A 72,089-nucleotide genomic window follows, 5' to 3' on the forward strand; every position below is an offset into this window, starting at 1 on the left:
TTACAGAAACTGTGGCTTATAGATTAGACTCATTTTTAATATATATATATATATATATATATACATTTAAAACATCATTATACACACATACACACACACACACAATACTACGAGAATCTAGTCAGCAGATGACGTGTATGTCATCTGAGTGTCATTTGTTTTTATCTGCCCTTATGCAGATAATGGGGATAGCAATTAAATGTCTTTCATCTAAGGTTTTCATCTCAGGCAATCTGTCACAAACACTATCATATAAACAGTTTAAGACCTGAGGCAGTTTTGCCTTGTGTACTCTCCTGATAAATTAATACGCAAAACACTCCAAAATACATTAACAGAACATTTTAATCAAATACATTAATCAGAACAGTTAGTAAACAAAGGTCTCCTTCCAATAAGGTAACAGTGTGTGCGTGTGTCTCATTTTCTTCCTGGTTCTTTGTCCCCAGTAGATTGCACAAACATATGGCTCGTCTCCCTCACCTTTAGTTAAGCCTCTCTTAATTAACTTTAAAGGGCTAATTTGCAAGCTTGACTAAGTATGGTGTTATTCTCCAACAAAGACACTTTTTATTCAGCTGTAATACTGAATGAAATCACTGAAGAATATATATATATATATATATATATATATATTTTTTTTTTTTTTTTTTTTTTCTTTACTTTCCATAAAGACTATCACTGGAGTTACAATATTGAATCTGCAGTAAGAGGAAAAACAAGACGGCAGCCGTTGTCTTGACTAAGATTAAGGAAGTGGTAACATAATTTCTTTTTTTTCAAACATAAACAGCAGGGGCCCATTATAATGGTACAGTTTTTAAGCCTGGAAAGATGACCATATGCCATGCTCAAGGCACCGCCGAGACAAATGTCCACAGACTACGGATCAGTGACAAGTCTCCTTGCTCTTAATGCCTTGTCAAGCCACTGTTGTAAAACAATTAAGATCCTATTAACATATATTTTATTAATTGCCCTATCGGGGTGGAAAAACAAAAGACATGTTGATGTCCTGACTGGGCAGGCAGCTTTTGGAGAATTGGAGCATGGCATCTTTCTCACAGAGAGTGACAGCTGAAAAAATCGGGGTCAGATTATATCAGCACGGACAGCTTCACAGATTTGTTTGCCATTGATAGCAGCAATCAATTAGGGCAACCACGTCTGCAACAGCAGAAAATGCTGCAGGGACTCGTCGCAAAAAGTATTCTTTTTTATTTGCCTCAGTCAGTCATTTGTGAGTAATTGTTACAGCTTGATACATTCAGTCACTGGGTTATGTAAAAATAAATATATAAAATAAAAACAATTCCGTTGTCTGGTGATGATTATTTCGCAATTATCGTATCACAGCTTTTTACATTTCCTCTGAGTAATTGGACTGCCCCGGTGCATTATCTGATCTAAATTGCATTGCTAATTACAAAGCCCAACAGTTGAGCGGCATCAATACTCCATTAGGATTAATTAAGATTGGGAGTGACAGCTGACGATTAGGCACATCATTTGCAGTTCAACAATGCAGAGGTCAAATGATCACGTTTCTTTCTTTTAATCATGATTACTGTAAGCTGCTGGATAATTCTCATCAAAATGAAGCATGCGTGTAACATTATGATTAGCCGGGACATGCTCACTCATAAACATAATACTGTGAAGGTACGAGGCGATTTTCAAGGTTTTTATTTGTCTAAATTTCACCAGGGAAAACGTAAAGGTTTCATAATTGATTATGTGTCTAATTACAAAGCATATAATTAGTGGAAGTTATTGATAGTTGAGAATGTGCTTTTTAACCCTGAAGCTGTGTATCTACCCAGAGGTGATGTGTGTCCTTCTGATCTGATGATGGCTGTGACTTTTAACTAATTAGTCTGTCACACAAAGTCACAAGTTTTTTTGTGGCAACCTGAATTTGACAGGCCCTGTGTGTCTTTTTTAAGCCCCTATTACTGGTCAACAGAAGTAAATCATCCCGTGTGACCTTTAGCTTTATGAAGAGAAGACAAACAAATCAATGCTTACATTACAAATTACCTTTAAATACACATGGGGGAAAAAAAAAACTGTATCCATATAATGTCATTAAAAAAAAAAAAAAAAAAACCTTTTTAAAATAAGTCATTGTGGCTTGGTGTGTGCTGTGTTTTTTTTTTTTTTTTTGAAGTACATTCAGAGATGCAGAATACGAATGCACTTCAACTCCCCTTCATAGACATACAGCTATAACAACACTTAAATGTTTAACATTTTCAGATGCTATCAAAAAATAATAGCATCAAATCATGTTTTTCCTTATGCCACTTTTACAGAGTGGGGTGGAAGAGTGGTCCTCCTCGACAGCATACGCCCTCAGAGAGACTGCGTGAAGGAAAGCCAACCCATTATTGTTTTCATAACATAAACAAAATGTTAAATGTAGGTTATGGCACATATAAAGACAGATCAGATGAAAGTAAAAATAAACATGAGTTTCAAAGTTCGGTTGAGAGATTGCAGAGTTCTGACAGATGTAAAAACTGCTGTAGTCTCTGCAAAACAGGGCCGAAAGCCAAACATAAATCTGGAAGACAAAGGTAAGCAGTGCCCACACACAAATACACACACACACACACACACACACACACACACACACACACACTCACAAGCCATTACAACTGTACTTCCTGCAAGTGCATTCTTAAATGTCACCGGGGACAGTGTGCTTTCCTAATTGTGATCATTTCCCAGCTAAAGATCAGGATCCCGTCCACAGCTACTGGCTCTCACTTTAATGGTCTCTGGTGAATGTCACAGAGAGGGAAGTGTTATACACTTTACTTCACATCACAGTACCTTTGCATTGCAGCATGCATGAATGCTATGTGCCTGAGTTGGGGGAGGATGATTACAGTAGTTTAACATTTAGTTAAACACATATCTATCTATCTATCTATCTATCTATCTATCTATCATCTATCTATCTATCTATCTATCTATCTATCTATCTTATCACAATTTAAATGTAATTTAATTTATTACAATTTAAAATAGCTGTTTTATATATAAATATATATTTAAAATGTCATTTATTCCTGTGACAGCAGATTTTTCGGCAGCCATTATTACAATCTTCAGTGTCTCATGGTTCAGAAATCATTTTAAAATGCTGATTTGATGCTCAAAACATTTTCAGATTCAAAAACATTTCTTATTATCAAAGTCGAAAACAGTTTAATAGTTTCGTGAAAACTGTGATACATTTACAGGATTCTTTGATTAATAGAAACAGCATTTATCTGAAATCTTTGTAACATAATAAATGCTGTCACTTTTACAGAATAAACGTATTAATTGCTTTAAAAAACATATTACTGACCCAAAATATTTAAATGGTATACATATGTGCAATATCACTTATATTTATTTAACATTTCATTAACTCTTCTTATTCCATTCCCTGTTCATTTCATTTGTACATCTTTAGCCACTTATCTTTATTTTATTTTACTATCTGTCTGTCATCAAGACAAATTCCTTGTGTGTGTAAACATATTTCGCAATAAATCTCATTCTGATTCTGATATATGTCTTATTCATTTTATGATCATATTCCTTTCTTTTCATTTCAACTTTAATTCAAATCTTTTTTCTTTTTTTTCCAATTATTTCCATACTTTCAATGTGATCTCAGACTTTCTGCCCCACTGCATATAGGTCCTGACTTTTTATTTATATTTTAGATTGTGTGCAAGGTAATACCCAGGTGAAGTCCAAATCAGTGCCATAACAGTAATGATTTTTTATTTATCAGCTGTAAGAGACACTGTAGTCGTGTACATTCAGAAATGGAGAGACTCCCAGTAAGCGTTATACATTGAGTGCTTGCTGGATGCAGTCAGTCTAAAAGTGGCTGAAAGAGTGCTGCCGGGCATACTTACCCTCCAGCTCCCTGAGGAGATCTGTTATTATTGGTAATAAAAAGTGATAAACATGGCATAAGGAATAGCTTGTGCCACTTTAGGTATACTGTGTCCTTTATGTGAGTCATCCACAAAAGTTTTTGCATCACATGTCTATATTTCTTTTTTTCTTTTTTTTTCTCCTGTTCTGTTTTTCCAAAAAACTAATTCTGCTTTAGCATTCTTTCTGTTTTGGGTAAATATTAATTTACACCGATCACAGATGTTATGCTATCATACAGTATGAAAATTCGGTAACACTTTAGTATAGGGAACACATATAAACTATTAACTATGACTTTTCCCTCAATAAACTCCTAATTTACTGCTTATTAATAGTTAGTAATTGTTAATTGTTAAGTTTAGGTATTGGGTAGGATTAAGAATGTAGAATAAGGTCATGCAGAATAAGTCATTAATATGTGCTTAATAAGTACTAATAAATAGCCAATATTCTATTAATATGCATGCTAATAAGCAACTAGTTAAAAGACCCTAAAATAAAGTGTTACCGAAAATTCCTTTATTCATATAAATTAATGTAAAGCTTTCTTTGAGGACGGTTGAAGTTTATGATGGAGTTTTGGTTGAAGTAAAAATCAGTTGCCATAACATAAGGTATCAGTAGTATCAGAAGAATCAGCCTAATATGCCAATGTTAAGTATTTTTCAAACTATTAATATAAAAAGGCCTCAGGGTCTCTGAGACCCCAAACAGAACATGAGGGTTACATAAAAAAAGCCCAAAAAATCTTATTGGTTAAACGACTAAACTGCATACTAAACAACTAACATTCCTTCCCAGGGCTTTTTATATGAGAAGCTAGAAAAAACAAAAACTAAGGCAACAAAGTGTTTCACCATCCTCTCTCCACACAGAGTTTCTCCTTGGATTCCCCGACACAAAGAAATCATTGTTAGATGAGCTATTACCAGCAGTATGCGTTGTGCCAAAGAGCGTATGGCTTAAGGGAGTCATCTATAGATACAAAACGTGCTCATCAGACCCATCTCAGCTGACCTCTTCCGCTTCGAAGGAAGCGTGCATCAACACAGTAGAACTGTATAGACAGATTTTCCGAATGTTTTGGAATCTGTTTGGTGACCGAGAGTGTGAGTGTGTTTGTCTGCGAAAGAAAAAGAGCCCGAGAGAAAGAGAGAGAGGAACATAATGCTCCTTGAAATGGATTTGACCTATGAACGTTAAGTGGTGTGATGCCCATTTCTTCAGAAAGATGACATTAAAGGACCTTTTTTATTGATGGTTGTGAAGAAAGGGAAAAAGAGTGCTCATAATTAAGAATCAATTGGAGGAGCAAGGAATTGAGTCAGGGGAAAATGTTAGCTGTTAGCCCCATAGCTTCCAGGCTTTTCATTTTGAGAACATAAAAGGAAGAAAGAGAGTGCAGTGTTCCTTCTTAAATCCCTTTCTTTTCTTCGTTCTCTCTCGCTCTCTGTCTCTCTTGCTCTCCTGTCTTTCCTCTTCCCCACAAATGGTAGCGGTTCCCCCTCTTGGAATAGATGTATTACTTATGACATCCCAGTTTTCATCCGTTCACAATTTTTACATTAGAGTTAAATCTCTGCAGCTGAATTCTTACGGCTGAGTTAGCCAGAGCCCATCAAATATTGAAGCGTTCAGAGCCACTGGCAGGCAGGTTGAGGGGAGTTCACGTCCAAAAGCCAAGCTGTAGATTCACAGACATCCCAATAGGAGTGTACAACAGAAAAGAGCACTGATAAAATTTTCATTAAAATGAGACGGGTATATTGCTAGCATTCTCTCCAGCATCACTATGAAAACTTAATCTGAGTTAATGGAAAAGATATGAAAGCCTTTCTCAATTCAAAACACAAGCAGTGCATAATTTATAAATTATTGTCAGAAAAGTGATTCCGCTCTGAGATTTACTCAGCGCGAGATGGAAGACGGCCCGTAGAGATGGGAGGGGGAAAAAACATTGCTCTTTTTGACCTTTGATGCCAGCAGATTTTACACTAGAGCTGTCGATATTATCAAGTAAACTGGTCATTTCGAGAAAACTGCAGCAAGAGCACTCACAGTGAGTAAATATCAACACAAGGTTACCCACAGATCCACTCGGAAGAAAAAAGAACGAAACAAACAGGGAAAGCAGGTAGACGGGCGTAACGTATTCTGCGCCCAATGGTCTGACAGTTGCTAAAAGCTTCATTATGTTGTCGGCACATGGTCTCGACAATGTAACGGTGAACTGGCAGATTATTTTAAAAGCCTTTTCTTTTCCCCTACACTTTTCCTTTGCCTTTTTCCTTCTTCCAATTACATATGATGCGTTTACATGGCAGAGCCCCCGTGGCTAATTCTCAGTGACAGTCGTCTCATCCTGAGGCATGCTGGGAGTGGTAGTAATGGTGTCCTGTGCCGGAAAACACTCCCCTCTAATGTAGGCTGCTCGTGTCCAGAGTGCGTAACTCAGTTGTTCCTGCTCTTTTACATGGCAGGGAGCGGATGTTGATGAAGATTAGCACATGTAGTTCTCCACTCCCTGAAGGCAGGCGGTACTTTATGAGCTCATTTACTCAGTCAGTACACATTACACACCTCTGTCTCTCCCCTCTGTGTCCAATAGAGCATTACAGCTAGTGTGTCTCTTTCATAAAGCCTAATGCACACTGGCATTTTCATATGTTTCCACATTCATTCTGATACCCTACATGCTAATTTGGCAGAAACACTGTTAGCATCTGATATGTTTAATAGCTACATGATTTAAGTAGTTAAGTAGGAGCCACTGAAAAGGAAATATAGCTCTAAATGGTAATTATTTTATTTGGTCCAAGTAATGTCAATTCTTTTAGCATTGTAAAGACGGTTGACTGCGTTTATGCGGCAATGCTGGCTGTAGTGGGACTTAGGGAGAGGGTTTTGTTAAAACAAATAAAAAGAAAAAAGATCCAAAATATCCAAATGGTTACTAGCCCTGGTGGGGATGTGATGCAGTTACTTCCTCCTTTGGCTCTAAATGTACATGGGGGAATAAGGAGGGGAACGCGCCGGTATGGAGCGAGGTTTTTTTGTTTGGCTCAGTGGCGGGGGTTTACTCGGCTGGGCTGGTAAATGTGCTCTGAAATGGCAGATGAAGGGCTGGGTGAACGCTTGGCTGGGTCGCCACTTATTCAGGGTGATAAAAGCATAAAAAGGGAATATGAATCTTAAATGGAGTGCGGAAGTACACAGCGAAAACTTATTTGGGACAGTGCCATTAAACTCTCATCTCTCGCAGGGTGATGTCCCCAAAGCTCCCGTTTAATGTGGATAAATGGATGTAGACTAAGAACCTGCCCCTGCGCCGCCTGCTGCATGCATGCTGTTTGAACCAATGAAAATTGATGAAGGTCTCAAAAGCACGATAGTAAGAGTGAGCTAAAGACGAGGTGAGTGAGCGCCGGTAGGTATAAAGCAGGTAAATGGGGCTTTTCACATGCAAACAGGCATCATTTTCCCCGGGAATGCCCTCCGACTGCACTCTGTACTCAAGGCGCTTTCCCCTGTAAGCGATCGCAGCGTAGTCTGAAAAGGATCATCCTCGCCACAAGAAACATGTACAGCAAGCCAAATAGTGCTGGTGCTCATGATTTATTAATGCTCAAAGTTGTTCTACTGTCTCTCCGTAGCTAATTAAAAGCGGTGGTTAATTTATGGAGGACTAGGGGGTGTGCAGGGGAAGAGGTGTTGGGTGTCGTTAAGATCTTCCCCAAAAAATTCATCACAGGCCCATTATCCATTATTCAGCCCCGTGCGGGTGCGCAAGGAGGAAGGTTTTTACTCTAGCGCGCCTGTAACTGGGTAAAGTCATGTGGAAAAAGGTCTGGTGAGTGAGAGAAAGCTTGCAGTCCCTTAGAGTAGATGAGTTAAGGAGAGTAAAAGCTACCTTTACCCTGGCCAGGGGGAAACAGGAGGGAGGGTTCTTGTGTGTATGTGTGAAGAAGAAGCGATGTGCAATGGGAGCAATTTCCCGACCTTCTGGCAAGCACTGGGGGTGATGTTGTTCATCTTTGGAAGGCTGCATATGTCAGAGCGAGCCCGGCTGAGACGCTCTGGGACTTACCGTGTTCTCTGGGTGTCCGGCAGCGGACAAAAAAGCTGTGGAGACGTCCCCGAACTGGATATGCTCACTCACTCAGCGTTACTTTACAATTCCCCTTCAGAGCCCTGGGGCTTAGCACTCACTACCTCACTTCCCTTGTCTCCTTTCTCTCTCTCTATTTCTCCCTCCGTCGATTTCACAATACCACATTTTTAAAAATATTCTTGCCCTATTGCTCTCCTCCCCTCTCTCTCATTTCTCACCCATTTTCTTGCACGCTCTTTTAAACCACCTGGACTGTTCATGTCTTTTCATTTATTCTCAATTTTTTTTCTCCTCTCCTTCCTTCCAGCTAGCCGCTTACATGACCATCCATTGTGCTGCACTTCTGCGTTTTATTTCCCTTTCCTTGGTTGTTATTCTTGTTATTGTTTACAGTAAACAGCTTTGGAAACCGCTTGGCAAATGTTTTGGCCTCTTATGTATTAATTACTGAGATAAAGCTGGAATGAGAGGAACACAAACACCTGTCCCACAAGCCCATTTCTTCTTCAACACTCCACCAGCATTTCCTCTCTTTGTTTGACTACTGCTAAAAAATGCCATAAATGATTTTGAACAATTGATTATTTTTTTCAATCTGGAATTTCAGTAAAATGCTAAAGTGCATTAATGATAGCTGAGGCATTGACAAATCACAGTGCCAATATATTTATTAAAAAAAAATAAATAAATAAATAAAAATGGATAAATGTATACTTATTTTTTTTTTAAGTTTAGAAAACTTTCACACCATTTCAGCAAATTTTGAATTTAATGGCTTGAACAATCATGTAAAAAGTACATTTCCCTTACACATTGAATACTTAAAGCTTAATCATTATTATTCCTAAGAAATAATCTCCCTAAGAAATAATACTATTAATCTTTTAGTTAGTGTCAATTTTTCTTTTAAGAATTTGACTCTTTTAATGAGGCTTTTTTGTATCACCCGGACTTGATCATTGACCCTCATCATCATGTACAAGCCTGTACAAGTTGCTAACATAGTCGAATATACCTTTTAATTGCATCTTACTGTTATTCATTTCATTCTCTTCCCGGCTGAAATCACTGCCGCACACAGAGCAGATTCAGGCGGATCGTGTGCAGTCAGCGTTCCCTGTGCTAGTGTTCTTGTCCAGGGTAGGTGCTAATGTGTGTGTAGCGTCCCTGTACTCACAAGCTCGCTGTCACGCTCAGCTGCACCTGGGCTTGTTCTGCAGGCCTGTCAAACCCCAGACCGGCCGTAGGAAGGCATACATCCATGTTTAATTACAGTTGCTCTCCCTCCCCTCCCCCAAACCCCCCTCTCTCTACCCCCTTCAAGATGAGACACCTCCTGAGAATCCCATATTATCGCCCTTTTGAAGTTTAAAAAAATCATTAATATTTATAGCATCCTCCCTTTCCAATTCAGACCTGATTTCTTATTCAGGATAAGAGATAAACATAATTTATATATGTGTTTTAATACAGGTGCCTCTTTGCTCAGAATATTCTACAGTAAGGGTAATGTTTATTAATTTTGGATTAATTGTGGCAAACATAGAAGATAACTGTAATATTCATTCAGAGTATAGAGCTTTTATTGAACTGATTCTGCATCCTCCTAATACGGACTTAGTTTTTGTATTATTATTATTTTATTCCTCCCTCCTCATTTACTCTCCCTTTGCATTAAAGCCTACATAAACTGTTAAGAAATTAGGGGCAATTAAGATCAATTCAGTGAGTTTTAAAGAGGCTCATAGGAGGTAGAAAGTGATGGGCTATAAGAGATCAAAGTCATCACCAATCATTCTGATTTCTCTTTTATTGTGTCAAGAGGAGAAAAATAAATATTAAAATTTCTGTTTATCAATTTATACAGATCCGCTTTAATGATTCGATCTGAGCAAATGCAGTCTGGGAAATATCTCATCTGCTAAGGCTCACTTCATTTCCAGTAAAAACGGCACAAAAATCATATTAGACCGGTGCTGGATTCTGTGCTGTCACACAAAACAATAGAGCCATAGGAGACAGCAGGAGAGAGAGAAAGAGAGAGAAAGAACGAAAAGCACCAATGTTTTCTAACAGACATGACCTCTTTTTCTGACGTGTCACATTATGGTTGTACAGACTGTGTATCCTTTGCATAGAAAAGGTCAGGGAGATAAATCAAATTCTGCATCCTTGACTCTTATAATTCATCACAGAGGAAGAGGGGTCAGCCAATGAGTCTAATCAGATTCTTCTCTTTACATACTGTAAGATAAATATGGCAGGAAAATCTGTGGGGGGAAAAAATGGTTCGGAGGTTGTATACTAAACATATACGTCTTATTAAATAAGTGCAATGGTAGGCCCACCACAGCACAGTCATCAGCGAGAGCTTTTTTTTTCGCCTTTTTTTTTATTTATTTTTTTTTTTTACACATTTTGGTGTAAACCAAGGGACTTATTTACCCACCAGGTCCAAGTGATGTTTGTTGGCACAGTGACATTTGTGCTTGTTAGATAATATACCATGATGCAACACGGTGAAACCCAGCACCTCTCCCAATTCAGGGAGCCACTGAGACAGTGCCAAGCCTTGTGCGCCAGTGAGTGTTTGTTGTAAAGTGTCAGTATTATTGCTAGGATATCACAAACCTGCTGTGTTTCTAATTAGGCCACTATTTATTCTGTGCAAAACTACCCAACACCCTCAATTAGTCAAGCGATTATTACAAAAAATACTGAACATAGGTACAATACCTTTCACAACGGGACAGGTTAATTCTAAATTAACCACAGTGCAGCTTGTGCCACCGTGTATGTGCGAATGTGTGTGTATGAGCACACTAAGATTTCAATTAGTGTTTGTAGAAGCATGTGGGTCCCCCAATTCCCACTTTCCTGTCCTCCCTCCCTCCCTTAACAGAGAAGTTCTGACTTCCTCTTGCGTTAGTGAGGCTCTCGCAGTGACTGATCACGAGAACAGGCAGAGGTTCCGCCATCCAGACAGACATCACACCTCTCCCACACGCTGCTAATTAGAGTTCATTATTTATACGCTTTGATTTAGCCCAGCTCCTCTCTGCATCAGGTGCCAAATTATTCCCCGCTTGTTCTACAAATGAAAGAAACCAAACAGACTGATTGATACTGCTGCTTTTCCCTTCTTTTGCCTTCATTAAGACTGAAAATCAAAGCCTTCAGAAGTTGATTTCATTACCAGCACACCTTCAATGTCAATGATTGGAGGTGTCTTAAAAAGATGTTGAAAGGCAAAGAGATAATTTTTATCCATGGTTGTATCTTTCTGAGAGAGAAAAAAAAAATTGTTTATGTTTCCTTTAGTAAAGTTTTGTGTAAAAAAAATACAGAAAAAAATAAAATAAAAATAAAGGGCAAGACATCTATTATGAGCAGGTTCTTGCAGCAATGTCTTACAGTCTCTTTTATGACTAGGCCTACACAGAATATGTATTTACAGTGGTAACAATGTGTTAAACTAAGCTAGATTCTCATTGGTAGCTGAAAGCATGATCAATTTAGCCAAAATATTTAATAAACAAATTTAGAGAGCGGGAGGGGAGGTGTAGAATGAGGGGCTTTACAATTTTGCAAAATTATGCTGAAGTTACTGCAGAGTTCTGTGGCCTGGATTATGACCTATTGATTAAAACTAAATTCAGGGGGGAAATTACTTAAAGGGTTAGTTCACCCAAAAATAAAATTTCTGTCATTAATTACTCACCCTCATGTTGTTCCATACCCGCAAGACCGTGACTACAGTGGTTCAACCTTAATGTTATGAAGCAACAAGAATTTTTGTGTGCAAAAAGTATTCTTGTCGCTTCATAACATTAAAGTTGAACCACTGTAGTCATGTTGACTATTTTAACAATGTTTTTACTACTTCTCTGCACCTTGAATGTGGTAATTTCATTGCTTTCTATGGGAGATAAGATTTCACCAAAAATATCTTAGTTTGTGTTCTGAAGATGAACAAAGGTCTTGCGGGTTTGGACATGAGGGTGAGTACTTAATGACAGAAATTTTATTTTTGGGTTAACATTATATATATATATATATATATAATGTTAACCCAAAAATAAAATTTTTATATTTATTTATTTATTTATTAGGGCTGTCAATAGATTATATATATATATATATATATATATACACACTTATCGTGAAATTAATCATACACCATTTATCTTGTTTAACACGTCCATTTTGCCATCATTGCGTATATCCAGCAAAGTAAACCATCAGATTGAAGTGTGATTTTCACAAAACTGTATTTTTCAGCTTTTTTCAAGGTAAATTTAGATGTCTTTCCAAAAAATGACACCAAACAACCAAATGATATGATTTCATATAATTCGTACATTTATGTAGGCTACACCACGCGTTAAATGCGTCAAATTATTTTAACGCGTTAATGATTTTGAATTAATTGCATGCGTTAACGCGTTAATGTTGACAGCCCTAATATATATATATATATATATATAGTAAACTCATAATGTCTGCCATTACACTTCTGTGCACCATCCAGTACGTCACACTCCAGTCCAGTAGATGGCAGAAATCCACCTTTTACACTGGTACATCATGAAAACAGCAGAAGAAGGCTGTGTACATTTTCTACAATGGAAGAAGAGATTCCTCAAGTTATGATCCATTGATGGGTAAGAGCATTTTAAGTGGGCATATGTCTAAACATTTGGAGTAGACAAACACACTTTCAACAATTTATCGAGCTGATTCAGGTGGTAAAGCGATGCTGTGCAGTAAAGTATGTCAGATTGTAGTCTGCGGTTTCCACCACAACGTAGTACTCAGAACCAGCCTGAAAGATGGAGAACTGTGCCATGTAAATAGCATTCCCAAGCTAATTTTATTAGCAGATTGGCACTTTTTTATTGAACTGGGTTGTAAACCAATGCAAACAGTGTATGCAAATCAGTGGACACAATTCATTTTTAGTGATATGTGAGTGTGTTTCTGTGGATTGAGGAAGATAATGAACAAAAAAAGTTTGGGGCTTAAGGGAGAGTAAAAATAGGGTTAAGCCATCACTGACTATCCTGGTATATGCATGACCACTGGATAAGCACCGGGGGGAAAGAGAGCGAAGGGTGGGACAGGGTAAGGGATGCCCCATGCAGACAGGATATTCATCAGTGCTGACCCACATTTAGGCCAGTGGTCTCCACATCCCATAATTACCACAAACCTGCCATTGTTTTACATTCATGGGAACAGGGCAGCTCTGTGACTGCTTGTGCCCCATTTGTTAAAGTCATCCTGTTCCCATCCTGGCTCACTCATGTATATGAAATGAAATATTGACATTCAAGAGAAACCAACTCATGATGTGCTTTTAATCTTATAAACATTCATTTATAATTGCCTTCTTTTACTCTTAAGATTTGGCTTTACTACATGGCTGGGGCCCTGGAGACCTCAATTCTGTATGTGTAAAATTAATAATAGTAATTTTGAGATAAACCTATTTTTCTTTCAAATTATTTTATTACGTTTCTCAGCAGGCAGATATTTTTGCAGATTTGACTTTTTTTCTTTCTTTTTTTTTTTCACAAAAATATGTCAGAAGGTAGCATTGTTTTTCTTTTTTCTTTTTTATAAATACAATAAAACTACTCCAAACAGTATGTTCATAAATCAGAATTTTAGTGTTCAAAGAGAAGTAACATTTTCATGGAGGATGTTTGAAGTGTGTTATCAAGTGAAAATAGTTTAAAATAAGTTCTCCTAATATTAGGAAATGTCATAAGATATCAATATGTTTTATAATAAGACCAAACATAACATGACAGGGTTCAGCAGAAAATGTTCCACAATCTAATTACATCGCAAAACTATCAAAAAAAGGAATAACTCTAAATAATACCTAAAAGGCTAAATCTTGAGGTAGGTAAAAGTATTAAGCAAACAGGTGTGCTTGATCAGGAGGAGTTGAGAGTCAAGGCAATATGAGCATTCCTCTTCGAGAAACAGCAGAGTGCCGTACCAGCCCACATACCGAAGTAAATCCCGTAACCTCGCTGGCGGTTTGAAGTTTTGCTCCCTCTCACATTCTCACCCAGCGGCCCCTGCCCTGCAGGTCTACTAGACCTAAATATATCTCACCCATTAAATTACAGCAACTCTAACACTGATCCCTCAGTAGTCCAGCTCTGGGAGTGCTGCCGACTCACCTTTCGCTATTTAACTCATCACCACACTGAGTGCTAATACCCCTGAACCTGCATCGGTCTCACACCTGAATTCTTCCTCCCACCAAAAAGAATGATCACCCCCCCACACCAAAACAAAGAGATCCTTCCTGGAAGTCTGTTTTGATACAGGTTACCATAGAAATGAATCAGTGTTGCTCTCTTCTGAGAGCTTGTTATGTGCCGTATCAGTGATGTGTTTTTTTCCTCTGGCCCCAGTTCATCTGTCAAACCGGGTTTTTCTCCTTCAAAATAATGATGGCGCGCAGAGCAGAGGGCCTGGCTCAGGCAGCGCCTCATTTCAGGTGGCTCTGCAGTGTGCAGCTTGCACTCCTCAGGGGTCTCCTGCCGTGGAAATGGCCCCTGACATGAACAGACACAAACAAGCACTCACTACAAGTGCTGCTGGGGCTTATTTAGCCTTAATCAATATGGCGACTGGGTTGTACCTGCTTGTTTTTCAGTGCCAGTCAGGAGATAAATGTGGTAGCGACAGACAAGAAATGCATCCATGTGTTTTGTTAACATTATAGAGCCATTGACAGAAACTGAAATCTTCTTGACTTGTGTGCTACTTGTATATTCTAAAGGCCCCAATATACTTCAAGCCAAATCAAAGAATGAAATGGTTTGTCGTAAAAAAAAAAAAAAAAAAAAAAAAATCAGGCGAAAACAAAGTTAGTTTGGAGTTCGAAACACCTTGCCAAAGCAAACTTGCTCTGGCTGGAAAACACCTTCGAACTGCCAATTATATAATAGGTGTGCTCTGGGTCTCCGCCTTCTTTGACGTGGAAATCCTCTCTGGTTTATTTCTTCTGTTCAGTCCATCAAGGTAAGACGTGAGTAAAAATATGAATGATATATGAACACACTAGCAAGCTGCTTTATAGTAGAAATCAAAGTTCTAATTCTAATTAAAAGCAACACTAACACTGTTTTCAGTTTAATACTGTAAAACTACTTGCTTTAAATCAATCTATTGTATAAAGAGCTATAGAAATAAATATAACTTGCTTGACTTGAATGAAGTGCCATATTCATCAAAATGCCACACTCAGCAGTGTGCTCGGTATCAGGATGTTCACTAACAGTATACCACTAAAAAGGTATTTTGAACTTATTTTTAACCCTAAGCGAAGTATGAAAAAGAACTTCACCATCAGTATATCAAGGCCTTAAAGGATTAGTTCACTTTAAAATGAAAATCACCTTCAAGCCATCCTAGGTGTATATGACTTTCTTCTTTCAGATAAACACATCAGAGTTATATTAATACATATCCTGACGCATTTTAACTTTATAATAGCAGTGAATTGGTCCAACTAGTATAAAGCTCAGGAAAGTGCATCCATCCAAAGAAAAACGTATGTAGGCTGTCTATGGAGGGACAGAAAGCTCTCAGATTTTATCAAAAAGATCTTCATTTGTGTTCCGAAGATGAATGAAAGTATTACGGGTTTGGAACGACATGAGGGTGAGTAATTAATGACAGAATTTTCATTTTTGGTTGAACTAACCCTTCAAATCTAATAGCAAGTGAAAAACTTGTTTGGTTATGCTGTTACGTTTAATGACAACATTAACTTGGTTTCATTGTCAGGGCTATAAGCAGGATATGGATTTAGGATTACAGATTTGTATAACTGTATGATCAATGTTTTAAAAAAAAATCATCTAATATGGTTAAATGGTTAGTTTTTGAGCATCAAAGTTTTGGTGTAATGGACTTTCAAAGGAGGGACAGAAATCTCTCACTTTCTTTGCGTGCTTTATTACAGTAAAACTTACAAAAATAACCCTTGTGCATCTAACATGTAAATTTATTAACTGATTGATTTTATCAATTTTATCTTTTTTTTTTTTTTTTTTTCTTGTTCTCAAAGATTGCAACCGTCACACAAAATATACTAAGTCTGTATAAGTCCAAAGGCCTTTCTCAGCCCACATCCCTCAACACTGGTCCATGATAAAGCGGCCGAGAGTGGGGTCAGGGTTGAGTTTCTACAGAGCACACAGTGGGATGATGAGGAGGGTGCGTGGCCTCCTCTGGGCTCCAGGGCAGGTGAGAGTGCTTCAGGCAGAGGCCTATGAGTGGAGACAGGTCTGTTACCATCCAACTCTCATTGTAGACCCTGAGCAGGTTTCCCATGTGGATCCCTCCGGCCAAGCCTGCCCTACATCTTCCATCACACACTCCATTATAATTGAGCGGAGCCATGAGGCTTCCCCAGCTCTGATGCTTTAAACCTATATTTCCTCTTTATTGTACAAGAACTTTACAATTGTACAATAGACAGTAAATGTGCCCAAAGCGCTGGGATTTGTGTGATCAAGCAGCAGTTTTCAAAAAAACAGTTCTTGGGGGAAATTATAATAATAATAAATACACAGTCTTTTCAAAGGAGAACAGTAGATGCAGAGAAAATAGGATGTGATTATTTGCAGAGTTTCTTGGTTAACTTGTTGTGATTCCTCCTGCCCTGATACTCAAACGCAGCCACTTGATCTTCACTACAGATCCTTTAGAGGGAAAATTACGAGATGATGGGATTCATAACAGAGATAAATAAGAGGGAACAGAGCACGGCCTCCTCTCCACAGTGGCTGTGCTAATTGGCGCAGTATGGTGGTTTGATGTGGTGAGAGAACGTCTGGGGCAGGGCATGCAGATGACCTGAAGAGGCAACCAATCGAGAACTTCGTTCTCTCACTTGCTGTCTCTTTCTCTTTCTCTCTCCACATCTCCTAAGCCTTCGTTCTGTGGCTCCCTGCGCCTTTGTTGGGCTTGTGAAGTCAAGGTCTTCTCACCTGTCTTAATGATTTCTCTTGCCTTTACAAGGAAATTAATTAATATTCCAGCAAGCAAACACTTACTGGCTCATTAATCAATACGTGTCAGTTTCTGCCCATGATAAAAATGTACTTTGCAAGATAATTAATTTCCTTTCTTCTCTACTCTAGAGTGCCCATAGCTCTAATACTTGACATTCTGCCTTTTATGTAGAGTTGAAATAGTCAGAAAGCTAAAGCTACTACTCAACTCCCGTAGAGTGGATCAAAACAAGTCCTACTTCAACACAATCCTTACAATGATATTTTTTCTTCTGGTGTTATTTTTGTACACTATGGAGACACAGCTAGCTTGTTACACTTAGACCATGTGAATTTGTCCCCTTTAAAAACAGTTAAGCTTTAACTCCACACAGTAGCCAATTTCATTAGTCAACTTAAAGGGATAGTTCACCCAAAAATGAAAATTTGATGTTTATCTGCTTACCCCCAGGGCATTCAAGATGTAGGTGACTTTGTTTCTTCAGTAGAACACAAATGATGATTTTTAACTCCAACCGTTGCGGTCTGTCAGTCATATGATGCATTGAAATGGTAACACCATCTATGAGAATAAAAAAAAAAAACATGCACAAACAAATCCAAATTAAACCCTGCGGCTCGTGACGACACATTGATGTCCTAAGACACGAAACGATCGGTTTGTGCGAGTAACCGAACAATATTTATATAATTTTTTACCTCTAATACACCACTATGTCCAACTGCCTTGCGCATCCGGTTGGTGAGGTCTGAACGCGCTCTGACAACGGAAGTGATGTCTCGCACTCATTGAAGTATAGGCGCGAGACATCACTTTCGTTGTCAGAGTGTGTTCAGACCTCACCAACCGGATTTAATCACTCAGTCATGTCAGGAAAAGTTCGGACTTATTGGATTCAGTTCAGAGTTCCGAAATAACATGGATGGATCTGATTACAACAGACAGTAATGTTATCTACCAGGATGAACTACCAATGCTAAGATCAAAGTTAGATTTAGGTTATGGGTTAGTATTTGTTTCCTTGTTGTGTAGGCAATGAGCACTATGATTGATGTGACCAATGAAATCTTTAAAATCGCTTGCATTGCAGGGTTTGCACTTAATGAGTTTGAGGGAAAAAAAATCACACTACTTAGACCATTTAATTGATGCCTGGTTTGTGAACAAATGCATTATTTTTTTAGTCAGTTCTTTGCAAACTGGTTCAGCTGATCATACTGAATGATTCATTTGTGAACTAATTGGTTGAACAACTCTGAATCAGTCAGAAAGGTTCTCGGGTTAACTTGAGTTAGCATCCAGCAAGTGTTATGATGTAAGTCTTATGACATAAAATGTCATCAAACCAATCAATTCTTTTTTTCTTTTTTCTTTTTTTCAAACTGGCTGAATTGGTTGGACAGCTTTTGGATCAGTCGAAGAGGTTCCTATAGTGAACTGGACCATTATTTTAAAGTTAAAAAAAAGAAAGAGAAAATTTCTTCACTTTAAAATAATGGTCCAGATCACTAGCAGTTCCTGCAGAAACACTAGATAATACTTGAGTAATTAGTATTGCATTTTATGACCCCTTTTAGAGTAAAAAAGATGTTTCAGACACATAATGTTGTGATGATTAGTTAGTAATTGGTAATTCTTTGTATTTTTGTCATATTTATTAGTTCTTAATAAGGCTAATCTCATTCAGTAATTATTGATTATCTAATAAGCAACTGTCTCAGTCCAAAATTTGCTATTATTAACTGATCAGTTAATCTTGTTTCCATATTAGTTAATAGTAGTAGCTGAAGTGTTAATGCAGTACTCATTTGTCCTGCATTACTTCCTGCATTCCTATTAATGATGGACCATTATTCTAAAGTGTTATCACTTTATCTATGCATTTCATAAAACACCTGACTTTTTTCCTTCAAAATTGCAATGCAAACATTTGATGCAAAGCAAAGCAAGATATGACCAGGTGAAACGAAGGTGAATAATGTCATATTTTCTTTTAATTTAGATAACCACCGAGATTTTATGGTTTTCATGGTCATAATGTGGTCTTTAGTGAGCTGATGTTCCACATTATTAAGCTAAACCTTCTGGAAGGAATGGCATTTATCCACCTCCTCACTCTACAAATAGTCATGTGAGCGCCAGCAAACCTATTGCCGGGCTTCATACTGTGCACTGACCTACTCCTACGGCCAACTCAGGAGCACGAGAGAACATTGGAATATTTGATTTCTAGTCAGGCGGCCAAGGACTACTTACACTGTCCTTCAATAACGATTACTCAATCTGTGCCTCCTGGACCCCACCTCCAGCCCCTCACATTTCCAGCACAGATGTGCAGAGATTGCCACAAACAGTGCCCTCAACTGTGATAGATTTTCACAAACAGCCTTCCTGGTGTTTGGCTAAGCACTGTTTGGGCAGATGTCAAGAAGCATAATTTCATTGGAAAGTTCAGCCCATACCTGCTGCCGACTGGGTTCTGAGCAGTGTTAGCACCCTGGGGTGAAGCAGGGCTCTGAGACAGGCACCGAGCTCCTCTCAGTAATGAGCAGCTAGTTCTGACCATCACTCTTGCTTTTATCTATAGCAATGGTTTGCTTAGGCAAAGCTGAAATATATTGCTCAACACCCTAAATCAAGGAGTGTCTGTCAAGAGCGCTCATACAGTGAACTGTAGTCAAAACTCATGCTTATTTTTTTATTGCCTTTTTATTACAAATTATTTTGAGTAAGTCAATAAATATGTCGTTTTCCCATTATTCCTTACAAAATAAATGCTTTGCTTGCTTGGGGGGGTTTGGGGGGTGGATGAAACCATTCAACCTTTCAATCACACTTGTAATTCAATGAAAACACGAGGTCTTCCAGTTGTACTTCTTTAGTAAACAAGTAAGGCTAGAATAATTCAAATACTCTCCCTCAGCAATCACAAGGCAAATTAGCCCCAGATTTCATGCACAGTATGTATTTCTAGTTAAAAATTAATGAAGTTCTTGAGTTCTATGGACATTAATAACACTCACTATTAACATCTCAGCACCCTTCCTCTTGTATCTAGCTTTCCGGGTCTCCTCATAAAAAGGAAACAAATGTAATTTAGTGCTACACATCAAATATTAAAACTGTATCTGTAAAATAAATAAGTAGAAAGACCAATATACAAATTTACAAAACACAGACATGGCATGGAATTGAAAATAAATGAGGGTTCATCTGACATACTTAAAAAATGATGTACAATGAGGCAAAAACTGCTTGGGGATATTTTTGATCAAATTATTAATGAGTATTTATCTATTATTTATGAAGCTGAGAGTTAACTATTTATCTGAAATGAATGCATACAGCATTGGTTTCCATAGCTCAGCACTAAGGCTGTTTTTCTTTTGGAATAAGTAGCCGTCAGCTGTTATATGGAGGCTGGAGTTCTGCTGCTCATGACTGTGTAAATGTCAATATCTCAAAAGGTGATTTTACGGTTCATTCAAGCACTGATAAGAAATCATTAGACTTTTTAAGGTTATCGACAGTTTCCAAGAGGCATTTAATGCATAAAAAAGCATTTTTTTGCAGTTCATTAGTTTTGTGCATCTTAAATTGACTCGTCAGGACACTTTTTGCATGGGTCAGCAAGCACATCACAGTGAAACCACATGACTTTTTAATGACCATGCCGTAGTTATAATATCCTGCTTTTATTTATTTTTTTTATTATTTATTTGTGTGTGTGTGTGTGTGTGTGTGTGTGTGTGTGTGCGCGCGTGTTTTTGTGACATATCAGGACACAAATTTGTATAATGACATGGGTATGACATAGGTATTACAAGGAGAGGGTGCCTTATGAGGACATTACCCCATGTCCCCATTTTTCAAAAGGCTTATAAATCATACAGAATGAGTTTTTTTGAGAAAGTAAAAATGTGCAGTTTTCTGTGATGGGTAGGTTTAGGGGTAGGGGTAGTGTAGGGGGATAGAAAATACGGTTTGTACAGTATAAAAATCATTACGCCTATGAAATGTCCCCACAATTCACAAAAACAAACGTGTGTGCGTGCGCATGTGTGTGTCTGTTCCTCAACTGCTCAGAAAGTTTACAGTTTTGTTTTTGAAACATAGTTTAGAAGCCAGTTATTAAATTAACCCTGACATGGAGGAAAATATTCAGAAGTTTAATTCAAAACATCATAAGCCTATTAGGCTTAGGGTTGAAATTGCCTGGGCTTTCACTGTGTGCTTTTGACTGTCTATATCTACCTTTTACAATTTAAAAACTGATGTGTTAAAGCACTTAACCCTATGCTTCTTCGAATGGCACTCATCAGATGAGGTTTTTAGGGTAAAAGCTGTTTCTGGAGGGCACACTTTGTACAATTCTTCCCTCTGTCCCTCCATCTTCCCCCCCTCACCCCCAGCCCTGACATCCCTCGTCTGAAATGCACTAGGTGTTAACACTACAGAGGCAAGAGGAGTTGAAGGGAAAAAAAATCCTGCAGGTGCCCTATGGGCACCTTTCAAATTAAGCGTCTGGCTGCTGTGTCTTATGTGCAGTTTTGAAACATTAACAAGACCTTTGAGAGAAGGGAATGGGGAGAGAGAAGGGTGAGGAGTAGAGTGTAGAACATAGCATGACAGTCTTTAATGATTTATTGAACAGATACAAATTATTTTGGCCCTGGACTCTACTGTTTGGTGGAAGTCAATGAGAAGGCAAGCCAGGGCATGCCATGGGCATTCAGCAGGGCTGAGAGAGGCATTGTGTTATAAAGAAAGAGAAAAAGAGGACAGGAGATTGGTAGAGAAAGATGAGGTTGACAGACTGAGACCCTGAAAGAATTACTCCAGCTCTATTTGTATGCTGCATGCACTGTTTAGTAATGTAGGATTAGACAAGTAAAGTACTTTACAGTATACAGTATGTGTCTCGCAGACCAACATGAAAACTTTTAGGCAGGGTTAGGCATCTGTCCATCTGTTGTAAACATATTTGGACACTTCTACACTGCAAATGATTTGCTGGAAAAGTGTTTTTATCTTCCTTAAAATAAATGACATTTGGTTTGATATTTTGTTATACAATGGATTTTAAGTATGACTTAAGTCCAAATATTTGGCAACAAATGTAGGTACCCTTTTTCTGTAATTAATCAATTTCCCACCTTTTCTTATATTAAAACTTGTCATATAAGCAGGATTACTGTCTCAAGGTCTATCTTAAGTCCATGTCGGTCAGGAGGATTCTTCCAAATATGCTACAGTGCTGAATTTCATTAATTTGTTTGAGGAAGGCATGTCGATTTGCAGAGCCCGCTTGGGCTCATTGATAAATCTTACCACCAGTTTAGCGTGGATGACCACTTGAGATCTGCTGAGGCCGGACGCTTCGGCAGCGTTAAATATTTTCTTTGAAATTAATAAGTGCACTTTAAGCTCTCTGTGGCATGTTAACCCCAGTAAGCACTTTTCAGAGCCGCTGATGATGGACGAAAGGTTCTTAATAATTTGTGCATCTAATTTGCGCTGAAGGAGTAATGGAGATGTTCTCTCATTGCACAGACAAGCCACACTCCCATCATCAGCCCTAGATTTCTAGTGACACATGACCTTCATAGCAAGATTTCCAAGTGACACATAACCTTTGTCTTATTGGTAGCATTTGGAGTTTTATGTCTCCATTTATATGTAAAAAATTGAAAAACCCACCCAGCCATTAAACTTGCTTACTTGTTGGCATATGAAGCCTCGTTTACATCTTCAGCAACTTTCATATGTCACCAGTTACTGTACTGATTAGTCACTAGTAGATGTTCCTAGACCTTGTTGCCTTATATGAACATCAGTGCAGTTAAGATGTTGTTCCGCACCATGTCAACAAATCAGTACATATGCCTTGTGCCCGAGTAAATATTACTGATAAATGCTTGTCTGAATGGAGATTATTTTTTAACTACCCAAGAATAGTTTTCCCTGATAATATTTAAGCAGTCATGTCATGTGTCAGCTGTTTAGAATCAGAACTAGAGATGCCAGATTCTTAAATTGATCATTCTTTTGTTTAATTGAATTGATCAAACAGGTTTGCAAAACGGTCTGAAATTGTTTACAATTTACTTTGAGTTCACTCATGCACTGAATTCCAAAGAGATCAAAAAGAGTGCTAGATGAGGTGGATATTTACTTAAAATCCATAATAGGAAACAAAACTGGCAAACGTCTTCTATCGTTTATCTGTATGGGGACCATTTTTTATGGGGGCCTGTGTTCACAACGCAATGTAGTGCATCACCAAGTCCATAAATAGACACCAAAAATGCACGTCAACAGCATCTTTGTCTAACTTAGGAGCTTAGCTGCTATCATGTCAGGGTCAAGATTAAGGAGCTCCAATCCCGCTTGGCACTCTTCTCGAGGGATAAGAGTCAAGCCCATGTACCTTGTGGTTTGGGTCGACCGGCAACTCCGGTCATGGGGCTTGCAGGTTGAGTTAATAGAAGGAGATTTTGAGACAGATAATTCCCTATCTCTGGCTCTTTATGCTGACTCAGAGGACCCCGCTCTGGATCTCGATGCTCGCTTTGCAAATTCATTGGACGAGAATAAGGAACTTGTGCTTTCTGCATCTGATCCTGAGGGATTGGATGCAGATAAGTAGGTGGGTGTATCATCAGAGCGGCTTCCTCAGTCAGCCACTTTTGAGGAGCTGCTTGAGGTTGTTACGCACGTGGTGGCCAGCTTAAATTTAGATTGGCCATACGAGAGGCAAGTGATTGTTCACTCTATCTCTCTCCTTCATCAAAATTGTCATGGAGGAAATCTGCCTTACACACTAAGCTGTGTAGGGTTACATCTAACTTAGTTGTGAATGCTTATGCGGCAGCGGGTCCCTTGCCCTCCAGCCTGTTTGGCGACACAGTAAATACAGTCACTGACAGGTATCAGGAGGAAAAACTTCAATCGGCGGCATTCTGGTTACACTGCTCCATCCTGTTCCACATTCCCTTTGGGTCTCTCAGAAGGCATCTGCACTTCTCCCACAACCATCGGTAATTCGGGAGGCAGAGGCGTCCAACGGGCCATTCGCCCCATCTTTGCTCGAGGAGTCCCTGCCAGTTCGCTGATTCAGGACCTCAAGCAGACTGAAATTATAGAAAATATGTTATATTTGAGGTACAGACATCCTGTCGAGACAGGGGCTGAGGGCCAGGGAATGGTGTCTCAATCCACAAGTAGTGAAATCCATATGGCAGAGGTACAGCCGAGCGAAAGTGGATTTGTTTGCCTCCGAGGAGACAACCACTGTCCTCTCTGGTTCACTCTCATACCTCCAGCTCCTCTGGGGCTGGATGCCATGGTACAGGAGTGGCCAAGGCTGCATCTGTACGCCTTTCCTCCGACAGCTCTGCTCCTAGCAGTTTTAGCAAGGGTTTGCCTAGGACTGAGTTCGCCGCCTTCTAGTGATTCTGATCGGCCCATGTGTGGTTTGCAGACCTAGTATCTCTTCTGGACAGCCTCCAATGAGAGATCCCAATCTGGAGAGATGATCTCTCTCAAGTGAGATGATATTTTATCCCTGGCCAGAGATATGTAAAATTTGGATCTGACCCCTGAGGGGTAACAGCTCATAGATTCTGGTCTATTGGCAGAGGTCACAGAAACAATTCTTAATGTAAGAGCTCCTTCTACCAAAAAAATTGTATGCCCTGAAATGGCAACTGTTCTAAACACATTGTAGAGATTGTGATGTGAACTCAGTTAACTGCCCAGTTGGTCCAGTTCCTAGAGTTCCTTGTTGGCTCCTTCCACCTAAAAGGTATATGTGGCCGCTATCTCTGCTAGCCACTCACCTGTGGATGGAACCTCATTTGGGAGGCATCCCTTGGTGTCTTGGTAGACGGCTGAGGCCTATCTGCTGATTGTGAGTTCACTGTGACCTAGCATTGCCCTGTTGAAAAAAAACAGCATATGCTGGTTAGGTATGTTTTGAAGCATGGCAGCTGGGTTAAGCTGGTCCTTAGTTGGTCCTTAGCAGGACATGAGCTGGTTCAAGCTGGTCAAGTGCTGGTCCTAAGCTAGTCCTAAGCAACTAGCTCCAGCTCAGGACTAGCTTATAACCAGCTCAGAATCAGCTTAAACTAGCTCATGACCAACTAAGGACCAACATAAACCAGCTGCCATGCTTCAAAACATACCTAACCAGCATATACTGTGTTTTTTAACAGGGTGGTTCTAGGCGCCTTGATAGAAGATCTGTTTGAGCCTTTACACTTAAAAAAATTGTGGGTTGAAAATTAACAAACCCAGCAATTGGGTTGTTTTAACCCAACATTTTTTAGATTGTAGAGTCAGTTTCAGCGAAAATGGTGACTCTTAATGTAGCTTTGTTGTTGACGCTAAAATCACTAAAGAGAGTAGGAGACCACCAGGTCTCATGTTCCTTCTTCAGCTCCTCAGCCAGTTATGTTGCAAGCTTTCTTTCCTCTGCCCCATCAAACACGGGAGCAAGAAAGCCTTGATTTGTTATGCCCTGTCCTTGCTTTGAGGATTTATGTCCACTGCTCAGGCCAGTGGTGTAAATCTTCCTAGCTTTTGGTATGTTTTGGTGGTCGCAATAGAGGTCGCCTCTAGGTGTTAGGTCCCACTCCACTAGGATTGTAGCATCTTCTAGAGCTCTTGCGAGGTGTACCTTTACAAGATGTCTGTGCTGCAGCAGGTTGGTCCTCACTGCACACTTTCATCAGGTTTTACAGCTTAGACACGGATACAACCCCAGGAGCTATTGTCCTTTAGGGTTAGTCAAAGTCTAGTTTGTGCTCAACAAGAGTCTGTGCTTCTACACAGCCTTGTGGGCAGGCTCTTGCTGTAGGGGTAGCGACGTTGGAATTCAATTCCCATAGCATTAACGTCATGACGTGGCGTCGAGTTCAACTTGAAAGGGAACGTCTCAGGTTACATATGTAACCCAGTTCCCTGAAGGGTAACAAGACACTGCATCTTGTTGCCATGCCCCTACTAAGCCTGAGGGTCTTCTTCAGACAATTGAATCTGTCGACTAATGTTTCTGGCATCTATTTATGGACTTAGTGATGCACTACATTGTTGTTGTACATCTAATAAAATCATAGACATATTCATATTCATAAAACATATTCAACATACATATTCAATCAACAACTGCAAATTCCTTCTGTCAGGTCCTATAACTACATCTATTGGCTTCCCACAGGGATGTGTACTTTCTCCTCTTCTCTACATCCTATACACAAATGAGTGTTGAAGTCAACTTGAGAATCGGTACATTCTGAAGTTTCCTGATGACACAGTTATAGTAAGTTTGTTGGTTGGTGAGGAGAAGGAACACGGGCCTATTGTCGAGTATTTTGCAAACTGGTGTCGACAGGCTGGTCTAATTCTGAACGCTAAGAAAACTAAGGACATGTGCATCGATCTGCGGCGAAATCAGTCAGCAGTCCCAAGTACAATTGCCGATAATAATTTGATTGAATTGGTCGAAAGTCATAAGTACCTAGGCACTATTAATTTTGTAGAGAATACTGATAGACTGGGTAAGATGAGCCAACAAAGACTTTATTGTGTGCGGAAATTAACCAAAATAAATATTGATAGGACACTGATGACTTTTTATAAGGCATATGTTGAATCTATTTTAACATTTTGATTGATTTGTTGGTTTGCCTCTTTAAAGGTCAAACAAAATAATTCACTATCAAAGGTTGTAAATAACTGCAGTAAAGTATTAAGTGTGAAATTGCCTGGGTTATCAGATTTGTTTCAGGTGCTAAAGAAAGCGCATCACATTATATCTGACATATCTCACCCTCTCTATGATTCATTTCAGACCCTCCCCTCAGGATCTTTGTATAGGGTCCCTCTAGCTAAGACAAACAGATGTAAATATTTGTTTGTTGCATGTGCTATTAATTTGCTTAATTCAAATAGCAAGAGGTAGTTTTTAATTTCATCTTTCTTAATGTGCTATTAATGTGGTGTATTTGTCTGTCTTGTATGTGGTGTAAAAAATCTATCAAGCTACAGAACAAATTGTCCCTAAGGGGGGACAATAAAGTTTTACAATACAAAACAATACAAATTATGATCAAATAAATAATCAGATACAGTCAACTCTAGAATTATTGGCAATCTTGTTTAATATGAGAAAAGGGAGCTTTGAAAATAAATCTACATTGTTTATCCTTTTGATCTTTCATTCAAAAAATTCACAAAATTCTAACCTATCATTGAAGTAAAATAATGGAAAGTGGGGGGAAAATCTCATGAAATAAATGTTTTTCTCTAGTTCACATTGGCCACAATTATTGGCACCCAATTATTGCAACCTCCTTTTCCCTAGATAACAGCTCTGAGTCTTCTTCTTTAATGTCTGATGAGTTTGGAGAATACCTGAGATCAGAGACCATTCCTCCATACTGAATCTTTACAGATCCTTCAAATTCCCAGGTTCATGTTGGTGCTTCTCCTTTTCAGTTTAACCACTCATTTTATATAGGGTTCAGGTCTGGGGACCGAGATGACCATGGCAGAAGCTTGGATTTGTGTTCATTGACCCATTTTTATTTTGATTTTGATGTTTGTTCTGAATCACTGTCCTGATGGAAGATCCAACCACGGCCAATTATAAGATTTCTAGCAGAGGCCGTCAGGTTTTGATTTTTTTGTTGCGATGTATCTGAACAAGATGTCCAGGACCTCTGGCAGAAAAGTAGGCCCACAACATTAAAAATCCAGCAGTATATTTAACCGTACACATGGGGTACTTTTTATCCATGTTTGCACCAAAGCCATCTGGTGGGTTTGCTGCCAAAAAGCTCTTTTTTTAGATTCACCTGACCATAAAAGACAGTCCAGTTTGAAGTTCCAGTCGTGTCTGACAACTGAATATGCTGGAGTTTGTTTTTGGATGAGAGTAAAGGATTTTTCTTGAAACCCTCCCAAACAACATGTGGTGATGTAGGTGTTGTTTGATATATTTTTTTAGGCTTTCTGACCCAGAGACTTAACTATTTTCTGCAATTCTCCAGCTGTGATCCTTGGAGAGTGTTTGGCCACTCAAACTATCCTCCTCACTGTGCATTAGGACGATATAGACACAACTCATATTCCAGGCAGATTCGTAACATTTCTGTTGTTTGGAAATTCTTAATTATTGTTCTGATGGTGGAAATGGTAATTTTCAATGCTTAAGCTATTTTCTTATAACCACATTTTATTTTGTGCTATTTTGTGAAGCTCAACAATCTTTTGCTGCACATCAGGGGATGTATTTACAAAACATATTAAGGCTAAAAGTAGCTCCTAACTTGCCGCTTTAGGAGAAACTCTTAATGGGTGCGTAATAATGGGTGTGTCAGTCTTAAATTTAGTACTCCTAAATTTTTGCTCTAAGAGTATTTCACAAAGAATTTTAGCACTAAAACTAGCTCCTAAATCTGTGAAAAGTTAGGAGTAGTCAAGAGGACTCCTAAGTCACTGACCAAATCACAAACAATCCTAAAATGGTTATTGCTGTCAATCTGCCTCAGCAGTCCGCCCATAGACACTGGCAATAGGTGATAGAGCCTTGGGCGCTGAGCCTTTTCTTCATAAATGCAATAAATGCAATAATTCTGGAGTTGACTGCAATTTCCAAAATGACTTGTTTAATATGTTTAATGTTTAAGTTTTATTCACACTGCACAGTTTTTTTAGTATACCATCCTGTGGCACTTAAACCCTACTGAACAGCGATGTTCTTTCTGTTCTGTATATCTGCACAGCTCTACTATCTATCTACATGAAGTTTAAGGCGAGACACGGCAGGTGAAAACATCGTTTTTTCATGCAGTGGTCAATTTTGAGATTTTGGGCCAGTTTGCTCCCTTAACATGTAAACTTTCATGTCAAAATAAAAAATATGTCAACATTACACATTAAGGGGGTTATTTCATTATATTTTGTCAACTTGCGCCTTTAGATTTCTATCGGAAATCACCAAAATTTAGCATTCTAACGCGAGCTCCCGTGCCGTCTCCATTCACAGAAACATGTCATGCCTGGTATCATTGTAAAGCTCCCAGTCTCATTCACAGCGCTGTCTAATCCAAATATGGGCATTTCCTTTGTAGAAATAACCAACCGCGAAAGTTTGCCGGGGAATCTACAGCCGAAAACCACATCTGATTGGTCGATGTGAATTTCCGACTACGTGATTGGTTCTCACGTGTCACGCTTCTTTGTTTATTCTGCGCCTGAGAGAAAATGCCGACAACACCGAAATCAGCTCATAAACTTTCACAGAAAAGACGGCAACAGCTGTCACTTGCAAGAGCTAGTAAAAAGAAAGTAAACAACAGATTAGACGATGAAACCCCATCAGCGAGTGCCTCATCGCGTAAGTTATCGTTTGGAAAGGGAAAGAGAGAGTCTGTTGGAGGGAATGACAGCCGCGCCACACAGGAATGGCTCATAATTCACGTCGCACGATTGAATGAATTAGTCAGTGGTTTGTGTTGTCCTAACTGTGCTGGATCAGGGCTGAAAATTGACATTGATGCACAGAATCATGGGTTCTGTAGCAGTGTGTTGCTGGAGTGTAGTCTGTGTGAGAGAGATAGATACTGCAGAAGTGTTTACACATCTACGCGTCTGCAGGACGAGTCCAGGAACGACGTTGCATTTGATGTGAATGTGCGGATGGTGCTCTTAGCACATGAATTAGGAATGGGGTATGCAGCTCTCAAAAAAATCAGCAAGGTGTTAGGGATACCTTCCCTTCACCTTAAGACTTATCAGAGACACAACAGAAAAGTGACAGGTATGAAAAAGGTTGAGCCAGAAAACCAAGCAGTGTAGTGTCTAAATGCCAAATGCTTTTGTCTTGTGGATAGTGCCAGAAGTGAGAGTGACATTACATTTATATTTCCCCTCATAATGCACATTATATCATAAAAATGTAAACATATTTATACATAAAATATTAACAAATAAATGTTATGATATTCAGTATATTTTGTTGGACAGATTTACTTTCACGCACACACACACATAACATAATCATATCATAATCAGATAATCATATAAGAATCCACTGTCTTTTAAAAAATAAGTTAAGTTATATGTGCACTATGAATAAAACCTGATTAAATCAATGTTTATTTATACGGTATTTGTTTCATTGTAGTTGCAGAAATTGAGAGAGGCTTGGGGTCATTGCACAGGGCCAGGGAGCAGATCAGGCAGGCTTATGCTGAGGTTGATGCAGATGTGGCAAGGTTACTGATGGAGGATGAAGATGCAGTTATAAACATCAGCGTGTCTTTTGATGGAACCTGGCATAAAAGAGGTTTCACATCAAATTATGGCATCGGTGTGTGCATTGACGTCCTTACAGGTCTAGTAATAGACTTTGAGGTCTTGTCCTCCTACTGTCATGCATGTGCCTTAAAGAATAGTGCCAAGCGAGAAGGAAAAATAACAGGCCAGGAATTTGAAAGCTGGAGGGAGGCACACACTGACTGTGCTAAAAATTTTGCAGGCTCAAGTAAAGCAATGGAGCAGGAGGCAGCTAAGAGGATGTGGGCCAGGTCAGTCAGTTGTCACCAGGTGCGATATACTGAGATGCTGTCAGATGGAGATAGTGCTGCATTTAAGGAGGTGGTTGCCCTCAACCCATACCCTGGACATGAAATTGTGAAATTGGAGTGCATAAATCATGCCCATAAACGCATGGGTACAGCACTTAGGAAACTAAGTAAATTAGGTAAATTAGGGGGCAAGGGTCTGGGCAAGCTGACTGCCCCTAAATGTAAGGCCTTGCAAAATTTTTACAGGGGGGCTATTATTAACAACCAGGGCTCCGTAGATAAAATGAAAGCTGAGATCTGGGCAGGTCTCCTTCACAACATGTCTAGTGATGACAATCCATTACATACGAGGTGCAGTCCATCGTGGTGTTGGTACAGGAGAGCAGAGGAGAATGGAGAAACACCAGAGTCCCACAAGCATCACACTAAAAACTTTCTGTCACGTGAAGTGGGAAAGAAGCTTATCCCTGTGTACCACCGAATGTCCAGTGACAGTCTGCTACAGCGCATGCAGCATGGAGGCACTCAAAATGCAAATGAGTGCCTCAACTCTGTCATATGGGCCCGATGTCCGAAAACAGTATTTGTGGGGAAAAGCAGGGTTGAGGCTGCAGCCAGTATGGCTATTGCCACTTTTAATGAAGGTGCCTCTGCCATGCTGGCTGTCATGGATAAGTTGTGGCTTCAGTGTACAGTTATCACTGTAAATACATGCAGTTACACTGACATGGTTAGACTTTCAAAAGCGAACATTTTTCAGTCCACCCGTGTGAAACGCAGGCGCCAAAGCGTAAGCACAGCCAAAAAGGTGAAAAGACACCGACAGGAGATCGAAGAGGGGCCTACATATGGTGCAGGCATGGACATTTAGGCTGTAAACAGACAGGGAGCTGTTTATTAGATTAATTTAGTTATAGATGGACATACAACAAACAGACACAGTTTGTTTGCAGTTTTTGTGACTGTTGTTATGTGTGTTTGTTAAGGTAGTTCTCTTCAGCTTAAGGCTATTGTTATTAATAATTTATTCATTTATCAATTTCCATGTGTTTTAAATATTACATAATACTGATATTAATAAACTGAATATATATTTTGTTTGTAGGTTGGGGGTTTCAATAGAAATGTATGAAATTATACAATATAAAACTTTAAAGGCCGTTTTCTCAAAATGAGTTTTTTCTCACACTCAGAGTCAGATATATCCACTTCAGTAGCACCTACAAGCACCAACTTTTCCAGACTTATACTTAACTATATCCTGAAGGCTTTTACAGAGGGATTTGTTGATATATCATTCCTATCCTGAGTTATAGGTCCTTTTACTAAAAAAAACATGGCGAAAATAGATTTTTTAAGGCTATTGTCAGTATTCTCTAATTTACTAAAGCACAAAATAAGATATCCAGAATCCCCTCTGTAAAAGCCCTTTCATCTAATATGTCAACAAATAGAACCAAGAATTTTAAACCTGGACCTTTCCAATTTCCAGATTTTGTTTTTGGAAATGTATGCAAATGAGCGTATATTTAAGTATATAAGCCCTCATTTGCATATTAAAACATAAATTTACACAAAACTTGTAATACATTTTTTTCTTATGTTTATGCCAGTAATAAACTGGAGAAGTTTCACAGTGATATCTTCTAATTTAAAAAAAATCCCTATTCACCTGTAGTGTCTCGCCTTAATGAAGTACAAATGTTGATCTAACCTCCTTCTCTCTGGCTTGCTCTACCCTTTCACCATTTACACTGATGAGTAAAATGTGACTAGACAGAGAGGCTACTTGGTTAATTAAGAGGTTAGATGAAGAAACTCTCTGTGCTAATATTAACCTTTGTCTTGGGAATGTTCTTATCATCTATGCATGATTAACTTGCATGGTACAACAATTAGCATAATTTACCATGACACATTCATTACACTAAAGTATTTAACATAATATGATACCTGTGCTTTAAAAAAAAAAAAGCTACTCCAGTCAAAACGTAAAAGGTTTGAGGAGGTCTTATAGATCAAGAACTTTGACAAATAAAATAATAGTGTTGTATTAGCAATTAAAACACTATATGCATAAATCACTTTAGTTTATAAGTCACCAGGGACAAACACATCAGCTAAATGAGCTGTAATCAGTTGAGCAGTCCCACAGCACTAGTTACCACTTTCAAATGACAGGAGCTAAAAACTAAAGACTGCCTCAAGTCACACCACTTTTTTTTTTTTTTTTTTTTTTTTTTTTAAACCAAGCTTCTTTGAAGCATAAAAAGGCAGAAAACTGAAAAGGTCTATGCTGTCTGAATCTCTTTGCTCAGCTAGTTGTGTAGTACCCCAGTCTAACCACTGATACAGGGACTTGATGTCTCTCATACAGGCTCATCAAATCATTCTTATTTCTCTGAAGATATTCTTTGTATGAATCATTACCCCTGTGAAAATAAATAAAAACACACTCCCCCGGTTTCACAGACAAGGCTTAAGCTATACAAAATGCATGTTTTAGCTGTTTTAACTGAAAGAAACTTGTACTGAGATATCTTAAAATATGTCAGTGCCATTGTTTTGTCTCAAGATGCACACCAGTAATGTTTTTTCTAGTGTACGTTTATAAAAGCTACTTGAATATCCTAATTGAAGAAAGGCCTAATCCTGGCTCAGGCTAAGCCCTGTCTGTGAAACCGGGCCACTGATTATTTAATTAATACTAAATTAGAACTAATCTAAATCAGATGCAGTCTGCCTTGTGGTTGCTAAATAATAATAATAACAACAACAACAATAATAATAAAACTTTTAGGGATTGACAGTTAGTCACAAACCTTTTTTTAAGAAAAAAATTATTCTTAACTGCTATGTTCTTCTTATTTTCTAACTTAAAATTAAAGTTATTAATATTATGTATTCCCAAAAATATTTTTTAAGAATGTTATCTTTGTTCTTGAAATTGTTCTAAAGACAAACCATGAAAATTTGAATTCCTGAAAATAATGCTTTTAAAAATACCCTCCAACTTGTCTTAAATCCTCAAAGTTAAGATGCTTTCGGTACCCTCCAGTCCCATCCCTGGCCTAATACATATGACTGTCACTTGGGATGTGCATGGGATGTGTCAGCTTTTTGTTGAATTCAAAATTCAATAACTCGTCAAATAGGAACTTAGTTCCCTTTCAGTCGGTCACGTTCGACGTACGTCAGTAGTGACCGACGAATTGGGATATCGCTAGAGAGCCCTATCAGCTTCGAGTGAACTACAACAGGCCAATGAAGTTGGCGTGTGATATTTGCATAATGCGCACCGCCCCCGCCAGGTGGTATAAATAGGGGAGCAGATGCCATCGCACTCTGTCTTTCGCTTCGGAGCCAACCTGTGTGTTCCTGCTATTAGTCTGAGAGTGACTTCGCAAGCCTTTGAAGAGCTTTTGTTCTACAGTGCTGGCTTTATGGCACCTTACAGCGAGGCCGTGAGCTTTCCCAGAGTGAGCTTCTCGAGCTGTTATATAGCTCTCAACTGCTGTTTTCACAGCATTATTTGCCCCGTTTGGTTTGCGATTTGGGCCGGTTCCTCTGTGTGTGTGACTCAGGGAGTGAAAAGTGTACCTGCAGTCACATCGCGGCTGTTCCCTGTGTGCTTCGGCACAAAGAACAAGAGCTTCTAAAAGAGCTTCACAGACAGACACTGCGTCTTTTTCAAGACGTCATTCTGTCTGTGCGTTTCTGGAGGCGGTCGTTTCCTATCCTCACTGACGGCCACAATCACTTTCTCTCATGTCTGCTTAGCGTGCTGAGACTGTGTTTGTGGGTGGTTCATATTCTCTTGTAAAACAAAAAAAGAGAGCATGCCCACGTCGGCGCGTTGTTCGTCTTGCCTTTCTCGTAAGGGCTTGAGCGCTCAGCACGCCGTGTGCCGTCGAGCTGCCGGCTGACAGCGCGCGTTGCCATGGCAACCCAGCGCGTTGTTCGGCGCTCTAGATGCGTGGTCGAGACTCGAGTGCCTCAAATGAGGTGGAGTCCCCTCACCTATTCCCCGATCTAGTTTCTCTTTCTGAATCAGAAAAGTACTACTTTTGGTGAATAAGCCAGGGTGACCAGAGGATCACAGTGGGGCAATACCTGCCGAGCCAATCTCCGTGGGCCCCCCACTCCTCTAATGCATCGCAAACATGTTGTGACTGTGTTCGTGGGTGGTTTATGTTTGGTAAAAACATGGCCACGTCGGCGCTCAGCGCCGTGTGTCGTTCAGTTAGACGACCACGTTCACTGTCCCACATGGCTGGTAGCTTCTGGGTGGATTGCTGGTCCTTCTCATGGGGGACCTAGCATCTTAGTCAGGGCTCCAGCAGAGGATCAGATGTCGACTGCTACATTGGAGAGAGGGTTGTTGGGCTCTGGACATGAAGATGAGGCTGAACGTCCCACGGTTGTGATGTGCTCATGCTGAATCAGATTCAGAGTTAACAACCATGCTTTCCCGGGCCCCTGGGGGTGTGGTGCGACGCGTACTTGCCTTGCCCCGCCCCCTGTCTTAGCCCGGACGTGCATGAAAAACTTGGCAGTTTGGAAGCCTTTTTTGGTGCCAAATATGGCCACCATGGTGGTCCGGAAAACCCCTGGCTAGCCTTGCAGAGGTGTCATCATCTAAGTACGCTTTCTCGATGCTCTCATCTCACAAGCTGGCCTAAAATCCAGCCCGCTCAGCCCGCAGCCAAGCCACTTGGCTAGCGAGAAGCGGTCCTGGAGAAATGGGTAAACTGGAGCTGAGGTAAACAGTTCTTCGGGAGACGATGCCCACATCGCTCCCTCCCCGGAGGAGGGCCGGGTGGAGTATTTTGGTTTGTTCCGCTGCTGGCTCTCCGGAGACCAGCGGTACCCACAAAGTAGAACTGTTTTCTAACCCTCCAGGTCCCAAGAGGGCACGGCTGGCAGTGCGCGAGGCCCCACCTCGCCACTCTCAGCCCCCTCTCACTTCGCCAGCAGGTCACAGTGTGTTGGTCGAGGCCGCCTCCCATGTGCCGTCTCCCATTCACACTGACACCTTGCAGAGTCTGACCCCACTACGGGCCGCTATGCCGTCCGAGTCGGGTCCCAGCACTCTACCTCGCTGCCCCATGCCCGGTACGTCTGTGGTGCATTTGGTCCCGCTGGTTCGGTGTCTGGAAGCCTGGCTAGCGCTTTCCAGCCCGTCCCGCTGGCTCATTCGTACCATCAGACTCGGCTATGCGATTCAGTTCGCCTGCCGTCCCCCGGTGTTCAGGGGTGTCCATTACGCTTGTGTGTCCCTGGACAATGCACCTGTTCTCTGGGCGGAGATTGCTGTTCTCCTGGCGAAGGATGCAGTCGAGCCGGTCCCTCCAGCCGATATGGAGTCAGGGTACTCCAGCCCCTACTTCATTGTACCCAAGAAGGGCAGTGGGCTACGGCCAATCCTGGATCTGCGTGTTCTGAATCGGTCCCTTCACAGGCTGCCGTTCAAGATGCTTACGCAGAAGTGCATTTTCAAATGCATCCATCCCCAGCGATCGACCTGAAGGACGCGTACTTTCATGTCTCGATTCTGCCTCGTCACAGACTCCTTCTACGGTTTGCGTTCGAGGGTCGGGCATGTCAGTACAAAGTCCTACCCTTCGGGCTGGCCCTGTCGCCCCGCGTCTTTACGAAGGTTGCGGAGGCGGCCATTGTTCCGCTCAAGGAACAGGGCGTTTGCATCCTCAACTACCTTGACAACTGGCTCATCCTGGCCAGCTCGCGGAAGCAGTTGTGCGAACACAGGGACATGGTGTTAGCTCACCTCAGCCGGTTGGGTCTTCGGGTCAACTGGGACAAGAGCAAACTCTCCCCCGAGCAGAGGATCTCTTATCTCAGTATGGAACTGGATTCGGTCGCCTGGACCGCGCGCCTCACTGAGGAGCGTGTCCAGTCAGTGTTGACCTGCCTGAGTACGCTCAAGCGCAGGACAGCGGCCCCACTGAAACTCTTTCAGAGGCTCCTGAGGCATATGGCATCCGCAGCCGCAGTCACACCGCTCGGATTGCTTCATATGAGGCCGCTTCAACACTGGCTCCGCGGCCGGGTCCCGAGATGGGCGTGGCAGCGCGGTACGTTCCGTGTCCCCGTGACACCGAACTGCCGTCGCACCCTCACCAAGTGGTCGGACCCTTCGTTCCTGCGGGCTGGAGTTCCCCTCGAACAAGTGTCCAGGCATGCTGTGGTCCACACAGATGCCTCTGCCACGGGGTGGGGAGTCAGAAGCATCTGAGGTCGCTTCGTGCTATTCACGTCCCAGGCGCGCTCAACCGTGCAGCCAACGAGCTCTCACGGCAGCCTCCGCCTCCGGGCGAATGGAGACTCCATTCCCAGGTGGTCCAGCTGATCTGGCAGCGCTTCGGCGAGGCACAGATAGATCTGTTTGCCTCCCCGGAGACTGCCCACTGCCAGTTGTTCTATTCCCTGACCGGCGGCACGCTCGGCACGGATGCCCTGGCAATCAGCTGGCCCCGGGGCCCTACGCAAATATGCATTTCCCCCAGTGAGCCTTCTCACACAGCTCCTGTGCAAAGTCAGGGAGGACAAGGATCAGGTCTTGTTAGTGGCTCCATACTGGCCCACTCGGACCTGGTTCTCGGACCTCACGCTCCTCGCGACAGCACCTCCCTGGCCCATTCCTCTGAGGAAGGACCTCCTGACTCAGAGACGGGGCACCCTCTGGCACCCGCGTCCCGACCTGTGGAAACTCCATGTGTGGTCCCTGGACGGGACACGGAGGTTCTGAGTGATCTTCCGCAAGCGGTCGCAGACACCATCACTTCCGCTAGAGCTCCTTCTACGAGGAACCTCTATGCGCTGAAGTGGAACCTGTTCGTCGAATGGTGCTCCTCTCACCAAGAGGACCCCCGATCATGTTCGGTCAGAGCCGTGCTTTCCTTTCTGCATGAGGGCCTGGAGCGAAGGCTGTCTCCCTCCACCCTCAAGGTGTATGTTGCCGCTATCGCCGCACATCACTATGCAGTTGATGGTAAATCGCTAGGGAAGCACGATCTGATCGTCAGGTTCTTGAGGGGGCCGAGGAGACTGAATCCTCCCCGGCCCCCCTCTGTACCCTCTTGGGATCTGACCCTGGTTCTTACATCTCTCCGGGGTCTTCCCTTCGAGCCTTTGCAATCAGCTGAGTTAAAAGTACTGTCCCTAAAGACCGTCCTCCTGGTTGCATTGGCCTCGCTCAAGAGGGTATTGGACCTGCACGCATTTTCGGTTGACGAATCGTGCCTGGAATTCGGGCCCGGTGACTTTCACGTTATCCTGAGACCCCGGCCTGGATTTGTGCCCAAGGTTCCTACCACTCCCTTTCGAGATCAGGTAGTGAACCTGCAAGCGCTGCCTTCGGAGGAGGCAGACCCAGCCCTAGCTTTGCTCTGTCCCGTCCGCGCTCTGCACCTGTACGTGGACAGAACATGAAGCTTTAGGACCTCAGATCAGCTCTTTGTCTGTTACGGAGGCCAGCAGAACGGAAAGGCTGTCTCCAAGCAGAGGATGGCCCACTGGATAGTGGACGCCATCGCCCTGGCGTATGAATCCCAGGGCGTGCCTTGCCCGCTCGGGTTGAGAGCCCACTCCACCAGAGGAGTGGCCTCTTCCTGGGTGCTGGCGCACGGCGCCTCGCTGACAGATATCTGTAGAGCTGCGGGCTGGGCGACACCTAACACGTTCGCTAGATTCTATAGCCTTCGTGTAGAACCGGTATCTTCCCGTGTACTCGCTTCCACCAGCCGGTAGACGTGAAGAGCCCGTTCTAGTGTCGGCTTGCAATGCCACTCCCGCCCCCTGGGCCGGATACGTGCATCCTTTTTACTCCAGTCGAGTTCCTCCGCCTCCCCCTTCGGCTCGGACATTGCGGAGTGTCTGATGCCAGGCCAAACCTCCGTCTCCGACGTTGACGTTTGGCTGGGTTCCACATGTCGTGACCCCTCCACATGAGTGGTCCCATGTGTGTATTTGTCCACGGTCAATTCCCTACGGCGAGCCCGTGTCTTTCCCTAGCAGAGCCAGCTCTGCTGTCACCTGTCAGATGAGTCTCCCCCTACCCAGGTGGAGCCATCCCAGGGACTCCATATGCGAACTGCCCACGGCCAGTCCATATGTGTACTCTCCACGTAAATTCCTCCCCTACGGGTGGGTAGTGGTCTCCGCAGCATCCCCTACGGGTTCGCTTCCCCAGTGTAGTCTAGTTTACTTAGTGGGTATGTCGGAACAGCAGTAGACTCTCTCAGCGTAAGCTCGCCCCCTTCCCCATCCCACTGGTGCGCCGGGTGGCTAGAGCTTGCGCTGGGCACTGGAAGGGGTTCATACTGTGGCGCTTTATTTGGGATCCCAATTCGTCGGTCACTACTGACGTACGTCGAACGTGTCGCGCCGACTGAAAGGGAACGTCTCGGTTACGTATGTAACCCTCGTTCCCTGAAGGAGGGAACGGAGACGTACGTCCCGTCGCCACAGTTGCTGTACCATCGCTGTAGTGCGGACTAGGTTGGCTCCTCAGCGAAAAACAGAGTGCGATGGCATCTGCTCCCCTATTTATACCACCTGGCGGGGGCGGTGCGCATTATGCAAATATTGCACGCCAACTTCATTGGCCTGTTGTAGTTCACTCGAAGCTGATAGGGCTCTCTAGCGATATCCCAATTCGTCGGTCACTACTGACGTACGTCTCCGTTCCCTCCTTCAGGGAACGAGGGTTACATACGTAACCGAGACGTTTTCAATTTTATGATTACGACATAATGTATTTTGGTGTAGAAAAGCATAAAACTGCCATGCACACATCTGAGAAGATAATCTACCTCCAAATTCATGTTTTTGCCAGGGTGCTGTATGCTTTTGACTGAAAGGAGAACCCATGATTAAATTTAAGTGCAGAGAGAAAAAAAGAAGCCATAGTAGCAATCAGACAGTTTTAATAGAGATTCTGGGGATGAAAATGTGAGGCCAGCTTATGAAATTTTAATTTGGCTTTTAGGAAAAGGCTGAAAGGAGGTATTATTAGCGAAATTTAAAAGCAGCTTTTGGTGGAAATGAGCGTTCCATTTAATAACTCAATTCAACGTAGGGTGCATTTCCAGCTGAGTGATTTGTAAACACTAAGCAGCCGGTTAACGGCAGAACTGTAGTATAATTGCTGTGTTGTTGCAAATAGCTACTACCCACACGTTGTTATGAGGGATGTATCATTATTCTTTACTGTACAAATGTCATAGAGGTGTTTCACAGATTAACACAGAGATCGTGTACACAATGATAAATCCCAAAATAGTGCAGTTGAAATTAGTTTCCATGGCATAAAGTGCTCAACTTAAGAGCAAAAGAATATTCCTTCTCACTGTTTCACCTTTCTCCTCCACACCTCCTTAATTAGCACAAAGGGATCTCCATGAAAGCTTCTCCTCCGAATTAACCAAGACATATGAATAAAATATATTTCAGTCTTCTGATGTCTCTAACCATTTTTTTTTTTTTTCTTTAAATCTACCTTACTAACGAATGAGCATCAAAAAGAGGAAAAAAGGTTGGAAAGGCAAGAAGGGGGAAGATTGTCACTCTTGAAGTGATTTTTTTTTTTTTTTTGGATTGCCATTATATAAGATATCAGCCTTCTGCCTTCTTGTTTATAGTGCAAATGTCTCACTCTTACAGTGGTTGTTCGGACACCTGATGTAGATTTGTGACATTTGAGCCTAGTCTCAGATGAAAGTTGAGTCTGCGTACCAGAGAAACCTGTCTGTCTGCCCGTTTGTAAGAGGAACAGCTGAGATAAGTTGGGCAAAAGAAAACGACTGCTTGTCATCAACAAATTTTTGGAGAAAGATACATTCTCACAAGACAGTGAGGAAAGTGGTACCATTTGTCAGATGAAAGTTTCTTCTTTTCTCAAACCTCACTGGAGATGTGATCTGTGCTTTGGGGATGTGGAATAGATTGGAGTGGGGTGCTGGGGGTTGCCTGCCTCACTTTATGATAATGATTTTTTTTTTTTTTTTTTTTAAAGGAATGGTTATAGGCACATCACTGAGTTTTACTGACATTTTTGCATTTTTATTCTTTTTTGGTGTACTGTGTGATAATATAGGCTGGGAAAAAAATGCTGTACTCCACTCATTCAAAAAAAATTAACTTTCACTGTTGTTAGTTTCACTCAAACCATCCTTGTTCACATTACTTAAAAAAACCCATGTAACTATGAGTTGTTTCTACTAAAAAATGAGTATTGTCAGCTTTACATAATAATTGTTTGTTCAGTCAACTTAACATTGCTGAGTGAAATGCACAAATTAATGCTGACACAACTAACTGGGCAGTGCATCCGTAGTTCCCAGCAGGCTTTGCAAGGGACTGCATTAGGAGAGTAAATTTAGGGATTAATGTGTTATTTTATGTGTTTTTCAGTAAAGGAAAAGATGTTGTTAGTTTATGTTAGTGTTTAATGTTCAGTTATGTTGAACATTTAGATGAGTTTCTGTAATGTTTTTGAATTTTGTGGTTACCATTATGCAGAAGAGTGGCACCTGTGTTTAGGCTGTGAGCGCTCAAATACACGTTTAGGATGGAATTCCTGCATTCAATTAAATTGAGTTTGTTCAATGAGTTATTTTTTTTGAGTGAGTAGAGTAAATACCTGAACTCCGAAATGTTGGGGCATTTTTTTTTTTTTTTTTTATTTGAATAAAATGAAAACTAAAAGACTTTCAAATCACATGAGCCAATATTTTATTCACAATAGAACATAGATAACATAACAAATGTTTAAAGGGAGAAATTTTACACTTCTATCCACTAAATGAGCTCATTTTAAATTTTATGCCTGCTACAGGTCTCAAAGTTGGCACGGGGCAACAAATGGCTGAAAAAGCAAGAAATTTTGAAACGATTCAGCTAGGAGAACATCTAGCAACTAATTAAGTTAATTGATATCAGGTCTGTAACATGATTAGCTATAAAAGGGATGTCTTAGAGAGGCAGAGTCTCTCAGAAGTAAAGATGGGCAGAGGCTCTCCAATCTGTGAAAGAGTGCATAAAAAGATTGTGGAATACTTTAAAAACAATGTTCCTCAATGTCAAATTGCAAAGGCTTTGCAAATCTCATCATCTACAGTGCATAACATCATCAAAAGATTCAGAGAAACTGAAAAAATCTCTGTGCGTAAGGGACAAGGCCGAAGACCTTTATTGGATGCCCGTGGTCTTCAGGCCCTCAGACGACACTGCATCACTCATCGGCATGTTTGTGTCAATGACATTACTAAATGGGCCCAGGAATACTTCCAGGAACCACTGTCAGTAAACACAATCCGCTGTGCCATCTGCAGATGCCAACTAAAGCTCTATCATGCAAAAAGGAAGCCATATGTGAACATGGTCCAGAAGCACCGTCGTGTCCTGTGGGCCAAGGCTCATTTAAAATGGACTGTTTCAAAGTGGAAATGTGTTCTATGGTCAGACGAGTCCAAATTTGACAGTGCTGTTGGAAATCACGGACGCCATGTCCTCCGGGCTAAAGAGGAGGGAGACCTTCCAGCGTGTTATCAGCACTCAGTTCAAAAGCCAGCATCTCTGATGGTATGGAGGTGCATAAGTGCATACGGTATGGGCAGCTTGCATGTTTTGTAAGGCACTATGAATGCTGAAAGGTATATAAAGGTTTTAGAGCAACATATGCTCCCCTCCAGACGACGCCTATTTCAGGGAAGGCCTTGTGTTTTTCAGCAGGACAATGCAAAACCACATACTGCAGCTATTACAACAGCATGGCTTCGTTGTAGAAGAGTCCAGGTGCTGAATTGGCCTGCCTGCAGTCCAGATCTTTCACCTATAGAGAACATTTGGCGCATCATTAAACGTAAAATACATCAAAGACGACCACAAACTCTTCAGCAGCTGGAAACCTATATCAGGCAAGAATGGGACCAAATTCAAACATCAAAACTCCAGAAACTCATAACCTTCATGCCCAGACGTCTTTAAACTGTTTTGAAAAGAAAAGGAGATGCTACACCATGGTAAACATGCCCCTGTCCCAGTTTTAATTTAATAAGGTAAATTAAGTCAATAAATTTGTTCACCTTACGTAATAAACATAACATTATTAAATAAACTGCACATATAAATATTATGTAACAGGTGACAAAATCAAATGATTTGTATTTACTCAATTTTGTCAGCTTTACTTGAATTTCTTTTGCTCATACAACTAAATTCTCATTTGTACAAATTACTCAATATAGTTGCGTGGAACCACTTGACACTTCTTTTTTAAGTAAATCCAATTTTTTTTTTTTTTTTTTTTTTTTTTTTTGAGTGCTGTAAAAAGTAGTAATGAGCAATTGTTGTAATTTACATTAACATTATTTTTTTTACAGTGTATCTTCAATGTCAGTAGATCTTTAACATCCCCAATAGAAAAGCTTATAATTTATTTCCTGCCAAATTTAGTGCATTTGTTTTTATTACTGACATTCTGCTTTGAAATGTAGAACCTGTAGTGTGTTTGAAGTGCAGTGTTATCTGCAGGAAATAGGTCATTAAACTGACTACATGAGATCGGTGCAGGTCAGGGTCAAAGGCCATAGAAAGATATACTGTACAGTTTTGTCACTTATGAAAAGAGAGCACTTAAATCTTTGTGCAATTCTTAAGTGAATTCTTTATTCTTACAAATGGTCCCATTCGGCTAAATAGGTCTTGGTGTTTAATAATTGAATTCCATGTGCCAGATGGGATTAAAAACCAAACAAAAACAGTTTGGGTTAGGGTCACACTATTAAAAAAATTACATAAACATTAATGATCATTTTACTACTACTATGATACTTTGAATTTAAATAAATTTTCATATATTTTAATCAAACATTGACCATTGACTCAATAATAATAATAATAATAATAATAAATAGTCTGATTTAGGGGCCTGTGAAGATACTGAATGTATAGTGAATCACATAAAGTCTGTTTGCTCTGTTTACAACACAACGGGGTGCTTTGTGCTTCATGTACTTGACTTTATTGATTTTTCCTTACGCTGGCAAAAAGAGCAGTAATTATGAACCTGGAACAGCTCATTGATTTGACTCTCCATTGGAGATTTCACACTGACAAATCATTAGCTTCCTTTTTCCGGGTTCCACCAGTTTGCGTTTTTAACTTGCTTAACTGAACTCAACAATTATACTGAAGACAACATGGATAGAAGTGGAGGGGAGGCAGGGGAGACAATGTTCGTCGATTTTCTTGATGTTGCAAATAAGAAATAATGATGTTTGCTTTTGAAATAAAAGCCATTTTAGTACATACTAAATGACTCCGGTGGAAAGTGTGCAATGAAGAAAAACCAATGACAGCAAACTATAAGGCGGAACCTCTAATATGAGCAGCTTTTTTATTACAAAGAAGCAGCAGTGAGGGGAAACACAGAGAGAGATGGTTGCCACCATTTCATTGGAAACAAACATTGCTTTGGGCCTCTTTGTAAACAGTACACAGCTGCTATTTCGAGTGATGGGAGCTCCACCTTGTCACAACAATTCCTTAAAAGAGGAACAGTTTAATGTCAACAATATTTTCTCCATCTGCCTGTTCACGAAAACCCTGCGGATCCACCAGGGAAAAGCTTCCTCTCACACAGCCGGGGAGGTGCGGAATCCAGATTTCGCAAAGAGCGCATCATATTACATCAACTGTGGAAGATGCGCTAGCGCAACACTCAATGGTCCCTAACCTTGGAAGAAATCCATTTGTTTAATCGATAGTTAGATGCATAGATATTCTCAATAAAATCTTGAGAGGAAATGTAGTAGTAGAAGAGGGATTACATGACTTTGATTAAAGGAATAGTTCACCAAAAGTGAAAATACATGTACCTACACATCGTTCCTGTTTGCATTTCTTTCCTCTGTGAACCACACAGATACAAAAAAGGCTCAACATTTTTTTTTTTTTTTTTTAACTTTGATTTTGATTATCATTTGTATGGACAAAAAAAAAAAAAAAAAAAAATTCTCATCCCTATAAGAACTTTATACAATCAGTATATATAATACAGACAATTCACTTTAATATTGTATGATATTAGAAGAGGCTTTGTTACTTTGTCTTTTCTTTCACAATACAATAGTAACAATAAAGTGCATAATTCAGTGCCTGACTGACACTAGGATTTCTCCCAGGTGTTAAAACTCAATCAGGAAGCTGGTCATTTTATTAAGAGGCCTCACCTTGGTTCCAATTTACAGTGATCATGAATTATTTCCTCCTCTATAACTCTCCAACTGACAGCTTCACACAGACACAAAATCCCAATTAAGGTTTCCATGAGCAGAGTGTCAGTCTCTAATTGGATTAGATTACAAACTTGATTGGGACCAATTAGCATGCCATGGCCTCACCTTTTGAAAAAGGAAAAAGTAATTTATCCTAATGGAGACGTTTGCCAAGGTGTATATTAGAAGTTTTACTGCAGTCACTGAGTCAGATGGCCTGGCCCCAGGCTCTGTGAGTTAAGCAGGCTTATAAATAGGCTGGCTGTTAACACACGCGACAGGAACGGAGAATGAATTTGGTGCCGGAGCGTTTCCTTCTGCAATCAGGATTCTGTGGGGGAGCTGACACTTCACATTTAGATCGCATAGAAGTAAAGCCTCTGGTAACAGGTGTGACCTATAGTAAGCTTGACTAATGCTCACCACTGCTCTGTCCTGGCTAGCTTTAATGGAAAATCACCATAAAGGTAATTTGCAGGAAGTAAATGTAGTCTGCCTTACATTAAGACAGCAGAAATGAAGAAGAGCCTGGTGCTTTGCATGACACTCATTTCCACCATTTTGATACCTTATTTTCTCCTTTTCAGATTAATGCCCATCAGAGCCCACTCTAAATAGCAAGGCAAAAAATGGTATCCAAGGCATGCAGATGCAGACAGAACTTCAGAAGAAATTGGGTAAGAATGAAAGGTTAAGTATATTTGTTTTCTCAGGCACTGTAATTACCTTTCAACTATAAAGCTCAAATCACAGGCACCTTGCAAAGTGTTTACTTCCTATTACTGACTGATGGCTTCTTTAAAGTTCCTTGGCAGCTCATATATAAACAATCAAATTAATTAATTACCTCATTCGGCTTGCATTTTCCCCATGCTTCACTTTCACAAAGTGAGAAGAGTGTTCAGAATTGAAAACAGAGCAGGGGAGGTTTACAGGAAATCCCAGACATATAATTGGACTTTGTGTGTGTCTTTGTTTATGGCTCTCTCTACCAGTAAAAATGACTTGTGAAATTAAAATGAAATGCTTTGATCAGTGATAGCATTTGAATGTGGGGAGGGTTTAAATATTTAAAATTCATCTGCAGCGTCACACTTTGATCTGCCGGCTGATTAATGAGGTTTGTTATTGAAAATATACTAAACGAATCTCAGAACGCCTGCCCACTGTACTTGCAAGTTGTCTCGCTGAGCAAGGGGGAAAAATTACGATATTTTAAAGTAAAGGGTAAACTGCTCGTTGCAATTGCCTTTCGTTTTCTCCTCCTCTTTTTGGAGAATGAGACAGAAACAAATAGTGTTTTCTTCTTTAAGAGGTAGTGTACTATTCATGCTTCGTTATTTCTTGTGAATAGTAGTGACGGTATCTACAAGCTGTGTTGAAAAATCTGTCTGTCTGTATTGTTGCGTCCTAGTGCTGTATTTTTTGTTCTTCCTCTCTTTCTCTTTTTTTTTCTTCCTTTTTCAGAAACCCAGATATAAGTCCATTTTCCTCTCAATCATCTTCATCCGAAGACATCAACCTTTTACTGCCAAATGACCGAGATCAGAGTCAATAAAACAGCATGCTAGACCACCCAGTGAAGACCTCTTGTTTAAAGACCTCACACTTTGCTAATATTCATCTTAAAGGGTTAGTTCACCCAAAAATGAAAATGTCATTTATTACTCACCCTCATGTCGTTCTACAGCCAAGACCTCTTCCGAACACAAAATAAGATGTTGTTGATGAAATCCGATGGCTCAGTGAGGCCTCTATTGAGAGCAAAGCCATTCAAACTCTCAAGGTCCATAAAGGTACTAAAAACATATTTGAAACAGTTCATGTGAGTTCAGTGGTTCTATCTGAATATTATAAAGCGACAAGAATACTTTTTGTGCGCCAAAAAAACAAAATAAAGACTTCTCAGCAATATCTATATGGGCCGATTTCAAAACACTGCTTCGGAGCTTTACGAATCGAATCAGTGAATCGGAGTGCCAAAGTCACATGATTTTAGCAGTTTAGCCGTTTGATAGGAGATCCGAATCACTAATTCGAAACAAAAGATTCATAAAGCTCGGAAGCTTTTGAAATCGGCCCATATAGATATTGTTAAAGTCTTTATTTTTTTGGTGCACAAAAAGTATTCTTGTCGCCTTTATAATATTAAGATAGAACCACTGAACTCACATGAACTGTTTCAAATATGTTTTTAGTACCTTTATGGACCTTGAGAGTTTAAATGGCTTTGCTCTCAATGGAGGCCTCACTGAGCCATCGGATTTAATCAACAATATCTTAATTTGTGTTCCAAAGATGAACAAAGGTCTTACGGCTGTAGAACCAGTGTTAATTTTGACAGCAAATTTTGATTTAGTTTTAGTCATATTTTAGTCATCGGAAATTGTTTAATTTTAGTCTAGTTTTAGCTGACTAAATATCATACGATTTTAGTTGACTAAATCTACAATAGATTTAGTCGACTAAAATCAAATTTAGTTAAATTGTAATGCATTAAGTAAGCATTTCTCTAACAATACACAGATCCAATACACTGATATTGTATCAGATCCAATATCTGATATTCTCCAAACTGTTTGTTCATTTAAGACAACCAACTGTAATTCATTGTAATTTTAGTTAAAAGTTTTAGTAATATTTTGTGTTTGTGTCTTTTAGTTTTTGCTTTTAAATGTCATTATAGTTTTTTATTTTTTATTTCAGTTAACATTTATTTCAAGTAATGAAGATTTTTTTTTTATGGTTTTAGGTTTAACTATAACCCCTATAGCCTACTTGTAAAATATATTGAATAATGTGTCAAATAATGTTCTTAGTCTTTCCTTCCTGTGACAGAAGATACAGAAGTTTACTATGAATTAAATAGAAATTAAGTTAAATACAGTTTGTTGTGTAAACAAAATAACAGTAATGACCAGGAAAAAATAATAATTATAAACCATCCCGCATACACCATGACTCTTATTCTAAAATGTCTGCAGTCTGCACTGTAGCAGCAGGCTGCTCATTTAAGTTCAGATGAGGGAGATTAAATGCATTCTTACAACCGTCTAAAACATATTACCATATAAACATCGTGTAGTAAACATTGTCATAATTCATCAACATTAGCTTGTAAGCAGTCGCTTGGCATACTCTATGTACAGCCTTTTTTCAAGTAGGAAACCGACTAAATCTTGCCTAGTAGTAAAGTTTACATTTTCTATTGTGGGACATATTATTGCAGCTTTTCACACAACAAAAGTGTGCCGTTTTTACAATGAAAAGAAGCCAAAGAAAAAACAACAACTCCGCACTGATACAGAGATTGTTTGGATGCCTTACAAATGGCGGCGACACCCATAATGCACTTCGGCTCTTCACGAGTGTGACGTCACCTGACAAAGACCGATTGCGGAACAGTCTGAAGTGCTGCTGGGTGAGCCTGTAGAGCGCGCAACAGCGCCGCGTTTCCCGCGGTTAGATCAGCACGTTACACTTCAAATGTGCGAATCTTCCACACAAGACATCAGAGCAATCCTGACTGGATATCTTCCCAAATCGTCCCTCTCTATCATTTTCGTCTAGTTTTTATTCGTTGACGAAAATAAGAGTGGATTTTAGTCGTAGTTTTAGTCATTCAAAATGCATTTTGTCTGTGAAAATTGTGACAAATTATTCGTCAACTAAATTAACTGTGTAGAACGTCTTGAGGGTGAGTAATTAATGACATTATTTTAATTTTTAGGTGAACTAACCCTTTAAGTAATTTTAATAATATCCATCTCTTTAACTTAGATATAGGCCTACCTTTTGTTTGTGTTGCTTGTTTGAGTTTTATGTTTAACTTCTTTCTGTACATCTGTGCCCCCTTTTCACGTAGTACAAAAAGTATATGTATATATCAGGCTGTCATCACTCCCATGAGAGCGCTAGTCAATGCATTTGTCAGTTGCGTCTTGTAAGATGTTGTTTAAAGTAAAACAACTTCCTTGTTTAATTCCATTTCAATATAAAAGTATTTGCGACTGACTCACTCATAAAGACAGTCTTCGCCGCCATCTCATGGCATATAAATGTAACTTTCAGTGAAGTCAAAATCATTAACGGATTCTTTCTCAATACCAAAAAATACAGCATGTTATTTATATAAAATATTATTTATTGAACAATAATATTTAAATTAACAACAATAGCCATTATAACAGTATAAGAAGTAAAATAGGAAATAAACAAGCAAACAGTTCAGCCAAATGTACAAAAGCAGCACTCTAGTTAGTAGGCCTACAGGATTTAATTTCAATGTAAATATAGAATATAAACTTAATATAGCCCTTAAGCCAAATCTATTAGCTCTGGAGCAAGTAATAGATTAATAAGACCAAAGATTGTCTGTTTAATATACCCAAAACGAATTATACCTTATGTTTAAACACTTAGGAGCCAGCGGCAAATTCTCAAAGGACTGGCCGAGATGAAGCTGTTTTCTGTGGGTACATGAGCCTGACAGCCTGGAGCTCGCATCTCCGAAAGCGTCTAAACCATTTTTCAAATAGGCGCTATGTTTACATATAAATCGCATATCTGAGATCTACACAACTATATTCTCGCCTAAAAAACTCTTAAAACATACACTCCATTACAAAATAACAGTAGTATCTATAAAAATATGGTGGGTTTGCTTGTCCGCCATGACACTCGCTGTGAGAATGCTGACAGCAGAGTGATTCAAATGGTGAAACAGTTCCTGTGGCGAGACTGGTATAATATCGCATGGCTGGAAAGACCTCTTAGCCAATCAGATTTAAGAACCAGAAATAACTGTCGTGTTGTGTGTGTGTGTGTGTGTGTGTGTGTGTGTGTGTGTGTGTGTGTGTGCTGATGATGAATTAGATTAATTTCTCAATTTCAGTTCATTTTAATTTTACTTCCTCAATTGAAATTCATTTCACATTCAGGAACACAGTCCTTTAAAAACCCATGGAAGTTTGTTATTGTGTGGAAAATGTAAACTATATTAGTTTATTAATTATTCTCAAAAAAATCATATTAGCTCGACTTGCTGACCCTACTCACGCTCTACAGGGCAACTTACCCCTCCCCACCATCACACAATTATCTATCACCGACCAACAAGGCCAGTGCAGTTAAACCCTCTGTAGTGTGCTACCTCACAGCTGACCAGGTGAAGAGAACAGGGCTATTTCTCTTTAGGTTGTGTGTGTGTGTTTCATTCCTGATATCTCTTCTTAAAACCTGTGAGGGAGAGGGTTTAAATTGATCAGCATCAAGCTGACAGTTTCTTTGTAGTGGGGCCGGACCATGCTGAGTTCATGGAATTCAGAATATGCTTGAATAGATGAGCGCTCCAGCGCACTAAAGGCTTACATAAATGAGGAATTATTAGGCACTAACTGTACCATCAGGGTCAAGGCTTTTCTCTTTAAAGTCACTCATATTGAACAGTACGGCAACCTTAAAGACGTATTTTTCACATGTAGTTCTACTTCAATAATTACATTAAGTGATATTTGCTCAATGTTAGTTCAAACATCAAGCATTTAAATTCATAAGCTGGAAAATAAACAGAGATAAATGTGTCCACTTGATCCAGAAATGCCTCAGTGAGTTTGCTCCAGAATAATGTACCCGGCCTGTAAAATGCTTATTAAATTAGAGGAGCGTTCCTTCTTACAATACAATGCTTTCATCATCTAATAAATATTCAAAAGACAGACGGCTCCGAAAACAAATATGAGACATAGTTTGCAGTTGTTTTCATGTGACATGAATGTTTCATTAAGTGCTAAATGTAGAAAAGCCATTCCAATTTCTTCTCCAGCCGCAAGCTGCAACAAACCCAAACTGAATCCTAATGAGTTTTCTATTACAGTAGGGAATTTGCTGCAGTCTGACTACAAAGCTTAATGTTTAGGGGTGAAATTAGAACAGTGCTGCCAGATGAACCGTCTCCAAAAATAAAGAAAAATAGATTTCCACTGGATGATTCTAGTACAGTATGACTTCATCGAACCTTCTCCACAGTTCCCGCTCATCACAATTTCCACCACAATCATGATCAGCGACTATCAAGCCAGTCTGAGAGGCTGGAGAAGTGTGAAATTTTCATTTTAGCACTGGCCTGGGCAGGTTGTGATGAAAAGGTGAGTAACTGAAGTTGTTGCAGGTCAGCGATGATGTGTCTCCCGTAAGGTGTTGTCTGTGTCTGACAGGTGATGTAGCGGGTCATGAATTGCATGTCTTAACATTTCAGGCTCTGCACGGACTGATGTTTCAAATGCTGTTGCAGAGGCATTATGAGGAAGAGCCACCTGCTCATGAACAAGGTGATCAATGAACAGGGAGCTTTCAGTGGGCTCCATACGAGACTCTTATTGATGTTTCAGGACTCGGGCCAGAATCGATGGCAGCTGTTTGAGTCTGACTGAGCTAACTGCGCTTAACGTCAGCTCTGAAGGTGAAATTAATTGATTGAGGGGATGACATTTATTGGAGATGGGTGTCAATCTGTGTTTATTTATGCTCCCATGAGCAATTATAACAGGAGGAGGGGTGAGTCTGGGACGAGAAGAGCTCAGGGTCTTTCTTTCACCAGCTTATCACAATGTCTTTGGTTCCTCTGTGGTAGTTTGATGCAATTAGTGGCATTGAAAGTGGTTGAATGGCATTAAATTTTAATGCCCTTTCACCACTGAGAATGTGCCCATGATGGCACAGGCTCCTATTAAAACAAAGACAGGTGGTGATGATGGTGCGTTCACCCCTGTCAGAGCTGTGTCATGAGCAGAATGATAGTAATTAGTGTGATAAAAATATATTCGGCAAGAGTGCAATGATGAATCTTTCCTTCCAAAGTTTTAGAGAGAAGCTACCTTTAGCTAGTAACTGATGTTTAAAGAACTTCATGAGACGGCATCTTGTCTGGCTATCTTCTGTTACACTAGGAAATGGGGAAAAAAAGTCACATAACATTACTTGCCATTACTTTTTAAAATAGCAACAATTTCACTTTGAAATTAATCAGAGATGATCAGTAGAATGGTCTCAATACAAGTGTACCATTTTAGTTGATTTCCTTATTATAACATCAAAATACCTCTTTTATAAAATTTTTAGCTGCTTTTTTACAGTTTGTCCACACTGTCAAAAATGTATTCCAAAAAAAAAAAAAAAAAAAAGTCATCAAAATCAAGAAGGTCCTCTTTCCATATTTCATATGCTCTGAGTTCAACAAAATCACACAGGCTGGTATTATTTTTCTTTTACATCTATTTTACTCAAATAAATTGTGCTTTTATTTTCTGTCGTACTGATTTCTGAAAACTATAGATTTTATTTTTAGTGTGTTGTTTATATATATTATATAAATTTTACACAAAATATATTTCCTATTCAATTTCTATTGTAACTTCTGTTTCTGTTAAATTTCTTTTAAATTTAAGTAGGTCCTATTGGTAGTTTGCAACATGAGAAAAACAAAATGTCTACTGCATTTAATAAATCAATTCAGAATCTCATTTCATTTTTCATTCAAGTGAATGACAGATTTGTCAATATTTATAATAAATATTTGATTATTTTTGTATCTAAATGCGTTGCCCCATATGTAATCAAAGAGAATCATAGCTCTGAAAATGTTGGACAGATAAATCAAAAATAATTCCTTGATACATAATTTTTTTTTGTTATGCTTTTTTTATTTTATTTTATTTTTTTTATTTTTTTTTTTGTAGTCTGTTTTGACCCAATACTATAAAATCTGTGAGAAATGATGTCAAATACAGATTCAGAATGCTATTATATTGCAAGAGACACATGCCAATGTGGTAAATCGCTTTGAAAGGGAAGTGTTAATGCGCCAGGGAGTCTTCTAGGAGCAGCCACCTTCATTTAGCCACAATTCTCCACTTTCTTTCCCTCCCTGTGTCTTGAAACTGTCCCTTAAGAAGGCCAACCTGCTGACAAGTCCCATCTAGTCATTGTACCTCTTAAAGTATCTTTCCTCCCCGCTAATCAAAATGACTCTCTGTTAAATAAACCATGAAAAAAGCTTTCCCACTGACGGTGCACTGAGGCGTAAGGCTGTAACGCTGGAGCATTAATCAACAGATTGGATTTCTGCATGCAACTTAGATTCTCCCTTCCTTTGCAAGTCCTAATTACAGAACAGAAGACCAATAAAAGGACAAAGCGATGGTATCTAGGCAGAATGAGGGGACAAATGAACGAAATCAGATGTTTGTTCACTGTGGTTTAAAGGAACTAAAGGAGATGGAAAGTTATGTTTGGCACAAGGCACAAGAGAGAGAGAGCTACCAAAAGACATCAGTGAAAGTGACTGGTCTGTTCTGTCAGCGATGTAGCAGAATGCTAAGTGGCCAACCAAAATGGCAGAGCAGAGTATGAAGGCGGTGTCTCAGCCTTTAGAGAGTGGGAATGGGTAACAAGGGCAGGCAGCAGGTTCCTTTAGTGTGGCTTGCCTGTTTTATGTGCCTGTGCAGACATGCTATTTCATATCACATCAAACTAAAGAATACAAGAGATCACAAGACAAGAGGCCAGGCAGAAGAAGGGACATTACTGACTATGATTACTCCTGTCACCATCCCAAAATTTCAGATTATAAACCATACACAATGTGATTACTATTTCTGCCAGAATAGTGGGGACTGGGGATGCTTGTAAGATGCTTGGAACACAGTCAATTTAATCACTAAGAAATTTGGTACAGATTTGGAATCTTACATGACCACCATCATACCAGGGGATATAAAGGATTTACTGGATGAAAAAAAAGAAAAAAAAAAAAAAAAATGTAATGGTTGAAAATTCAAAATTGTATTTTTTGTTTGTTTGATTGTTTATTTAATAATTACAAATGTACTGCTTATATTATTATTTGAGATCAGGTTAATGTATGTTAATTGACAGAATAATTGATAACATTACCCAAATCGTTCACCTAAATGTTAGATGTGTGTGTATGTGTGTGTGTGTGTGTGTGTGTATATATATATATATATATATATATATATATATATATATATATGACCAAATACATCATCAGATGTTCACAAAAGTCCTAAAAGTAGACAGAGAACCCAATAAAAAAAAAATGAGACAAAAATATATACTTTGTCAATTACTTATTGAGAAAAATTATCCAGTATTACATATCTGTGAGTCACAAACGTATGTGAAGTTCTAGGATTAGCAGTAAATTTGAAGGTGAACTTAGGCTCCACCTGTTCTTAAATGTTTTCAATCAATGGGTTGACAATCAGGTGTCGGTTTGTGCCGTTTTATTTAAAGAACAGGGATCTAGCAGAGTCTGAACTTCACAACACGTGTTTGTGGAAATGTATCATGGCACAGAAAAAGGAGATTTCTGAGGAACTCAGAAAAAGAGTTGTTGCTTATCAGATTGGAAAAGGTTATAAAACCATCTCTAAAAAGTGTGGACTCATTGTGTACAAATGGAGGAAATACAAGACAATTGCTAACCTCCCCAGGAGTGGTCAACCAACAAAGATCACTCCAAAAGCAAGACATGTAATCATCCATAAGGTCACAAAGGATCCCAGGGTAACTTCTAAGCAACTAAAGGCCTCTTTCATGTTGGCTGATGTTAATGTTTATGAGTAAACCATCAGGAGAATACTGAACAACCATGGTGTGCATGGCAGAGAAAGCCACTGCTTTCCAAAAAGAACATTGCTGCCTGTCTGCATTTTGCTAAAGATCATGTGGACAAGCCAGATGGCTATTGGAAAAACATTTTGAGGACAGATGAGACAAAAATAGAAATATTTGGTTTAAATGAGAATCATTATGTTTGGAGAAAGAAAAACACTGCATTCCAGCATAAGAACCTTATCCCCTCTGTGAAACATGCGGTGGTATCATGGTTTGGGCCTGTTTTGCTGCATCTGGGCCAGGACGAATTGCCATCATTGATGGAGCAATGAATTCTGAATTATACCAGCGAATTCTAAAGGAAAATGTCAGGACATCAGTCCATAAACTGAAGCTTAAGAGAAAGAGGGTCATGCAGCAAGACAACAAGCCCAAGCACACAGATTGTTCTACCAAGGAATGGTTAAAGAAGAACAAAGTTAATGTTTTGGAATGGCCAAGTCAAAGTCCGGACCTTAATCCAACTGAAATTTTGTGGAAGGACTTGAAGCAAGCAGTTAATGTGAGGAAACCCACCAACATCAGAGAAAATTACACACAACCATAGCGAAAACGCAAATTTTGAAGCAGTTATGTTCATTTTTGAAAATGTAAGTTTTTAATAAGTTACTAGATAAGACAGCTTGGGATGTGAGTGTGTGCAGTGTACGTTGTAGAAAAAGTCAAAGTATCAACAAGTTATGTTTACCGCAGGCTTTATTTTACTCATAAATTGAAAAACCCCGTTATGAAACCCCATAGGAAAATCTCGAAGAAACCAGTGGCGAATTAAACTTCCAGGTTCTGACATCATACCTGCACCACTCTATTAACAGTATGTACTAAAAATCTCAAAAGTATATTTAAAAAAAGGAATTGTACTTGCAGGTAATATAATATTAATGAAACAAAAGGCCACATAAGTGTACTTAAGAAAAGAGAGTACACTTTCATTACTGTTTCTTAAAGGGGACCTATAATACCCCTTTTACAAGATGTAATATAAGTCTCTGGTGTCCCCAGAATGTGTCTGTGAAGTTTCAGCTCAAAATACCCCACAGATCATTTAATATAGTTTGCAAATTTGCCCCTATTTGGGTGTGAGCAAAAACATGCTGTTTTTGTGTGTGTCCCTTTAAATGCAAATGAGCTGCTGCTCCAGGCCGGTTTCCAAAAGAGGACAGAGCTTTAACAGCTTGCGCTTCCGTTGCTCAACAACAACAAAGCTGGAGAATCTCACACAGCCAAAATAACGATTGTCAGTAATGGTGTTCATCCTTACATTGTTCAAACCGGAGTCGGACACTGATTGAGAGACTTAGTGGAGAGGTTAGTGGATAAATTTATGTAGTTGTTGTGGAGTTGAGTCAACTCATTGACTAGCATGTGCCGTCATGTTAATCTTTTTTGTGCAAATCCAGCGTTGAATTGACCCTTGTTTGTGAAGCAGTCCGGCGTAAAATGAAGGCATGGCAACACTACAATAACTCTTCCTCTTCTCTAAAGCAGCCCAACATGGTGTCGCCTCCTTTGTTGTATGTTCTCAGGGGCAGGGTTTATGTAAATTTTAGGGTTAGTGATGTCACTAACCCAAGAAGAAGCTTGTTGTAGTCCTTAAACAGCGAATTCTTTAAAAGAAAATACCTCCCTTTGACTTAACTCTTCCTTAATTTTGAGCGTTACAAAATTACACACTAACTATAGTTAAAAAAGTGAAATCATAATCAACCACCCCTTTAATATAGTTAAGTACTCTTTTAAAAAGTGCACTTTGTAATAATGTCAAACTGCATGTTATTTTATTATAGTTTAAGTTTATTTTAAATGGAATCAGTTAAACTTAAGAGGTTTTTTTTCACACACAAGTACTTAAGTTCATCTTTATATGTTATTTAACTTTTATTGTTTAGTAAAACTTATAGATAAGTGTCCAAAAACTACATTCAGTTAGATCATAAGTATATATTTAGTTCGATTTTAAGTATATAAGTATATTATTTTATATAATCTTCTATAAGTATGCTAAAGTGTACTTCTTATTCACAAAGGATGTCCCATTGCATGAGCCAACTCATATATGATATCTTGCCATTTTTAACAAGGTTAAATCATACAAATCATTACAAGTTTGGCATGAGACTATGATAGGTATGTTTTATTTTAGATATACATTACAAAGGCACATGTATGCCAGAAGAAATGAAATGGGGAAAGCTGGCTTTGTGACTGAGGATTTTACAACAAGAAGCAAATAAGCCTTGTGTGATCAACATACACATGAGCACCATCCAGCTCTATTAAGCCCTTATACAAACTTGCAAGTCATCAAAGGATGGGGAGAGGGAGGGATGTCATCATTGAGTTTCATTGTTCACTGATCAAATGAGCACAAATAAGTCAAGGCATATTTAAAAATTTTGCTCATGAATAAGAATTAAAAAAAAAAAAAAAAAAAACCCTCAAATTTACCATAATATCTGCTTTGAAAGTTAAGAATACATTTCTTACTGAAAAGAATTCAGCCTTATGACAAGTCTGAAAAAAGGTAATTATTTATGACTAGCTGACTGTAGCTCTGCATTGGTTGTCAAAAAAATGTAATTTGTCATCTTTTCACACTTAATGATGAAAAGACCCTGTCCATCTGAATTACCCTTGAAAAACATGTTTAATTAATCCCCGCAATGTATGTAGTGGCAGAGAACAGTGACCAAATGTATTTCACCCTCACAGCCAGACTGGGCCACGTGTTGGGCTGTGTCCGAGCAGGAAAAAGTGACGCAGATGAAGACGATAGCATTTGACACCTGGAAAAAAAAATGTTCCTGCTCATCTTCCAGCTGTGATTTGAGTGGAGAGGTATGCACCACACCATAAGAGAAACAATAGACATGAAAAAAAACAGTCTCTCGTGTGTAGGCATATCCAAACTCAAAACCTCTCTCCAGGGGATGATGTCTATACCCGTAGAGGACTCACAGATTGAACCAATGCCTGCCATTTTGACACGTCAAAGACACAATTACAAGACATGATGGCTAGACCTGCCTCTACATGCACTGGGTTAAATCTGTATAGATTTAAAACTAGTGAAAATAGTGAAAGTAGCTATTCAGTCCATTGTTTTCCTTTCTTTGTCACTACATGGCTTTGGTTCTGTATTAATTTATGAGCATTAAAAAATGGACACCGAACATGCCTCCTTTATAATCTGAAGTGCCTGATTTAAAGTGATTGATTCTCTTCATGGGAGTTGTCTTCAAAGAACGCTGCAGCAATAATAACATCGCACTACAAGACCAACCTTCAGTCTTTATGTTGCTTCTGCCTCTCCTGAGTTTAGTAAAAGAAGTATGGCTACATCAAGCAACATTCCTCTTTGATTTATGTGTCATAATCACTACCGATGCAATGGTACTATTCTCACTTTTCATGAAAGTAACAGACACGCTTTTACCTTCTCCAAATTCTTGGAGACGTTGATACACTAAGGAGAGGATGAGCAGGATCACAAAAAGAGAGCTGGGACGTTTTGATCATTTTTATGTCAGCGTGTTCGTGGATAAAGACACGTCTGCGCTGCCAAGTGTCCCAGGCAATCCCGGCTTCATTGAGTCCTGCTCTGCTATGTTCTAAATCACTACTCTTTTATTCTTCTCTACCATAATAGCACTGCTATAAAGAGCAGCAGAGGAGAAGGAATCAATAAAATCATGCATCTAATAAGGGGAGGCAGGATTAAAAATGGTTCCTCCAAAGCCTTCAGGGGAAAATCGAGGTGAGATTTAAGTCTTTTGACAGGTACATCAGGGACTTGCTCTCCCATCCCTGCCAGAGTGGACGGGCGGTGGTCCCGGGACTTGTTTATGGCAGGTTGGGATTAAGAAGGTCGGATCTACACTGCCATTTCTCAAGGCCTCAAAAGCCCAGTAGGCTAATTAAACAGTAACAGGCAAGACATGGGTCTCTCTTGTGCTCACCTCCTGGCTTTGCTCTCTTCAATTCCAGCAGTTTAATTTTTCTAGAAAGGGGGCAACCCTGTCGGAGCACTGGGCAAGCTTCCAGCTCTGTGGTGGGATGTTAGAGGGGTAGCGACGCGATGGAGGAAGCCCGAGCATTGGAATGAGGAGAAGGTTGGCCATAGGAAAGGCCAGGTCAAACCCTCCACACCCCAGCTGACAGTTAGAGTAAGACCTTCCGGCTCCATGAGGCTGAAGGACAGAAAAGGAGGGGGAGGTGGTGATATCGACAAGGCAGAACCATTGTGACTCGCATTATGATTCCTCTGCCAGTGTTGCAATCCTCCGTCACGGCGCTGGAAGGGCAGGCGGCTCGCGTCCAAGGGCTCCCCGTGGAACCTGTGTTAGATCGGCGAGGCCTGATGTTGTTGACCTAGCCCCAGGGTGCATGTGTCACAGCCAAGGCCATCAAGGCAGTTCCCGTCATTGCATTTGCACTTCAAAAAACATTTGGCTTGCACAGCCTTGGAGCAAGGGAGTCTCAGAGGTGCTTGTGATAGTGGATTCACCAGCTTACAGGAAACCTCCTGAATTAAACAGAACGAATGGCAGCTGTTGGATGTGTCCAACTTCATCTCTTGAAGACCCTGCACTGCTAATCTTCTTCATAATACCCATGCGTCTCGATCGGTTACTGTCTCACAAATTAAAGGGAATCTCATCGTTGAGCTAAAAAGTAGTTAAAAAAAAAAAAAGATTCACATAGCATTGGAGGGTAGTAGGATTTTAGTCCCAAATTAAAGATATAACAAGCTCTAGCAGTGTTGCAAACACTTTCCTGTAGTAACCATGCACACTTACCAGTATACAGCATGAATACAGGTCACCATTTTAATAATAATATGTATGTTTTCAATTCATTTCAACTAAAAAATTGGGTGTTAAAATTCAACTTGCACTCACTTCATATCAACTCTTATATTCATAATTTATACATAAAGGTCAGTTGCATATAAGAGTGTCCACAAATATCTGGTTTTAAAACTCACTTATTAGAAATGTACTTTTTGTATTCATGTTCTTTTCATATGGTTTAAAAAAAAAAGATCTTGGTAACCATTTTATACTAAAGTTCCCCTTGTAAAGGGTTTATAAAGGTGTTTATTAATGAATAATAACTCATTTACAAATGTATTATAAATTGTTGATAAGCAGTTATAACTGCATAACAAAATACCTGCCAAATAGTGAGCCATTTTAACTCGCATGTTATAAATGCTTAATAAATATATTTTATTCATACTTATTTCACTTAAACCAGATTCCTGATTAATTTCAAAAATTGACAGTAACACTTTATTTTAGGGTCTTCTAACTAGTTGCTTATTAGCATGCATATTACTAGAATATTGGCTGTTTATTAGTTATTATTAAGCACATATTAATGCCTTATTCTGCATGACCTTACTCTACATTCTTAATCCTACCCAATACCTAAACTTAACATCTAACTTACTAACTATTAATAAGCAGTAAATTAGGAGTTTATTAAGGGAAAAGTCATAGTTAATAGTGAATACATGTTCCCTATACTAAAGTGTTACCAAATTGACTATTATAGTGAGACTGAAGGTTGTTGTATTTGTGGCTTCGTTTCCGTTTTCGGTCTCACTTTAGATTAGGGTCCAATTCTCACTATTAACTAACTATTAACTATGACTTTTGCCTCAATAAACTCCTAATTACTACTTCTTAATAGTTAGTAAGGTAGTTATTAAGTTTAGGTATTGGGTAGCATTAAGGATATAGAATATGGCCATACAGAAAGCAATAATATGCGCTTTATAAGTAATAAACAGCCAATATCCTAGTAATATGCAAAAAAGCAACTAGTTAATAGTGAGAATTGAACCCTAAACTAAAGTGTTACCCACTTTTCTTACTATGCTGTTTACTAGAAGCTCTGTCTTACCCCTGATTCTATTTCTTAAAAAAAACAAAACAAGAGAGAATAAGAGCACAACCAAAACTTGATGAGATAATAAAAATTAAAAAATGTAATTCCAATATTAGTTACCTATGAACCTTAATGTAGGGTGAACCATTTATTCATGAGTTATAAATGTTAGTAATATGTGAAAGTGAACCTTAAAGTGGACAACTGTGAACCATTTATTCATGAATTATAAACATTAATAACTTTTTAAATTGCACCTTAATGTAAAGTGGACAACTGTGGACCATTTATGAGTTATAAACATTCATAAAAAGACCTTAATGTAAAGTGAATGCACGTGAATCATTGATTTATTAATTAGTATTGTACACTCAGAAGAGATGGTATTTTTCTGGTGAAATGTATTTTATTGCTGATGCCGTATATCAGTAAAAACTTGAAACAAAAAAGATTAAAATTTTCTTTTACAGCACATTGGAAAATTACTGAGCATGACTTCTCAGGAAAGCTTATGCAAGTAAACTCACATTAAACAATTCAGAGAAGGTAAGACTGCCCTGCAATGACTCTCCCAGCCACTGGGAGCACTGTCTGCTCCCTCCTGCAATGACTCCCCCAGCCATTGGTGGGAACTCCAGAGATGGTCTTATTTTTGGAAGATACGAGGGTCCGTGGCTCTACCATCGGAAAAAGCGTAATGGCTAACTTATGTGTGCCTCGATAACCAATCACATTACAGCCGTGACATCATTGAATTTAGTACAGAGTTGTGCAACAGTCAATCACTGTTTGTGGATACTATAGAAATAATGAGAAGTGCCATAAAATTAATCATACCTGTCATGCAATTGTCCGTGACTTCTCTTATAAGACAGCTATCAATCCAAGCCAGATCAATCCAAAACAGATGTTTAAGAGCAAACATGTTGAAAATTTAGCCGATTGACTTTTTTTTTTTTTTTTTTTTGGCTAAGGTTTCGGCTAAGGTTACAGGCTTTTTAGGCTAAACTTGCCTTCGAGTGGCTTTCCCTGCCCTCTACTGTGAGGACTCTCCCAGCCTCTAGGTGGCACCACCTGCTGACTCTTTAGTTATGACTGCTCATTAAGTTCATTTGTTTCTCTGTTGCCATTTGGCCTACTTTGTTTTGTTTTGTGAAAGCTATGATTGCTCTTTTGTTTCTATTTGAGGACTGAGACCAAGTAAAGACTGTCTGCTTTTGAGTTATCTGGGCCTCCTACTTTGAGCTTTCCCTGATTGGGAGACCGGGGTTCAAAACCCACCTCAGACACCTCATCCTAGTATTCCACCAAATGACAACTAGGTTTCATATCTATAAGCCAAAAATAGTTGATCAATACAAGTTGAATAAAAGTACCTATTTATATTTTCTAATATATCTCTAATGTTTTGTAATAATCATTTAATCAATGACCGAATGCACCATTACAGAATATTAACGCAGTAAGCAATCAATAATTGTTTTTGATATCATGATAAAGCCCACTGTAACTTGAGTATTTGGCCATCAGCCCATTGTAACTTGAGTATTTGGCCATCCACACTTGCAGTACCTGCATGGACCGAATCATCCGTGGGACTGTGGGTGTGGTTATTTGTATAATAACTAATACATTGAACTATCACAGCGATTACACTTAGAAACACTTGAAAATATAGTATGCGATGTCACCTCAGTTAGCTTACCTATAAATCAGTAAATACAATGTAAGATTAAAATCTGGCAGTATTTCATAATGATAAACATTTATCAAAAATTATTTATTTATTTATTAACATTGCTGTGGATTGGCATCATGACCTTTTTACAGAGAATCATGGGTAAGACACAAAGTAACTTCTGGTAAGCAACATAGTAAGAAAAGTAACATGAGTCAAGAGATATTAATAGGAAAACCACAAATACAACACCCTTCAATCTCACTATAATAGTCCATTTTTGCTGCATTATGAAATAAATCAGAAATCTGGTTTGAGTGAAATAAGTATGAATAAATATATTTATTATGTATTTATAACATGTAAGTTAAAAATGGCTCACTATTTGGCAGGTATTGCATTAAAGCCACCCTTTTTATTCATGCAGTTATAACCAGTGCTCGAAGTGGGCTGGTACACACTGGTATGCAATACCTGCACTTTTATATTTTAATCTGTAGCGTACCCTCAGTTTTTCTTGTGTATCAGCACTTCTCACATGTTGCCGGGACCAACACGACCCCAGACTATGATTTCAACCGAGGTGGAACAAGCCAAGGTAGAACATACACACATGTATGTATATATATATATATATATATATATATAATAGCGAGCCAGCAGCAGTTTAGATTGTGTGTTCATCCCTGCCCACACTACATCATGAGTAGGGATACACATGATCTTTGTGTTGCTTGTTTGGGAGTGGAGCGTGCACAGTCAGCACTTGAGGGTGCTGGCTGTGTACATTGTGAACAGCTTCCATTACGGACGCTCCGCTCCCACCTGACGCTTTTCAAGGAGGGCACTTAGGGTCACATTCTTCATGTTTCCGGTCCCACTGCTGCAGAGGCACAGCGGCGATTCAGATCATGGGGATCGCAGATAGATTTAGCAGAGGGGTTGCAGATGGGCCCAGCCTTATCTCTGTCCACATCTGCTAGATCCAGTGCCTTCTCTCAGGGCTCGGAAGCACATGCTGTGGTTTCTTCCACCCCAAGTGAGGCACCGGTGCTGCAGATATCCAGCTCTGAGGAGTTGGATGTTGAAAGCATCGAGGCAGGAGAGCTTGAGGACTCGCCACCTTACTCTTCAGCCTATGAGGAGCTGGTGGAGGTTGCGACTCCTGCTGTTGCCAGATTGAACATCGACTGGCCAGCTGAGAAGCAGGAGGTTTGTCCCAAAAGCAAATTAGATGAATGCTTCCCGCCCTCCCAAACACAGCCTCCTCTCCAGGGCCTTCCGTTTTTTTCCCCAATCTCCACACTAAGGTGTCGAGATCGTGGAAGAATCTGGTCTCCTATCAAGTTCACAGTGCACAAACATCACACTACTCCTCAATAGTCTGCCAAAAAGAGCACGGATATGGGGCAATGCCTAAGGTGGAAGATACAATAACCAGCTATCTTTCCACTCAGACTGCATCGTCCCTAAAGGCCCTGACACTGCCCATCAAGCCAGTCAGAACTACTTCAGCTTTGGTGGGTAAAGCCTATGCAGCGTCTGGTCAGGCTGCAGCTTGCTTACACACTATAAGCTTGCTGCAAGCCTACCAGGCAGATTTGTTAGGAGACCAGGATGAGGGCGGGGAAGATGGGCCTGACGCAGTCACAGAGTTGCGTCGGGCTACAGATCTTTCTGTCTGGGCTACCAAGGAGATGGCTAGGTCTATTGGTCCTGCAATGGCAGCCCTGGTGGCCACGGAGAGGCATTTATGGTTAAATCTTAGTGCCATCAAAGAGAGAGATAAGAGCTTCCTTATGAACGCCCAGCTATGGCCTCCTGGCCTCTTTGGTGACCCTGTTAACACAGTCGTCGAGAGGTTCCAGGAGGCCAGTAAACAGGAGGCGGCATTCCAGAAGCTCCTCCCCCGTGCCGCACAAAAACAGAGTGTGCCATACAAAAACAGAGCATCACTACCCGAGCTCCCCTCGAGAGAGAAGGGGGATTGGGGAGGCTCTCTCAACAGCAGTCTTTGAGGGGTAAGACGGATTTGAGGACCGTCCTTAACGCCAAGAAGGCTGCGGGGAAGAGGTGCTGATGCCAGTGGTGCCAGACCTCTGAGGGTATTCCCCTCCGGGGGAAGTGATCAACACCTCATTATCCGGTGCCCATTTCACCTCGGTGCCCTCAGGGGGCCGTTCTGCCAACCCTGCCACCTCGTGTGCATCAGGGCGCAGTGGTCTCTGGTGATTTTGGGTCTCGTCTGCCCAGATTTATGGGGGTCCTGCCCACAGTGGCACAAAGCTCCTCTTGGACTTGAAGCCATGGTTCAGACAAGGCTGAGGCCGCGTCCGTATGCCTTTCCCCCGATCGCTCTGCTCCCAGGAGTCCTGGAGAGAGTTCATTGGGACCAGGTCCAGCTCACCTTAATTGCTTTGCGATGGCCAGGCAGAGTGTGGTTATCAGATCTTGTGTCTCTCCTCAACGGCTCTCCTTAGGAATTTCTGATCAGGAGGGACCGTCTGTCCCAGGCAGTGGGCTCAATACTTCATCCCCACCCAGAACTGAGGAAACTGTGGGCTTGGCCTCTTAACGCAGTTAACCGCCCTGTTGGTACAGCGTCAGAGTTCCTGCAAGAGCGATTCACTGCAGGAATATTCCCGTCCACTTTAAAGGTCTATGTGGTGGCCATAGCTGCTTACCACATTCCTTTGGGTGGAGTGTCTTTAGGGAGAGACCCATTGGTTTCCCCTGTGGTACACTGAGACAGTACGCACTAGGGTGCCAGTTTGGGACTTGCCTTTGGTGCTCTGAGGCCTGTCTCTGGCTCCTTTTGAGCCTATTGAAGAGGTTCCAGTCAAGTATTTGATTCTTAAGACATTGCTCCTCTTAGCTATCATTTCCCTAAAAAGGATAGCAGATCTGCCAGCTCTGTCGATTGCCCTTTTGTTCTCTGAATTTGCACCTGGCATGGTAAAGGTGTTCATTCACCCTAAGCCAGGATACATTCCAAAGGTCCCCACTAATGTGGCTAGATCTATTTTGCTGCAAGCCTTCAGGGATCCAGACCAAGAACAAAAATATCTGCTGTGCCCAGTTGAGGCGATATATGCTTATATCCACAGAGCTGCCCTGTGGCGTAAATCTGAACAACTGTTCATCTGTTTTGAGTCTCCTAGCAAAGGGTCCCCAGCATCTAAGCAGAGGATGATTAAGTGGATAGTCGAGGCTATCTCTCTTGCTTATGAGTCAGCCGGACTGCCTTCCCCTATGGCAGTCCGAGCCCACTCCACTAGGAGTATGGCTGCCTCTAAGGTTCTCTTGACAGGAGTTTCATTTCAGAATGTTTATGATGCGGCAGGCTGGTCGCCACACATATTCGTAGGTTCTATGACCTGGACTTGAGTTCTACACCAGAGGCTCAGGTGCTCTCATTCTAGTGCTTTTGTATGATTTCACACTAGACAGGCACTTGTCAGGTGTGGGTATAAACTTTCCCACAGCATCAATTGACACAGCGCGAGTTCCCTTGAAAGGGAATGCCTCGGGTATGACTGTAACCTTGGTTCCCTGAAGAGGGAACAAGACGCTGCATCGCCCTGCCATACTTCTGGCGTGCTTGTCAGTGACTTACTTCAAACTATTAGAAGCTAGCGCTGCACTGTTTGGGCATGCTTTATAGTTTCCTCGTTATAACGTCACCCGCCTCTGACGTCTCATCACACCATTGGACTGATTTCACATGTGCTTCACGACTCAATCACGCAGAGCTTTCCCACAGTGTAAATCAATGCAGTGTCTCATTCCCTCTTCAGGGAACCAAGGTTACAGTCATAACAAAGGCATTTTCATTTATGAATTTAATTATTTTAATTTTGTTTTCATTTTTTATTACAACATCAGACTTTTTTTTATTTCATGCTCCTAAAAAAATAACAATCTTAAAGCTGTGCAGAAGTTATAAATACATAATTTGGCATAACAATAGATACAATAATAAGAAATACAAATCTACTATTTCAGTGGAATTTAAAATTAAGTTAAAAATATATTATATATTATAATATATTTTATTATATATTACCAAGAATATATTAATGCCTTTACATAAATGATGGAGGATTTAAGCAAACTGCCTGTGACATTGAAATAAATATAAATGCATTAACGGGAGTGTGGAAGAATGATGACCTCATAAGCTGAGCAGTACCTAAACATCCATATTTGTTCTGAACTAGCTCTCATCAAGCCAGCTGTATCTATTTTTAATAAAGTATATCTGCCATTGCAAAATATGCATTGGAATAAAATGGATTTATCTTGAAATTAGGTTTTACATTCCTGTGTGTTTTACTGAGCAGGGTGGCCATATAGCTGTCAGAAGTATAGATATGGAAAGACGAGCAAAGCTCCAATTTACATAGGTGGGCATATACTTATATACAGTCACACTTGAACCTGTCAGAGCTTGACATGTCTGCTGTTCAGCTGTTCATGTCACCCAGCTGAATTAAGCTTGTAAATTGAGGTTTTAACAACAGTAAGTGATTCTAAGCTTCATGACAGAGATTTTCAAAATGAAACCTTCAGTCACAGTGACCTTGACTCAGGGTCAGCAGCAAAATCTTGGTGTGCCTCAATAAAATGTCCCCTATCAATTATTTAACCTGCCAATTGTTTCCCCCGACAAACATGTCCTCCCCAGAAAAGTAAATTATCAGCAGGCACAGTCACCGGGGGAAAGCCTGTCTGGCTGTTGTCAGCTCGGGCTGAGAGAGATTTGAGTTGTTTGCTGTTGGCTTGCTAAAGCTCTCTTTTCTCTCAGGTGTGATGGCTGAGTGTTTTTTTTTTTTTTTTTTTTGCTCTATATCTACTGGCCTGTAGGGACTTTTCACAAGCAAAAACAATGCCCTGGGCACAGAAGGCCCCCTAGTGAGATGCCTGATATACTTTAGCTGCAACAAGCTAAAAAATTAAATAAAAAATAGAGACTAATAAGTAGTTAACAAAGTACACACTACAGTGACGACAAGGGACCCTGACATATACTGTAAGTGTGTGCATGATAAAATAAAAAAAGTCAAGTCAAGTCACCTTTATTTATATAGCGCTTTTTACAATGCAGATTGTTTCAAAGCAGCTTTACAATGATAACAGAAAAATAATGCAACAAAGTTTGTTTTGGCTGTACAGAACCTCTAGAAGAAAATTGTATCATTGTCCAGCTTAAGTTCAGTGTTGATGCATTAGTTTCAGTGTTAAAATCATAGTTTGTATTGATGTTGCTTTCATACAGCTATGAAAAAGTTTTTTGTTTTTTTTTTCCATTCTGGTTTAAAAAAAAAAAAAAAAACGTTATATTTAAGGTTATAAAAATGTTGTGGTCTAACCATTAAATAAAATAATGACATTTTCTTAAATATAATTGAGTTGAGTGTACACACCTTAATTTCAAAGAAATTTTAAAATACTGTATTTTTTAACTTATATTTTTTTTCTAAAAAAAAAAAAAAAAAAAAGATATTTGTAATTTATTTATTTATTTATAAATATCATGAGTTATTAATTTGCAAGTTTTTGGGTAGTTACACCACATGACATTTTACACTCTGAGCTAACACGCCTTGTTATCTGATATTTTAAGAGACTTATTGAGCTGGACATGAAGATCTACAGGGCTCCTCTCTATGACATAATTTCCTGTTTTATGTTAGTAACACCACATGACTTTGCTCTTTAGTATTTGAAAAACGTTTGTACACCGAGTCAGTTAAGTTGATTTTTAAAGAAATCTAAATAAAAGATTATGCCAAATTACTTAAAAAGGTTTTCTTTTAAAGAATTTCCCCTTTTAATTTTATTTTTTAAATGTAAATGTTTTAATGACACTTTTTCGTTATTATGATATCGAGACATAAATCTAATATTTTTTTTATTGGCTCCAAAACTGTCTAAATAAATTTGAATACAATAATAAATATATGAATACAAAAAAAAAAAAAAAAAAAAGAAAACGAAAAAAAAGAGCATCATGTCATTGACCCACATAATATCACCAATGGCTCCATGCGTAACTACTATGAACATGTTTGTCTTGGTGAACTAAATAGAAACTGAGGGGCTATGGTTTATGACCTCAAAGATCTATGTCTACAAATCAGCTTCCGCACATTCTACTTTAAGACTTCATGTTCCTGTGGAGCCACTGAGGACTAAGAGGGTTGTACTGGATTTAATAGCTCATTGCCACAGTGATATAGCTGCTCAGTGAGCTGTGACCACCCTACAGGCAGGAGAGTGTGAGTGTTAGCACCAGGGTGGCTTACCGTCTCTCCTGTAAGGCTCTTTATAGCAGCATACAGCCCAGAGCATTGCCTCCACACAAATAGTACATCATGCTCTGCAATACTGTGGCCTTTATCTGCAACCACTGCCTATGATATTGCAAACACCAGTTACATGCTTTTACATGAATGTTCCCTTAACCATCTGTATATACTAAATAGCATTAAACTAATCTGCATTGTAGGCAGATGCGATGGCGTATATTAATGCATCAGTGTACATAGCATCAGACTATGTAACTATGTAATTTCAATACCAAAAATCATCAATCGCTATGACCATGCATTTCCATGTACTGCTCTCACAGGTTACATTCACACAGTCAGTGGGCCTCATTCACTAATAATTTGCATATTTATGTGCACAAAAAAAAATGTCATATAAAACATCTGCTGGATTTACAACATAAATTTGCTGTAATATTACTGAATCCAAATTATTGTAGAGGAATGTGTGTCCGCTGCTAGTAAATACATGAGCAGCAAATCATGCTCATACAGTATACAGTAAAGGGCTCTCCATCTCCATACAACCTCACCTCTGTATCCAGCTTACTTGCACTCTCTCGCATACCCATTTTCACATTGAGAGCATGCGCAAAAAGATCTTCAACTAAAGCATACCATTATTTTTAGTTGGCTTTTTTACATTGTAATTAAATAAACTAGAAAAAAATTGTTGCGTTCAAAATGGATAAAACATCCTTTTGCTTCAGGTGCGTAGAGCCAAAAGAGTCATTGCAAACAAACAAGATAATTGCTGACCGCACACTGTATTCAGTCCAGCAATTTTTTTTTTATAAACTGCATGGTGCAAAAAGTGCAAGGTGCATGTGAATTAAAAGCTAGACAAGCACGAACTCATTGGCAATGTGCTGAAATGTCTGCTCATGCTTGTCTTTTTTTATTCACGTGCACCTTGTACTTTTTGCACCATGCAGTTTCTAAAATAATAAAAATAATTAGTGCTGTCACTGGATCGGTAATCTATTTTTGTTTATTTGTTTATTTATTTATAAATATCATGAGTTATTAATTTACAAAATTATAAAGTTTTTGGGGTAGTTACACCACATGACATTTTACAATCTGAGCTAACATGCCTTGTCATAAAAAGGACAAATTATCTGATATTTTAAGAGACTTATTGAGCTTGATATGAGGATCTACAGGGGTCCTGTCTATGACATAATTTCCTGTTTATATTAGTGACACCACATGACTTTGCTCATTAGTATCTGAAAAACGTTTGTACACTGAGTCAGTTGTTTATTTTTAAAGAAATCTAAATAAAAGATTATGCCAAATTACTTAAAGGGTTAGTTCACCCAAAATTGAAAATTCTGTCATTAATTACTCACCCTCGTGCCATTTTATATCCTTCGTTGATCTTCGGAACACAAATTAAGATATTTTTGTTTAAATCCGATGAGGCCTACATAGGGAGCAATGACATTTCCTCTCTCAAGATTCATAAAGGTACTAAAAGCATATTTAAATCAGTTCATGTGAGTACAGTGGTTCAGTATCAATACTAGAAAGCGACAAGAATATTTTTGGTGTGCCAAAAAAAACAAAATAATGACTTATTTAGTGATGGCCGATTTCAAAACACTGCTTCAGGAAGATTCGGAGCGTAATGAATCAGCGTGTCGAATCATGATTCGGATCGCGTGTCAAACGGCCAAACTGCTGAAATCATGTGACTTTGGCACACCGAACTGCGGATTCGACATGCTGATTCATTATGCTCCGAAGCTTCCTGAAGCTCTGTTTCGAAATCGGCCATCACTAAATAATTCGTTATTTTGCTTTTTTTGGCGCATCAAAAATATTCTCGTCGCTTTATAATATTAATACTGAACCACTGTACTCACATGAACTCATTTAAATATGTTTTTAGTACCTTTATGGATCTTGAGAGAGAAATGTCATTGCTCCCTATGTAGGCCTCACGGAGCCATCGGATTTAAACAAAAATATCTCAATTTGCGTTCCGAAGATTAACGAAGGTCTTACGGGTGTGGAACGGCATGAGCGTGAGTAATAAATGACAGAATTTTCATTTTTGGGTGAACTAACCCTTTCAAGTTGCAGTCCGTAATTTTGCCTCTTTGTCGCCATCTCTGTTAGAAACCTGAAATTGCAGTTGTTTGCGGAATTATTATCTGTACATGCCTCAGCACGGTTCCTCAGTGTGGATGAATCAAATGTTTGCTGTCAATCACCGCATCGGTGTGGATACTGTACTTCGGAATCAGAGATTGTAGTCTTGGAAGTATGACCAAAATAAGAATTTTCACTGGAGAATGTCATCTGAACAAGTAAGTAACATGTCTGCCACTTTTGTTCTGACTGAGGAAAAAAAAAAGCATTACAGTAAATCGCACTGCCAATGGTGAATAAATCTAACGATCGCTTAGCTCATATCACGTCAACCAATGCAAATTATTATTATTGTTATAATTTGTTCTCAAATTGTTAATGTTTACAACATCAGCATTTCGTGACTATGTGTATTTAGTGTGTATTAGTGTTACCTGTAGATTTTTAATTTCTGTACAGTCTAATCATCACTAACGTTAATTTGTCACACCATACAATCCGCCATCAAAATGATAAGTTTAATTATTGCAGCTGCTGTGAGCAAAGGCTATAAATGATCCACCTCACATGCGATATAGCCTACTAGCTGGGACTTGTTCTTTATGTATACAGACGTGACGCAATTACGCAAAGACAAAAGGCGACATGCTCGAATTTCCCGCGCAAACCCACCAGTACCACCCGAATTATAAAATATTATTACAAGCTTACCGTTGTTAATCGGGCTAAGGTAAGAAGATAGTTTTGAACACTGGCCTGTTATGTACTTGCTCAAAAATTGATTTTGGATCATTTTTAACCAAAAAAATTACAGACAGCAGCTTTAAAAAGGTTTTCTTTTAAAGAATTTCCCTTTTTAATTTCATTTTTTAAATGTAAATGTTTTAAAAGATTTTTTAATGTTTTTGATAGAAGTCTGCTATGCTCAACAAGGCATTTATTTGCATTTATTTGATCAAAACATTCTGTAGAATTTGATTTATTCCTGTAATGGAAAAGCTGGCATTTACTATGCTAGCTTTCAATGGCCATTGCTCCAGTCTTCAATGTCACATCATCCTTTAGAAATCATTTTAATAATTGGTGCTCAGGAAACATTATTATCACAGTTAAATATAGTTGTGCTGCTTTTTTTTTTTTTTTTTTTTTTTTTTTTTTGCATTTTTCAGGATTATTTGATGAATAGAAAATTCAAAAGAACAACATTTATTTGAAGTAGAATTATTTTGTACCAATGTAGAAGTCTTCACTGTCACTTTTAATCAATTTAATGCAATAAAAATATTAATTTCTGTCAAAAAAAAAAAAAAAAAAACATTACTGACCCCACAATTAAATCATACTGTCATTTGTCAAACCAATTAAATAACTGGCTTGACAAAT

The 72,089-nt window shown here is 39.6% G+C and overlaps 1 long non-coding RNA gene across 2 annotated transcripts; it reads left to right on the forward strand.

The window, feature by feature from the left end:
* Window positions 1-12,615: 12,615 nt before the first annotated feature.
* On the forward strand, window positions 12,616-46,694 carry LOC127514985 (uncharacterized). 2 transcript variants are annotated; one of them, XR_007930745.1, is made up of 3 exons: window positions 12,616-12,723; window positions 45,590-45,679; window positions 46,470-46,694. It is a non-coding gene; the product is annotated as an uncharacterized LOC127514985 (long non-coding RNA). The 2 variants fall into 2 exon arrangements; XR_007930744.1 differs by lacking the exon at window positions 12,616-12,723 and adding an exon at window positions 45,168-45,469.
* Window positions 46,695-72,089: the final 25,395 nt, after the last annotated feature.

Source organism: Ctenopharyngodon idella, chromosome 6 (genome assembly GCF_019924925.1).
Source record: "Ctenopharyngodon idella isolate HZGC_01 chromosome 6, HZGC01, whole genome shotgun sequence".
In the NCBI taxonomy this organism is placed as follows: Eukaryota; Metazoa; Chordata; class Actinopteri; order Cypriniformes; family Xenocyprididae; genus Ctenopharyngodon; species Ctenopharyngodon idella.